At 39.2% G+C, this 70,191-nt stretch overlaps 6 protein-coding genes across 17 annotated transcripts in view; 2 read left to right on the top strand and 4 right to left on the bottom strand.

The window, feature by feature from the left end:
- Positions 1-3,880: 3,880 nt before the first annotated feature.
- On the bottom strand, positions 3,881-11,213 carry LOC127364261 (NEDD4 family-interacting protein 1-like). Of its 3 annotated transcripts, none has more exons than XM_051401651.1 (8): positions 10,993-11,182; positions 9,493-9,580; positions 8,395-8,525; positions 7,361-7,420; positions 6,682-6,769; positions 6,380-6,504; positions 6,016-6,082; positions 3,881-5,137 (listed from the first exon to the last, which is right to left on the bottom strand). In XM_051401651.1, the coding sequence occupies exons 1-8, from the start codon at positions 11,020-11,022 to the stop codon at positions 5,034-5,036; spliced, it is 693 nt and encodes a 230-aa protein (XP_051257611.1). In that variant the 5' UTR covers positions 11,023-11,182; the 3' UTR covers positions 3,881-5,033. The 3 variants fall into 3 exon arrangements, with proteins under 3 accessions (XP_051257611.1, XP_051257609.1, XP_051257612.1); XM_051401649.1 differs by having other exon boundaries at positions 7,361-7,423; XM_051401652.1 differs by lacking the exon at positions 7,361-7,420 and having other exon boundaries at positions 10,993-11,213.
- Positions 11,214-12,459: 1,246 nt separating this feature from the next.
- endou2 (endonuclease, polyU-specific 2) lies at positions 12,460-18,025 on the bottom strand. Of its 2 annotated transcripts, none has more exons than XM_051401209.1 (7): positions 17,857-18,025; positions 16,843-16,987; positions 16,386-16,494; positions 15,468-15,589; positions 14,299-14,411; positions 13,745-13,898; positions 12,460-12,837 (listed from the first exon to the last, which is right to left on the bottom strand). In XM_051401209.1, exons 2-7 carry the CDS (start codon positions 16,942-16,944, stop codon positions 12,583-12,585), a joined length of 855 nt encoding a protein of 284 aa, XP_051257169.1. In that variant the 5' UTR covers positions 16,945-16,987; positions 17,857-18,025; the 3' UTR covers positions 12,460-12,582. The 2 variants fall into 2 exon arrangements, with proteins under 2 accessions (XP_051257169.1, XP_051257168.1); XM_051401208.1 differs by having other exon boundaries at positions 16,843-17,019.
- Positions 18,026-19,500: 1,475 nt separating this feature from the next.
- Positions 19,501-25,317, bottom strand: rnf14 (ring finger protein 14). 2 transcript variants are annotated; one of them, XM_051401775.1, is made up of 9 exons: positions 25,226-25,317; positions 24,117-24,275; positions 23,837-23,967; positions 23,497-23,686; positions 22,892-23,277; positions 22,540-22,768; positions 21,456-21,628; positions 21,085-21,215; positions 19,501-20,994 (listed from the first exon to the last, which is right to left on the bottom strand). In XM_051401775.1, exons 2-9 carry the CDS (start codon positions 24,265-24,267, stop codon positions 20,934-20,936), a joined length of 1,452 nt encoding a protein of 483 aa, XP_051257735.1. In that variant the 5' UTR covers positions 24,268-24,275; positions 25,226-25,317; the 3' UTR covers positions 19,501-20,933. The 2 variants fall into 2 exon arrangements, with proteins under 2 accessions (XP_051257735.1, XP_051257736.1); XM_051401776.1 differs by lacking the exon at positions 25,226-25,317 and adding an exon at positions 24,831-24,855.
- A 2,554-nt stretch (positions 25,318-27,871) lies between these two features.
- On the bottom strand, positions 27,872-43,134 carry hspa4a (heat shock protein 4a). Of its 2 annotated transcripts, XM_051399810.1 has the most exons (19): positions 42,812-43,133; positions 40,556-40,613; positions 40,278-40,418; positions 39,041-39,163; positions 37,982-38,081; positions 37,544-37,677; positions 36,753-36,997; positions 36,355-36,431; positions 35,727-35,878; positions 35,458-35,564; positions 34,785-34,918; positions 34,224-34,408; positions 33,541-33,624; positions 31,291-31,446; positions 30,625-30,750; positions 30,374-30,481; positions 29,818-29,937; positions 29,407-29,568; positions 28,062-28,903 (listed from the first exon to the last, which is right to left on the bottom strand). In XM_051399810.1, the coding sequence occupies exons 1-19, from the start codon at positions 42,916-42,918 to the stop codon at positions 28,703-28,705; spliced, it is 2,520 nt and encodes an 839-aa protein (XP_051255770.1). In that variant the 5' UTR covers positions 42,919-43,133; the 3' UTR covers positions 28,062-28,702. The 2 variants fall into 2 exon arrangements, with proteins under 2 accessions (XP_051255771.1, XP_051255770.1); XM_051399811.1 differs by lacking the exon at positions 33,541-33,624 and having other exon boundaries at positions 27,872-28,903; positions 42,812-43,134.
- A 2,696-nt stretch (positions 43,135-45,830) lies between these two features.
- zcchc10 (zinc finger, CCHC domain containing 10) lies at positions 45,831-51,389 on the top strand. Its single transcript, XM_051399812.1, has 4 exons — positions 45,831-45,922; positions 47,272-47,433; positions 48,407-48,448; positions 50,579-51,389. Exons 1-4 carry the CDS (start codon positions 45,882-45,884, stop codon positions 50,817-50,819), a joined length of 486 nt encoding a protein of 161 aa, XP_051255772.1. The 5' UTR covers positions 45,831-45,881; the 3' UTR covers positions 50,820-51,389.
- Positions 51,390-52,440: 1,051 nt separating this feature from the next.
- Positions 52,441-70,191, top strand: part of aff4 (AF4/FMR2 family, member 4) — a 30,343-nt gene continuing 12,592 nt past the window's right edge. Inside the window, exons 1-3 of one of the 7 annotated variants that reach the window (XM_051399805.1) lie at positions 52,441-52,757; positions 65,798-65,930; positions 69,139-69,927. In XM_051399805.1, coding sequence (XP_051255765.1) covers positions 65,802-65,930; positions 69,139-69,927 — 918 coding nt within the window. In that variant the 5' untranslated portion in view covers positions 52,441-52,757; positions 65,798-65,801. Of the gene's footprint in view, positions 52,758-61,022; positions 61,309-65,795; positions 65,931-69,138; positions 69,928-70,191 lie in introns of those variants that run through there. The other 6 variants (XM_051399802.1, XM_051399803.1, XM_051399806.1 and 3 more) reach the window with 6 other exon arrangements.

The raw sequence follows: 70,191 nt of genomic DNA on the forward strand, positions 1-70,191 counted from the left end.
TGGTTGGCTGAAGACAAGAGCAGAGAAAATCTCAACGTACAGTATGATTCACCACAACAAAGTGTTAGGGAGGGGATGGTGATGTCATTGGTGGTGGTGGGGGAGTCATCTGTGAGTCAGAGAGGAAAAAGAAGAGGAGGAGATGGAGGAGGAGGAAGAAGAGGATAAGTAAGAGAAGTGGGTTAAAAAAAAGGTTCACATAGGGAGGTGGGGTACCTGCTGTGTGTGACCCATGGTAACAGGCAATGCTGGCCTGTGGATGACTCACCACTATTTTACCAACCTCACACACACACGCACATACAATACACAGGGATGCTCACGTCACGCACCGTGACACACATACATGTAAAAACACATCATGCGAAGCACGCACAGCCTGTTTCGTGACATTAGAAACATGTAGACTTACGCACATTCCGTGCACACAGATGCACACGCAATTATACGCGCACACACACGCCACATGAAGTGCTGGGAGAGGAGGGGAGGGTCAGGATGACTCACACATCAATGATAACACCCTTCCCCCTGCCCCAATCACTCACACACACACATGCGCGCATACACACACACACACACACACACACACACACACACACACACACACACACACACACACAGAAGAAGGACATATCATTTGGATGCAACCCACATCCTCCCCACATCCTGGGGAACCTCCCATCTGAAACGCATACTGACAGCAGGAGGCTCCGTCTGACTGCAGTTTGTTTAAGGTGATGGGAATTCTCTGGCAGGATGTTCTGACTTTAAATAAATAACGATAAAGTCAAAAAGTGAGAAGCTGGCAGTGGTATGTCTGCACCGGCCTCAAGGTTTCTAGTCTCATAGGTGCTCATCTGTTAATATCAATGTATTTAGGTTAAAATCAATTTTGATTGCTGTAATTAGTCGTCAGCCTCTAAATCACACGAGTTGTGTTTTATTTATTTATTTTTTAGTGTATCTCAGAAGTAAGACCACATTTCCCAGAAAACCCCTTCCTGTGAGCAGAATGGATCTTTTTAAAGCCAAAGGTTATATCTATCTCTGTCTTACCGAGGAGGATAAACATATTACAAGTGATTTTTCCACCAGCCTCTCACTCGTTTCACCAATCTGCCTTTCTGAGAAAACTCTGAAAGCTTTAGCTCCATTTGTCCTGACCAGTGCCCTCTGGAACTCTTATTAGCGCTACACACTGGTGCTGTATAGTATTGTTTACTGCTGTTTATTGCTCTGTTGTTTCTTCTGCACTTTTGCTAATGAGGGCTATGTCTTTGTTTTTTTTACTTCGTATGTCCTGTTTTTGTGCCCACGCTGCAAATCAATTTCCCTTTTGTGATAATAAAATCAATCAGTCAATCTAGCTGATCTGTGTGATAACGCAATCCCAGCAGGTGCACACATCTGATGCAGGGTCACATAAGCTGCCAATCTGCCATGCTTATAACCGTTACACAATTGTTTGTGTTATTTATTGATTTTGAAATGCAAATTGGTGTTCCATGTGTCCCATGAGGGTCGCATGTGCCTTTTTACCTTCAAGTTTCCCATCTGGCAGCTGCTCAATATGGCCAATATTATCCCATTGAGCAACTTTAGTGGTGATCGTACAACACAGTTCTGCACTGACTCACTTTAGATGCAGATTTTGTGTAAACAATGTAAACCTCGGCTGCTGTTCACCACCACTCTTATTACAGGAATAGTTTGATGTTCTGGAAAATATACTTGTTCGTTGACTTGCCGATACTCCTCTCGATACTACTCTCAAGTGTGCGTGGTAAGCTATGTAGCTGAAGCCAGCAGATGATTAGCTTTACCTTAGCATAAAGACAGGAAACAACTAGCTTTGTCCAGCAGAAACAAACCAGCACCGTGCTTATTAAAATCTGCAGTCAAGTCAGGTAAATCGCACATAATAAAACTATCAGACATGAAAAACTGCATCTTTATTTCCTGCTGCAAGGACTTTTTGTACTAAACATATTATATTCTTTTATAAATTACTGTAAATTCACATCCGTCTTTGCACAAAAAGTCTGTCCAACAGGAGCCAGAAAAGTAAAGCACATCTTTTTTGGAAAGATGGCTCACTCCCAACCTCTCCGTAAATCAAAAAGCCTCCTCTTATCTTTTGATAGCTAAAACATGCAAGCAGTGCAGGCACTTGGCTAGCACACATAATTCCCATCAATTACTCCAAGAAATACTTCCGTCTCTGTAAATCGAGGGCAGCTGACAAGACACAGACAGCTCTTGGCACAATGGAGTTATTTTATGAATGACATCTGGATAACAAAAACACCTGCACTGGGTGACCCTGCTGGAGCAGAGCGGGAATGACGTTAGAGAGGGATTCGGGACTGAGGATGAATTTGTGTAAGATGTGGATGATAAGGAATTTTGTTGTTTGTGTGCTTTGCCAGAATTTACAGCTGAAACACTGTCAGCAGTTAAACCCGTCTGCACCTGGCAAAATGAAGATTGTTTATCCAAGTGACGTGGTGGTTCAGTGGACCGGTGTTGAGGGTCTGGCATATGACCTTTGCCCTATTTGTCTTTTTCTATCCTTCCGCCATTAGAGGCCATTTGTGCTCGGAAAATCTAAGACATAATGTTGGAAAACATTTCTTAAAATACTCAAGTAATGAATTTTCTCACACTGAGACAGTTTAAAGTTAAAATGTTTAACACAGAGCTACTTAGCATCTGTAATGTCTGAACCACAGCTGTTTCTGTTTTTCCCAAGTGCACAACGCAAAAGAGATGACTTCAGGATATCTGACTTTTAAAAAGTACCAGTGGTGCAGCAACTTAGAGGTAAGCAAAGGAGAAAATCTATAGTTCATAAAGAAGAGAAACATTTGTTCAAAATATATATATGTATACTTTTCAGTAAGCTTGTGTCAAATTCAGTTTCAAATCTCACAACTCTTCTACTCCCCTAAAACGTTTGACCCACGTCGCATGAGTCTACAATGCATTTTCCTTGCATACAGCACACCATAGACTGGATTTATGCAAGCATGAAAATCTGCTTTGCTCGACTTCTATGTTCTCCTCCTGGGAGTTGTTTAATGCTGAAAAAATAATCATTTTAGTGAATTGAGAGTGACATTTCCCCAAGTGCCCTATGAAGGATGACCTAAATGGAGTAAATGCCATATCAACTGAGGACCACTAGAGGCCAATATCCAGCCATAGTGATGTGACAGTAAAAGTTTCCAGTGAAACCAAAGACCGTTTCAGTAGGTGTGACATGTCTTCCAGGTGGAGTGACCTTCACTTCCTGTTCCAACGGCAAGGAAAAACACAGCTGACATGTATAATTAGCCACCACGAGTAAATCAACTCAGTTCTCGCACGCACACGTGTCTCATGTGTGTTAAATTTAGTATGGCTAAGAGCATGTCTCATGTCAGTAACTGAACATCATGGTCAGCTAGGTTTCCTCTTCGCTGTGGCTGAAGGCTGCTGGATCTCCACCTTTCCGAAGCCACACTCTAAAATACTAAACATGGTAGATTTTATTTAGTACCAGTAAGGTCATGAGGGTGAGGTCGAGTTCAAAGTAAACTTGATCAAAGCTCATAATCAACTGACAGACTATAATTTCTTTCTATTTGTTGATACATCTCTCCAATTTAGGCATTTTGGAGAAAAGAACACATCCTAGTCTCCAAGTCCCAATGACCGGCAGTGATGACATTCGATATGATAGAGCGCTTTAACTTTTGAGTTGTTGTGGTGCGCCAGCGGAGAGCAAGTGGTATCCTGCAACCGGAATAACTAGCAAAACTAAAATGGCATTTACGTCATGTGATATTTTGACTGGAAGGCTTACCGCTATTTGATAAATAGCTCAACACCAAAATGTACTTTTTCCACTTTAATTCCAAACATTTTCCAAGCCAGATACTTAAAATAATCATTCCACTTCCACTAGACTGAGGTTAAACATAAAAAGAATGACGCTTTTAATATTTCATTGTTACGTAAAAAAAAAAGGGGGGGGATCTGCTGTATCAATATATTACTTCATTAATTCTTCACAGGGCAGGGTTTCCAAATCACATCTGGCAATACAATAATTTCTTCCTCTTTGGAAAACCAATGGGATGCCAATGACTGAGAGAGCATCAGAATCATTAATTTAACCACAACCGTCCAATTGCACATCTGAATCCAGAGACAGACTTATTCCATCTGTCATTGTGCTCTTGAGCAAAGCAGTGATTCCCGACCTGCCCAAGAAGCTCTGCTCTGGCCTCCCCTGGAAATCACATTGCAGCTTTAGCTCTCTACTGACATACATGTATCATATATTAGTAAAAGTATTACTGATTACAGTGTGTAAGCATAGACAATTCATGAATGCATGGGGGGGATGCTTTAGGGGAAGCCAGGCCCCTGATCTTCTATTCATATGGTCCTCAACCTTCTCAGAAACTCAAACCCCAAAAAAAGCTAGTAATTTTCCCTTTTCAGGCTTGTATTACCTGATTTTTATACTTATTTCACAAGGGACATAATGCTTGGTCAGAAGGGTTAAATACACATTAAATTGGTACTTGAAATCAACCCACAATCCCAAAATTACCCACTGACCCCTGGGCTGAGAAGCACCTCGCTATACAAATGATCAGATCAGAGACTGGTGAAAGGAATAACACAAACAAGACTGCCCCCTGGTGTCTACATGGGGGAACAGTGTATGCTGCTGCTGCTGCTGCTACCAACAGATAGTAAAACAGTAAATAAGGCATTAATTTATACATCACACACTTCATAATTGCAAATAGCATATGACAGTTCACCACTAACAACTGAAGGGTTTTACAGATTTCTCAGCATTCACTAGTTTAGACCAAGAGGGGACAATAATCATCATATTGTCCAAATCATGTGGAGCAGAGGAAAAAAAAAAAAGAAAAAGTTCTTCCTCCCTTTTTGATTGGATGAAGCCAGACTGCATATCTCATTAAAAAGGAGGAAAAAGTGATGATGGTAACTGATGGATTTTGAGCTTAATAGATGAAGAGGACTCGGGTGCGGGGCAGGGTGGACAAGGTGTCGGCCATCTTGCGGATTCTGGCATAGTTGATGAATCCTCGAAGGAAGAGCAAGAAGCCTGAGGAGCAAAAAAAAAAAAACGGGACAGTGAGACACAACTAGAACTGCTAGGGAACAACCTTAGGACTTGGCAGCTTAATGTAGCGAGGTGCTCTGAATGGGTCTTTAGGTCATCATGAAAAATCAGTAAAGCCTGCACACTCAAAATCTTTTATTAATGACGACATTTTGATGCTAGAAGGATATTCGTCAGGTCAACTCCACACGCATATTTATACACATGCACATTTACTGCTGGTGTGCTCTATGGGGGCAGGTGTGGCCAATCACCACAACCAGGATGATAAAGTAGGTTTACTTTAGGTTAACCAACATAAACCAAAACTGTGCTTGCTAGCAAGGTAGCAAAAAAATTAACGTCCTAACAAACACAATCTTTATAGTTGCATCTGTTTGGTATGAAATGATATGTTAACTTACTTTAACTCATTTGGCAATATGGGAATGATGATGCCAAGGGAGAAAGTAATAACTAGTAAACATGTTTTTAAAAAGATACAAGAAGATGTCTGATGTTTTTGCTGAAAACAGCTGCATGCAGCAGGAGCTTATGCAGATGCTTCCACTTTAATTCAAAACATTATAAAAATGGGAATTTACTGTAGGGAAAACTTGTATTCTTCCTACTTTGCACCTCTATGTGCTGCAGTCAATGGTTGGAGAAGCAGGATCTTCATTTCATTGAAATAATGAATTCAAACAATAACCTTATCATCCTATAACAGGATAATTAAGGTTAACTATTTTGTATATTTACAGCATATGACACCTAAACACTGTTGCAATGAGCTCCAGAGAGCAGAAATGTGTCACAAGCCAGGCAAAACCATTTGATTCCCTATTTGATTGATTTAAATTCAGAGGTTGGCTACTTACCCAGCACCAGGAACACCCACCACAGCCAGTACTGTCCATCAAAGTAACCGGGGAAGTATGTGGAGAACTAGAAACCCAACAGAACGACAGAAATGACTGGTTACAATAAATATGGCCTGTACTGGTTTCACTAAAATGAGTCCTGCGTTTTCAACGTGAATGAAGAAAGGAAGGGCAGTTTTAAAGAGATCTTAGAGGAAATAGCACAGCGCCAACAAGACAACCACTACAGAAACAACATTAAAATACCAGGGTGGTGTTTGGGGCTTTTGAGATGTTTGTGCGTACATAAAACCACATTTTATGTGTTTTTCGTGTGTACTCTGTAATGTCTGTGTTTGTGTGTGTGGGCTGCTTATCATACCCTGACTATGAGGATCCATTTGATGAGGGAGAGGCCAAAACCTGAGATTGCCCCATAGCGGCCAGCTGCTGAGGTGGTCAGACAGAAGGACAGGAAGAAACCGATCCAGTTGAACAGGAATGCCACTGGACAAAGGACGGAGGGAGAAGACCGTGTTAGACAAGTCCTAATTTCACTCATTGGTATCTTACATAATAGAGGATGTAATTTCTGTACAAATCTAGGAAGAGAAGAGCTGAAGATGAAACAACATGGATACGATGAGAAAAGAATAAAACAGACAAGTAGTTTGGATAACTAACTGAAAAAAGTGAGCATAAAGATGCCGTCATTTCCTATCCTCAGCTGATCAGCATCTTCGAAGTCGTCTCTGGTCACAAAGTCTTCATCCTGTCATAGAGTAAGTGACAAAAAGAGACAAAAGTAAGCTATTTAAGCACTCAAAAAATGTAACCACGGCAACAACAAGGCAGTAGCAGAGCTTTCCAGGGCTTTACTTTAAAACTTTAGTCTATAGATCAATCAATTTGATAAAGTTTAATTTCAACCAATTCACAGTAGTGTGTGTTCGAAATTCTACATATACAATGTAATGACTGAGATCAAAGTGAATTGTCATAAAGCGCTGGCAAGCACCTGCTAAAGGGAAACCAAGCTTTGCTGACAACAGAGAGTATATACAACACAAACAACCAACGGACCTATGGAATCATCACAACACAGCAAGCCCATTTAACTACTATTATTGTCACTTTACCTAAAGATCCGGAGACAGTCAGATTCAATGTAGGATATCGGGAGAACCAGTACATCTAGTATAATATCAACTAAGCACTAGCTAGCATTCTAAATACACAAACATACAAGAAGGGTGGGGTACTGAATACATACACCGAAGGTACATCTGTGTTTTCACACGACAAACCAGGACCAAATACACTTCCTCTCATCATACACTCTCCTCCCACTCCTCCCAGTTACCTCCAGTGAACTGCGAATTACATCGTCAAAAGTCTCCAGGCGTTCCCTGTGCTGAGGCTGCTGCTGTGCGCAAGGCAGTGCGTGGCAGGGAAACACAACACCAACAATCAAACAGGGTGGCCCCCACATGCAGTAAAGCATTACAATGACCACTAGAGGTCAGAGAGGTGCTATCATTTTTCAGTTGATAGGCATTTTTCTTTCATTTCAAGACATGTCAGGTATGAATTAATTTCTGATTAATTTCTGCCGCTGACAGAGAGACTCAGAGATGGCGCTCATGACAAGCCTGCACAAGGGAGGTTAGATTGCTGGTGTCCTTTTTTTTTTTAACAATCCCTCAGGCATTAAATACAAGTTAATGGCATGCTGTATAAGATGAGGTGTGTTTTGCTCTTTGTAAATACAATTACAGCTACATAATAACTGGAGAGGAAAGGGTTCCCACAACCAAATGTTTTGTGTAAAGAGCAGAGATGTTTTCCTAAGCAGTCGTGCCATTAAAGCTTTGGAAACTTTGAATGTGTCTACCCAACATTTTTAAAATGTACACTGACAATCCATACCTCCATCGGCAAGGACACATTACTGACGTGAGGTGGTGGGACTGTGTGAGCTAGCAGTAAAAACAGCTAGCCATAAAACATAATCAGAGGGTAGTTCAAGGGGGCCTGGGAGATTGAAGCATTCACAACAGAAAGAAGCTTCTTGTGAAACATAGACTGTGTGAATTATGTGGCACATTATTACTGAACGCCCTTTAATATGAGTGGTATATATGTTTTTCTTATTGAATCTGCTATTTTTCCAACCAACAACAAAGGCTGTTCATGTCAGAAAGACAAAGACAGATATGTGATTCTGAACACAAAACAAAAGAAAAAACGAAAGAAAAAACGTTTCGTAATGGTGCACTAAGCACTTCCTGCCTTGCAGACAACACAGGAAGTGTTTGAGCACAAGCTACAGTGTCTGCATATACTGAATGTGACCGCAGGCAAGAAAGGAGAAAAAAAAAAAAAAGAGACACTCACTCTTCCAGTTACCAGGGGAACAGTAGTCTCGGCCTTGGTTCTTTCTGCTTCATCATAGGAAGGTAACGTAGTTGCTACGTTGTATGATGGAGGCTTGGGGAAAGCCCCGTCTTCTTTGAAGTCAAAGTAGGCTGAAAAAGAAAACGGCACAACAACAAACACAAAAGGCAGAAGTTTTACTGGTAAAAAGTCTTATTTTGTATTGGCAGACAGCTGGCTCGTAGCTGTATAACATATTTCCTGTCACTGCCAAAACTAAAGCCACCATTTAACATGTGTTCTTGTGCTTAGTCACTGACGCAGCTCCAGAAGTGGAAACCGGCACACGACCTAGAGGTAATCTCTGAACTAAAGTTTCCTTGTCAGAAGCAATCTGCTCTTCTTGAAAGAGTGAATCCTGCGTTTGGTCAGTCGTGTTTATCCTCTGGTAAGGGATTAGAATAATAAAAACAATTATGAGGCCACCGATGGAAGCAGATTTGTTATCTCTGCGCACTTATTAGCAAAGAGCAGTATACAAAAACATTCAGCTAGCAGCCTCTCATTTTTAGCTGGCACAGACCGTCACTTTCGCCGGTTAAAATGACAAAAAAAAAAATTGCTGGCAGCAGGACCCATCATTTCCCATCAATTATCATTCACTAATGAATGATAATTGTGTGAGTAACTGGATGGCACACCCAAATTTGACTTGGCTGTTGTGTGTTTGTGTACTCTGCCAAAGACAGTTTAGGTGGTTAAAGAGGTACTGTACACTTCAAAGTGTTTTTGGAGCTATAAACTATATGACTATATAAATTCTATGACTGTACGAGGATGGAAAGACATCAAACCCTGGTGATGTTAACACCAGGATTGATGTCTTTTCATCCTCGTACAGTCAGTCCTTTTCTTGAAAATGTGTCATGAATGTGCTTCTAGTGTGAAGCTGCTCATAAGCGGTGGTCATTTATCTTTTTGGAAGTGTATAGTGCGGTTATACAGCTATCAATATTAATACCACATAATGTGCAGACCATGAAAAATATGATTTCCAATATTGCACCATTACAAATGACCTCAGTACCAGAGAAACATCTGATTGGGTCATGGTCTTACCAGCATTGTCCACTGAGATGCTGCTGTATGGAGGTGGAGCGTCAGCTGCTACCTGTGGACTCTCTTCTGGGTCCTCCTCATTGGGCAGCTGTGGAAGGGGAGGGAAAAACCACTTCCTGGTTTACTCAAGGCTACAATGTACAGGTGGCGCTGCACCGGCTCTCTATTTGAAACAGGTGCCTTTAGATAAAAGAGCTTCACTGCTCCTGCATCTTGTTCAACGCTTATCCCAACACCCAGTCCTCCTTAAAAGAGCTCACAAACTCAGCATCAATAACATTTTCCAGGGCACAAAATAAAAGAGTGTAAAGAGGAACGTAGCAGCCACCACAACTTATTTTCTCTTTCTCTCATTAAATGTAATAAACACGTGAGCAGGGCAATTGGTTAAAAACACCCAGACACAGTTTTGTCTGTCACTTAAGACACAGAAGCCAGACTTGTGATTCAGCTAAACAAGATTTTAAAACCAAACTCATTTTGATCAATTAATACGAGTGTCAGTTTCAAACAATGGCTTTATAGAGGTATAAATTAGAGGTTAAAATCCCCCTTTGTTTCCTCTTTGGTGTGGTTGACAAGTCATTTTACAGGTCCTATAGTTTCCTATAAAAAGGAACCACCATCAGTTTGTAGGATTGCATTGATTAGAGGTTAAATGGGGACAGTGCTAACCAGTACTTAATCAATTACTTAACTTAAGTCAGGTGACCTGAGACATTTATCCACTGGCATGATTCAACAAACATGAAGGATTCGTGACACCACCCCTTTAAATAATAAATTAATAATCAGGAATTAATGTTTACTAATTTAACAACTGCATAAAAACTAAAAACACCAAACAAATCCTGTGTCACTCGCGCAGTGTTCCTCTTTAAGAAATAACTAATAAACTAATTATCTTCAGGAAATAATCAATAATAATAATAATCATAATAAGTACTGTCTGCCCTACCAAAACCCAACAAAGCAGGTCAGCTAAACTTGATAGATAAGTTAGATTGATTGATTGATTGATGACCAGCGAACACACCCACTACTGTGTCATGTGCTGTCCAAACATTAGCATCCATAGAGGACCGTCGAGAAGCGTCAGCTAAAATTAAGTTACACGTTTAAGTTAGTATTCAACAAGGCCAACGAGCCAGCATACAGTGAGCTTATAACTCAACGCAAGACACCCACGATGAGAGACAAAACGCCCAATCGACACATAATCGATTTCACGTTCATGTTAGCTTGAACTAAAAATGCTAACGAGGAACCGTTAGCATTTTCGTTTACAGTGCGGTTTTAAAAAAAAAAAAAAAAAGGTAGCTTCAAAAGATGCAAAATAATGAGGTTAATCTCAATAATACCGACATATCTGACGATAATGACATTCAGCTTTGTTGAAGAGATGACACCGACACACCTGGGTGAGTGTGAGCGTCCTGTAAGTCAACGGTAACAACGTTAACGGGTTGTGCTTAAATCTTTAATTGTTGTCGTCGTTACCTGATGATACCGGGCGCTCGGTTCGGCCATTCCGATGTGAACGGCTGGTAACTCAACAGAAGAGGGAACACGCCGCCGAGACACCCAGCGAAAACGAAATTATATAACAGTAACAACGGTAAAAGTCAGTCCTCGCCACAATCAAATCCTGTTTGTCCCTCGACTGCTCGACGTTTCACGCACACGAAACTGCCGTCAAGCTACAGAATTGGTCACGTTGAAAGACGAGGCTTCCTGTTAGGGTTTGGAAATAAAGGCCATGGACAGCGGCGTTGCAAATTAATTTAGTTATTTTGAGTGAGATAATTGTAGCTTCCATCATTAACAATCGGTTATTCAGTCATTTCTTCCCCACGCAGAGCCATTATCACTTTTGTTCTAAAAAAATATATATACATTTCCGGTTATTTTATTGTGAAACAAGAACCGGAAGCTGTCTTCTCACTCATGATTCTCACTAACTTGACGCAGGTCTTGCTCGCCAAATGATTGACGTCATTGGCCACAACAAACTCTCTACCGCCCCCATTTGAAACAAAGGTGAAACAACCACGACTAGTAACGTTACTGACAGAGCTAGGAAAATTAAAATACTTAGTAAAAGTTATACATTACAGTACGTCAAAGTAAAAGGAAAATTACAACTTACCTGTAACTTAACACAGGAAAGGTGTTCAATTTGAACATAATCTTTTTGTGGAAAATAAAAGAGCACCTATGGAAAGATGTTGTTACACTTCTGAATAATTTGTTAAAAATACAGTTTCTGGGGCTGTTACTGGACAGTTTTATTGTGAATGAACAAAAGAGGTTACTGGTCAGTCTGGCTACAACTACAGGGTGTACAATCATTTTGAGACACTGGAAATCACCTAACCCATGCTGTTTTTATGAATGGATTTAGGTGATGTCCACATGGCTACTTTTGAATAGGTTACAGAGAAGATTATCTTTACTGGCACCTAATATAATGATTTGGTAACTGTATTTACTTGTATTTATTTTATCTATTTGGTGGTGGTTTTCTTTTGTGTATGGTTTCATGGATTGTGGATGTAAGGGGACATTTGTGACAGTCTGTGTTTGTGGACTTGGGTGTGTTACACTCCCTTTTGTTTGTTGGGTTGCTGTCTATGTTCTGAGTTTGGAAAAAAAAGGGGACAGTGAACATGATTTTTGGATTTTATAAATGTGAGATATTGATGATCTGTTGTCCTGGCAAAATTATTTGAAGCTACTGAAAAAAAATCTTTACATTTCAACTTGTTTACTCCCCTAATACATATAATATTAGAAACTGACTGAGATCAATACCCATCTTCAGATTTATGTGGTCACAATTATTTCTAAGAGTAATACAAAAAGAGTAATACAATAATCAGTAATTAGTGCATGACTTATATATCCTGTATCACTTCACATATTCTCTCAGAATAGGCATCATTTTGCAGTAACAACAAATGCAACTGGGTCTTGTAAGGTTTTATTGTATCTTTATCTAAAATAAAAAGACAACAACAATACCTGTGACACTTTGTATTCAAGCTCAGAAATGGGAGAAGTTACATCTCAAATTGATATCTTGTCAAGTTAGTGAGGGTTCTGGTACTTAAGGAGCACAGGGTACGTGGTGCCTATGTGCTTTTGGTTGTAGTGGTGGCAAACAATCTCCACGTCATAGAAACTGAACTGGACTTTGACACGCTCGTTGGGCGAGCTGAGGAAACAGAGAGTGTAGAGCGCAAACTCAAACTCGGGACTGACGCCGATGAAGATGCTGCCTTTGGGCTTTATGCCCATCTTCCAGCTGAACTGTAGCGCCAGGATGTGTTTGTTCTCATCAGGCTGCAGTAAGAGAAAAAAAAAGAAATGGCAAGTGATGAAAGAGAGGACAAGAGGATGGTGAGGGATGGGTGTCAGCATGATAAAACTTGAAGCGATACACAAGCTTTTTGGAAGATTGCCCTATTGGTAAGCCATAAGCTCATCATAATATCGAACATAATAGTGTACCTCGGGTTCAGTGTGCCATGCAAATACTTTGGCATGTAGTACGTTGCATGATACTTGGGAACTGCATAAGGGATAAGTGAAAATTATGCAAAGTAGGATATGGAAATTACCCATTGTTTCAAACTACAGGACCCTCATTTCTGCTTAGTTCTCAAGATAAACTTGGCTACATAAGCTACACTCAGTGAGAGAGAGATTTAATGCTAAGGATTTGGGCACAGATCATATAACTTTTCATTAATTTATTAGACGTTAGTCTCGGATAATGTCTATACCTCAACATAAGCATAACCAACAGGCTAAGATCCCAGAACATGTTCCCAGTGTTTTGCAAAAGGGTGGGAGCAAAGTTGGTCTTAGCAGGATGTGAGTTTCTTATCAGTGTGCAAGAATGATGACAAGAGCAAGACCAGAAAGAGTGCAAGTCAAGTTGAGGGGAAATAGAGGAGATGAGAGATGACAGGAGAAAGATGACAGATTTACCAAACATGTGGGTATGAATGTGTGATGGGGGACATTTTAGAAGTTGGCTGTGAAAAGGCACAAAGGAGGATCTATATTATGGAACTACTGCACTGAACTGTATGAAATTTGCCTTAAAAAAAAGACAAAACAGTAAAACAAAAAGTATTTCTCAGGTCAAAAAGGAAGCTGAATAGATTTTTAAATATAAAATAAAATGTATTTTTTCCCCGTTTTGGTCCATCATAGATAGAGCAAGAAACACATAGCATCGCACCTTGGGTGAATTTGGATTGTAGCTGTAGCCTTTGTAGTCAATGTGTCCCAGCTTTTCTTGTAGGTAGAGCTGGATCCAGTTGTGAAAGCCGATGACAGTCCGCCTTCCTCTCGTCTCTCCAACAAACACGTGTTCGAACCCTGAGGAGTCTGGCCTGGTGGGACACAGAGTTATGCCATGTTGTCAGTTATTTTGTCAGAAGGATCCTTCTAACTTGTTAAATGCTGAAAAAACCTTTGCAAAAGGTGGAATTTCATCAGCTCATGGTCATGCCACAAGCTCAGTTCAATTAAAGGCAACCTTATAAAACTTAACAGCTTTGCATCTATGAAAATGACCAAGTTGTATTAAGTCATGTGTCATTTGTACAAGATGTGTTTAGTGGTTGCTTCCATCCAGAACACCACAAGTAAATATTTTCCGTATCGTCCTACGCAGTGATGCTCACTGGATGTGCTACATAGAGCCATTTTCTCCAAGTACGACAGTTACCATTATAGTGTCAGATTCCACTAGTGATGTTATATTTAGGTGCTGTGCCAGATTTCACCCACTTGCTGGATCCTCTCCTTGCATAAAGCTCAAACCAGATCCTGTACAGCTGCTCCTTGAATTTTGTGTCATCCGCTGGAGAGAGGTTCTTCTCCACCAGGTATTTATGAGCTATCTGCAAATAAACAAGAGTTTCTTTCATTAAACAGTCGCCATATACACACAGCAGCCATTTTTTTGACACTCAGGGTGGGAAGCTCAAATGCTGGTATCAAAAGGATAATGCCATGTTCCAGGTTGCAATTCGTATAAGTGTAGTGAATCTTATTATTTCACCGATCAGCAACTGAAAAGACAATAGAGAAAATTTGGAGGGACATTGGACCATATTTTTTAAACAAAACCAAGTCTTCCCTATTAAAAGGGATGCATGGCTCTTACTAACTGAGATCTGGCTAAATTCCCTAATTACATACACCAGTACTTAACTTAAACCTCCAAACAACTGGGGACTAATGCCGCTCCCTTCAAACATTCACACTCCACAAAAGTAACCGGTCTTAACAAGAGAACAAAAAATCCTTGTGTGATACTCCCCAAAATCTTAACCACAATGCTGAATACCAAAGGCACTTCTACACTATAATCTACACTTCAAAAACACCTAAACCCATTTTAGCACAAACCAAATTGATCACTATTAGATACCAATCAGCGATTCCTCGTTTGTCACACTAAGGCTGGACAAGGGAGGGAAGAACACTTAAGAATTGTAACTAAAAAATATGTTTATTTTACAGAACTAAAAGGAAATTAGATAAAGACAAACGAAACGCAACAAAAACAAAAATCTTGCAGCCAGACCAGGTGAGCTGCATCTCTCTGACAAAAGTGATTGTGGATCGGATTTGTGTTCTGTAATTGTTGCCATGTTTCCTTTGTTTGGCACAGATGCCACAACCAGATATGTATGACATACCGTGTTTGTCGCTAACAGAACAGAACAACAGAGTTTTCAGGGTTACACCTATAGAACAATATGAAGAACATTCAGAACCCGACCTAGTCTATATAATATGGTTATGAGTACTAAAAGTAATAATCTAATCTAAAGAGTCATTTAAACAACCATGTAACTTCTAAATAATTCTCATTGATTCTTGACTAGAAATAGGCCTTTATGAGACACAGGAAGGGGGGAGTGTTTATTTCCAAATGTCCCCAAAGGTACCTTCATAGTGGAAGTGTGAATGATGGAGTCCAGGAACTTGTGGTTCTCTGCCACCTCTTCTGGGGTTACAATTTCTGGCTCACCGGTGTCACTCTCGTAGTTATCCAACAGGGAGATAAAGGCTGCGGAAACAAAAGCAGACACTCAATCTGGGATAATACATGATGTAATTTTTTCAAAAACACGTAATATGGTTAAGTGCTGTCCAATCCTAGAAATTTCGGATATAATGACAATTATGAAGACAACCAAGCAAAGCTAGAGTATAAATAGAGTATCTTAACTGAGATTTGTGTGTCTACTTTGATACATTTGGCATGAACAATTCAGAGTGGAAGACTATAGACAAACTAAGTACAAAAATAGAAAGAAGGGAGGAATCCTCCCTTTTTTCAATGGGACAGCGGCCTCAGGGTGAACTCTGAATACCAACTATTACATAACCTAATTCCCTTATACAGCTCTGTCCATCTCCTATATGCTACATAAATCTGTGAAAAGAGAAAAATTGCTGCAGCGAAGTACGCTTCAGTGGTTATCATGTGGAGGAAAATTAGAAGGAGAAGCCAGTAGTTGTAGGGGAGCATCTTTCCGCACCCAGTGCAGTGAAGTCATGCTCTGTGCTTATGCAACATGTCACTGTTCGTCATAAGGAGATTATGAGTGGATGAAAAAGCTTTACTCTGAAGGGGGTTGCCAGAGAGGATAGTATCAAACTGGCAAACGGCTCAGTGAAATGTGTGAAGAGATACTGTCAATTCAAACATTTTTCTGACAGTGTAGTCGTGTAAGAGGCGGTAAGTAGTGCCGCATCAAGACAGTCCAGTTGTAGGCTGCTTCATCTTGGAGAAAGATAACTCACTTTTGACTCAAATAGAACAACTCTGTGTACTACTCTCTCTACCTTTATGCACTTACCCAAAAAAGTCTCCTTTTTGAAAATGTTCTCATCGACAAACGTAAACAGAGGATATCCTGCTCCATCGTTGTCGTCATCATTGATGGCCATGCTGTCTCCAGCTTTGCCCTGCAGCAGGAAGAGAACCACCCATAATTTGACAAATAGTGTACGAAAGGCTCACTGCTTTCTGTTTTCCCATAAAAATCTTAACAAATGCTCTTCTTGTACGCTTATATACATTTTGCATTCAGTCATTTAATGTCTTTAAATGAGTGTTATAGATTTTTATTGATCAAGATGGCACACAAAACCAAGACTAGGCTCTTAAATTACAGTCGTATATGATAAGGGCTATACCTATTAGGGCATCAGTTTAGGTCAAACATGTAGGAGACAGAAGTAAACTGCACATAAGATGTTGTATCGTGATTAATAAAGACAGCAGCCTCATGTTTGACTCTGTGTGTGGTGCACCTGCAGAGAGATCCTGTAGTCTTTCCCAGGCTTGAGTCTGTTGACGTCGTTGTCCCATAGCTCCTGCACCATGGCCGACAGCTCTCTGTCACTCTCAATCATGATGCGATTGCTCGGTTATGTTCTTGGTCCCGCTGTGGATGAGCTGTGGATGGTTTTTGGTCTCAGTATATGCCTCTAACAGAAAGGAGCAGTAATTGTAGCAACAGACAATAATAAAAAGCGCATTTAATATATATATATTTAAAATATGATGCAGTGCTAAACAATCTGTGGCTGTAGTTAAAGGCAGTTTACTCATATATTTAGTCCTTTATAGATTTAAGCAATTTAACCAACTGTTTGGGAGAAAATTTGTCCAGTTTTTCATGTTCTGGTGTAAAGATGATGGCATTTTGATGTGTTTCAACTGGCTAACTTTGTTTTTAAAGCCTGGAAAGTGAGGGCAAGATAGATTATGTAATTAGTATTTATTCTGATTTTTATAGGCTAGTATTATGTAGGAATTTTTTTGAAGACAGGAAGGCCTTGAATCTTTGAAAATTAAGTGGTTTTATTTATTTTTTGATTGTTTAAAGTCATGTAAGCACATGTTCATTCATATTTAACTATCCCTTGTTAAAAATGGCTTTAATTTATACAACCACCTGTCGGCACTATATTGGGATATTCATTTCAGAACTTAATTTTTACAAAAATGTGATCAATTGAAAGCCGTTACATCAAAAATGTTGACATAGCCCATGCTTATAAAAGTTAAAAAATACACATAATCACAAAACAGTGATTCACAGGGCTTTCATGTTAAGTTAATGGTGGCCTGTGATAGTCCACAGCAGTGCAAAAACATAATAGCTTCCCCAGCAGAGCTTATCCATTCGACTCAACACTACATTCCACATAAACACGGCTGACAACAGATCACACATCCACGACACTGAGCTCTGGGTACTTCTTCATTGCCTCAGGCCGCATCCCATCAGCCACCACATCAAAATCCACAAACCTTTTTACCTGGTTGAGGTTGAAACGCTGGGTGATCTGAGGTGTTAGTGAAAGTTCCTCAGTGTTGGTCAGGTGCTGCTGGTGGTTGGTTTCCTGTGTTTGTGAGAGCAGGTGTCTTTACGGGCATAGTAACAGTCAGTCAGGCAGTGTATGGAGAAAGACAGGCAGGGGCTGGTTGGGGGGGAAACAGAGGGCAGGATAGGAGAGAGGGGCCATTTTAAAGGGTTATCCCCTGTCAGCAACTCTAGCCAAAGGGATTACACCATGTTGTCGTCTCTTTTCAATCTCAGGCTAAAACGTGGGCTCTTTGTTTCTTTAGTATTTCATTGTTTCTCTCTCTGTCACAGCCTGACCTCTGGATTACAGGGTAATTATGGGTCACGTTTCAGGTAGCAAGATGTTATAAAGGCTTAGAGTTTACTGTACTTGCACTATAGCTAAAACACTGCAGAAAAAACAAAACCAAACAGAAAAATACTTGGTTTGTTAATATTTCTGATTTTGACATTTAACTCTTCAGACTAAATGTTTGGTCGAAATTAAGAAAAACTTAACAGCACCTTAACAATATATATATATATATATATATATATATATTTTCTATATATAGCTTTATATATACTATACTAAAATCTAAATTATTTTATCAGGATTTGCTTCATTACTTTTAAAGTGTTTGAAGCATTCTTGTTAAATAATGTTAAAATAGTTTTACATATTCATACATTTTACTTTTTTAATGGTGTCTAACTGTACTTTTTCCCTGAATGTTGTCTTTTTACAACTATAAAATAGGAGAATGGAAAAAAAATAAAAATTCTTGGTTTCTCCTGCACTTGTGTAAATTATTGTATGACTTATGTGAAAATAAACATTTACATTGTACGGTGGCTTAGAGGAAATGCAGTCTTGGTGCTCTAGCTCAATTTTGCCCACCTAGTCTCATACCTGGGTGAGTCAGCAGTGTCTGTTGTGTGTGAAACACAATGCTAAGTGTAAACGTCCACGGGCAAAAAAAAGCAAAAACTTGCGAGACATTTGTTTTTCACTGTAACAAAGGAGGCATACTGTGTCATGGTAATACTTTTATCCACTCCTCACACGCCCTTGTTAGAACATTGTCTGTAGGTAGCCTACTTGTTTCATTATATATTTTATAATTTATTTGTTATTTTGTAGAATTTTGTATTTTCTATGGTCACCTCACTCTTAACTAAGCTAGCTGTTATTGCTAATGCAACATTCTGAGTAGCGAAGTGCTGAATTACTGTTGAGATGTGCGTTTTACTCTTTAAATGTGGACTTTATGTGTATGTTCACTGTGCTGTACTTCCTATGGGGACTTAATGTTGATAATTTCCGCCTGACTTTAAAGCACAATGTAACTAACGCTCACTTATTTTACAACAGCTTTGGTCTCAAGTATTGTTTAACCTTTTTCTGATTTATAATCACCCATCATTGAATTTATTGTCTAATGCAGCTTTTACACAATTGCTTCCAGTAAAAAACTCAAATTGTTATCTTCAACCTTTATTGGATGTGTGTTTAGCTTGACGGATATCTGTGCATCTACACGCATAGTGAGGGCAGAAGAATTATGCTGGCACCAAAGTGTCAGTCTCAGAGCCAATGATTAAAATAGACAAAATGTTAAGTGGTAACATTTATTTTAAGGAACAGTATGTTTCAAATGTTTCTGACATGAGACATGCCGCGGCAGCGGGTCTGCATTAACAAAAAAGTGAATCCATGACTGAACCAGAGATTGTCTTTTCATCAGTCCATATCAGCATCAATTCTGAAAGTAGTCTGAACTTCTGAAGCAGTGGGGAACAAATCATTCAATGTTGAAAAAGAACAGATTTGATGCAGGGTTCAATTTCAAACAGAACTGCTTATATGAAATGTAAAAACAAAAAAATAAAATAAATTAACATCATACAAAATCATTTTTTGTATCCCTAGACAAGACATCAAGTTTCTATGGCCTCTCTTCGACACTAATGTTTGGCAACATTAAAAAAAAAATGTTGTACAAAGGGTGTGAATAAATCATTCCCTAAATGTCTCTGCTGTTTACCACATGAGGATTTCCTTTCTCACACACACACCAAAATCACCATCCCTGTATCCCCATCAGAGGGATATTTACTGTTCACCATTATTAAATTCTATATGAACAAACATGTGACTCAAACTAATTATGAAACCACTCCCCACAACCAATATCATGAAATTCCTCTCTTCATCTCGCCTTGCTGAAAGACAAAGACATTTTCCTTGTAAATTAACTCATCTTGAGAAAAAGCCAATGTAAACATAATTTTCAGTAAAAAGGTAAAATAAAACCACACCCTGACAAAACACAGTACGAGAGTACACTTGCCTTCATTGCTTTAAACCTCTGTGTGTGTGTGTGTGTGTGTGTGTGTCTAAGAGTCTTGGTTAGATTACAAAATTAACTGTATTATCCACCTTGAAGGTTGTTAGTTTGTGTCATACTTTTGACATATGACAGAAAGCTAGCCAGAGGGTAGATACTTAATACAACAATAAGGATATTTATAATAACAAAGAAGGGCAAATGCACACTCCTCCTTTTCCCTCCAACGAAACACTTAAAAGGGATAGTCGCTAGCTAATTGAAAGCCAACACCTTGAATTTACCAAACTGAATCCATGATTCCAGTATCACCTCTCGTTCATTATAAGCCTGCGAGACAACAAAACCCGTCACAATGAAGTGTATGTTCAATTAAGGAGCGACAGTAGATCTGTAGACATTAATCTACCGTATAATCAAGAGAAATTCAACCAAAATTTGGCTTTTTTTTCAGTTAACTTGCGAGGCCACTAATCACGTATCAAAGTATGTATCCTTGATGACCATGAGTAAAAAAACTGAATACTTTCCATATATTAAATGTTTCATACCAAAGATGTCTGATCATATTCAAATCATTAACGATGGAACATGGTTGAAGTGGCACTGTTGTGCTAATGCAGGCGTAGTGTGTGATGGTTATGTGAGATAAAGTGCATTCAAAAAGGGGGGGATACAGCAGTGAGGTACCCCACTGCTGTCAGTCCTCCTCATCACTCCAGAAGGCATCTTCTTCATCGAGATCCACACCGTGGAAAAGTCTGCAACAGGCAAGAAAAGACACATTTAACCAATGTTTGTACAAGTGTTTGATATGGCGAACAAAAAAAAGAGAAAACAGTGTCACTCACTGGTTGTAACAGGGTGAATGTGGGTTATTAAAGTGACTGTACGGGTTGACTTTGCTGAGCAGACCTAGACACAGCCAACAGAAGTATTGTTTACACGAGGTACAGGTCATCTTGTTACAGCCATCCACTTTCTAGAAAGACACAGAGACAAGGCATTAGTGGGAGAGGACTCAGCAAACAGCAGTTTACAGTAGTCACTGACATAACCTGGGACTGGACATAGTCCCAAATCCTCTTTACTAGCTTCGCTCATTCTGTGTAAAACGTTAGAAATGAAAAGACAGTTTGTTTTACATTTAAAACAGTTGATTCCCCTGTTGATTCAGAAAAAACCTGTTCTATGGCACTGTGACCAGCAGGGGGAGCCATACCTGTATATTGGTTCCACAGCGTGGACAGCATTTGCAGTTCTCATTGAGCCAGTCTCTGCTAAAGGATTCTTCCACTGCTTTCTGGATCACTCTCTTCCCAAAGCGTTGCTCCATGAACTTTTTCCCCTCAGTTGTGGCTGACAGGTACTCATCTCTGAGGTTACGCAATTCATCTGTAGTACAAGAAAGATGACAGGGTCAGTGCTGGTTTTAACCTAAGGACTCAGGGTTGGAATTAGGAAAATGGAACTCTTTAATATCTTCAAAAATATATTTTATGAATACAGCAAATAAAAATATTATTATTATTATGTCTCGACTCCAGACAAAACTTTAGGATGTGTGTTTGGCTTACAAAACCGAACATCAAAACGGTATATTTAGTTTTAGTCAATAGTTTATGAAATGTAATGCATTGCACTTAAAGTGTAGTAAGAGTGATATTTATATCATTATATTTTAAATTTATATGCACGTGCCAATTGAATGCTGTATGAAATGTTGCAAATAAGTTGATTTCATGAGAGTATTAACTCCTTTTACCCTCAAAGAGGTTCTCTCAAAAATTTTACTTTAGCATTTGCACGGCTGCAGACATAGAGTGAAGAAGAAATGATGAAACAGGATATATGTCTTACATTCACATAGTATAAATGCAGCAGACCAAAGCAGGATGTTAGCACTGTGAGATAACGCAACATAGAATTGTGCATTTTCCTCCATTAAAACAAAAAAAACCTGGCAAACAATGAAGAAACAATTAGGTAAACTTGGTAGAGCCAGATCCAGGCTTCCAACCTAATTCTTTTCTGTGTCACAAACCCACACTCAATAAGTCAACCTGTTGCTACACCGCTTCAAGTCAAGTCTTTCATTGACACAGCTCATTTTGTTTCAACATCGCAAAAGATAAAAAAAAAATAAAAACAACACTTCCAGGTCTTATTAAGCTGACCCAAGGAATGCAAGATTCTTTCAGCTGACAGCAGTGTTAAATTACATCAATATATAACAACCCTGACAAAATAACTATTCCCCTCTTGTTGCCTTAGTAACAAAATTACTGTATTTTCTGTGACATTACCTGCAGGGATTTTACAGTTGGAGAGACCATGATAACCCAGCTTGCACAGTGTGCAAAAAGCATACTGGCAGGCTGAGCAAATGCCCATGGTTGTGTCTGGCTCCACCATAACAGCGGTGCCGCAGGACAGACGGGGACAGTAGACCACGTCGGCCATGAGGTCCAGACTGGATTGGAGCAGCAAACGGTCATAACGGGCAAACAGCTCCTCATCCACCAGCTGCTTCACCTGAGAGATGAAGACAGATGGATTGATATGGTGAGAATTTATATAAACTCTCTTCTGAAAAGGCACTTATTCAATTGTAAAGTGACATTAGAACTCCAGACTAACACAGGCACATACACTTACCTGCAACGGTGTGGCTAAGGAGGTACATTTGGGCTCAGGGCAATTAAGGCACTGAACGTTGCCGTCCCGTATTTGGATCTGGAAGTATTCAGTCATGCAGGCCTTGCAGTAGACATGCTGGCACTCCTTAAAGCAGAGGCAGTGGGAGCCAAGCTTCTCTACAAAGCAGATGCCACAGCAGAACACCTTGCTGTCAAACACCCTCTGCCGCTGCGCCTCGTCAAAGTCCAGGAGCTGAGGTAGGAGGTCGGCACGTGGGTCCATCGACAGAACTGCCCGCGGGTCCAGTTGAGAAGGCGAAGACAACTGCGGTTCAGACTTTTCTTTCTTCACGTCTTTTTTCTTCTCCTCAGCAGCTTCGGAATGACTTCCACACTGCGTCAGAGCTGAAAACAAATTTATAAATGATTGATTTTACTTAACATATAAATTGACTGATGACCCCCTATTCAGTTTGACTCTAAATGAAAGGAAGTTAAATTAAATATTATTTACTTTTTATTCCTATACATGCTGGTATGACTTTTAGAAAGCTATCTAAGCTAACACAGATGCATCCACAAAAGCAAAATAACAACATTCCTTTAACAAAACACCTACTGTACCTGTGGCTGCAGGGTCGGTTTTTCTGCGCTCACTACCTGCCTTACTTCCTCCCCTGATGACTTCCAGAGGAGACTGGATGCCCAGGAAGTCCAGAGCCTCCTCTTTGAGCAGCTGGATCCATGTGAAAAGAATCACAGAGCCATGGTTCTCCTCCCACAGCTCATCCAGACGTCTGCACAGAGCACTCATCTGAGGAGGCAATAAAGGAAAAGGAGAAGCAACAGGTATTGACTCTCAATTTGAATAGTTTGGCAAACCTTGCTCACATATTCGGGTCAGCTTTTGTATAGTATAGTTACAGAATTAGATAAGAATTTCATGAGCTAGCATGAGTCTTACTTGTGCTCTGGTCATCCATTTAGAGCTGAGAGTGAAGACCGGTGAGGATGTGGATGGATAGTCTTTAGGAAGCTCAAAGTTGAGCACCAAAGGAGGTAAGAAGCAGACATTATATTCAGTTTGCTTCTCTCCTGAAACACACAGAGAGGAAATGAACGCCTTAATAAGAGTAGGAGAGGATGAGAGAATAACTTTATGAAAAAGACAATACACCTCGTGTAATGAGTTGTGCTTAAATCGTGCACCTTTATTTCTTTACAAAGCTTGTTGACAGGTGTACCTTTGACAACAACTTTGAAACCAGGGGGGAGCTCCAGATAGACTTGGATCTCTCCCCCCTGTGCAGACGACGCCCGGTGGAACTCCTCCTCATCATAAATACTTGCTAAAGCAAGGAGCTCATCCTCCTGGGCTTCCTTGTCCTCAGACATTTACATTCCTGCAATAAAAAAACAAAATAGATAGACAGATACTTTATTTATCCAGAGGGAAATTCAAGCATCAAGTAGCAGCATATAAACATACATTAGACATACATTAAACATTAAAATGAACTTATAACACAGTAGCCACAGTAAACAGTGCAAATGGAGGAGGAAATTGTCCATTGTCTATTGTCCTCCCTGCCTTGACTAGGAGCTGTTGTACAGTCTGATGGACAGGGGGACGAAAGAGTTATGATACATACATTCATCACTGTGAAAACCTACAACGAAAACAGCAAAAGCAACACGTAATCTGATAAAACAAACAACTACCACACATCACACCGACAGAGAGAGCTGTGGCTAATCACGGTTTATTTACTACCTACTAAAAATCAATCTGCCACTTGGACTTTGACGTCCACCTCCTTTCATGTATTGATTTTCTGATCTCCTTTTAGTTAATTTTTTTTTTCTTAGAGGCACTCTAATGCACAGAGCAAGTGAACGCTGCAGACAGTATCTACAGACAGCAAACGCAACTTTGTTGTGACATAACATCAGCTTACCTGAGCTAGCGTTGAGGCTACACTGTGGCTGGGACTAAAGTTAGCACGCTAGCAAGCAAAAGTAAACTTTTTCCATAGAAGACATCTTTAGTAATCCTTTAATACTCGCCTATATAATAATGGGGGTGGTTGGGAACGAGGGCAAACTGTCAAACTTCACGGCAGGAGACAATTAAGATAGCTAGTAAGTAACTAGTAGCAGTAAGGGAGGGGGGAGGGGGGGGTCAAGCTAGCTAGCAGTGTTAGCTGATGTAAACAGTGGCTATGGCTACAGCGGGAGCTGCTATGGAAACCTTCCCTCTGTGGTGGCTTCAAACCAGGCCACCTGTGCCTCTGAGTAAAGCGATTACAACCACGATAACACAGTAATAACGTGAAAATAACACATTTCCTACCTTGTCCGACCCAAGTGCTAGTGACTCCTGCACTCGGACTGCTTCATGACTGGACTAGGGGGCAATGTGGGTGTGAGAGCGCCCCCGTAGGCCGGTTTAGGGTACTACAGGTTATTCTTCTCTCATGTTTAAAGACATGTAATACGTTATATATATTCCTATGTATAATGTATAACTCTTTAAAGCTCACTACTAGTACTCATTTAGTCTCTGTCAGTCACATACTGTGGCATACATTTACTTTTGTATATATTGTATTATAAGGGTATATACTTAGGGCCTTACTATATTTCTATTTTTTATTTTTACTTATATGTATATACCTATATATACATTTTCTATTTCTATATATTGTGTTAGATATGGAGTTCATTCAGGTTATTGTGTCCTATTCTTAGTCAGCTCATTACTACCTCCTCTTTTCAATCTTACTCCCCTGTTTCTATCAATTCCCACTCTATTTTGTATTGCTTATAATTGTCTTTAGTTTCATGCTGTGTTTACTTCTTTAACAGCTTCTTTGGTTAGTTTGTCCACTCTCTCATCACCCACACTGCCCATGTGTGCAGGAACATCCTTTTTGTTTACCATATCATAGAAAGTGAGATTTCCATGTCTTTTTATTATTATTATTATAAAGCATGTCTAGGAGCTATATAAATACTGTGAAATGCACACAACCCATATTCAGAAACTCTCCCCTTAAACAAGCCGCCAGGACCTCCCTGACATCTACAGTCCCTGCCACCAACAGCCATGCTCCCAGCATCTGGACGGGCCACATTCCTTTACCTGTGGTTACTCAGACAAAACAGTCGGTCAATCACAAAGCAGGCTTTTTATTATTACTGAGACAAACCACAACACACAACGCCCTAAATAAATATACTGAGAACTATACTGAGATGGGTTTTTGGTACTTAAACCCACAAATATATCTTCTTTTGGATATCAACATTTCAAATAAAACACCAGAAAAAGTATAAAATATGGGACCTTTAATTGATTGTGAGTGTATATCCACTATTTCAAATAGAAGGTCTTTTACTGGTCACTGTGATGGGAGCTCTGTTAGGTTTGGTTTGTTTAGCCTTTTCTAAAACCATCCAAAGTATTAACAACACATTCATTTATACACTTAAGTTTGATGTCTGTTTGTGTATTGCAACTCTGTGCCTAGAAACTGCAACTGCAGAATCAATGTTGTCCGTTATTGGATCTTTTGATCACCTGTACGTATTCTGTATAACTATACTAACTCATTTATTGAATCCAAACTTTCCTTTCTTACCTTAATTAGAAGTGACGCTACATCTACCACCAGTGGCTCTAGTACCCACACAGAGGTCGTAGGTCACATCACAGTAGGGCAGAACTCACTCCGGATCAGTGCAGTAACTCATTGCTAGTAATAATATTACACTTTCCCCAGTAACTAGTAGTGTAACTAATTACTAATACATTTCGGCAATAATATTACAGTTAAGTCTAAAAAAAATGTAAAATAAATTAGTTATAACATTACTTTTGTTGGGACCTCCCTACTAATTTGAAATCCAACAATCTACCACCTAATCCTGGATTTATTTTTGTAATTGTGCAGGAAACTAGCTTGCAAGATGTTGATCAGCAGCTGTAAATATTTCCCTTTACCTTGATTTTAACAAACAAAACTGGATTTTAATCGTTTAAAGTCAGAATTTTGGGGACTAATTACTGTAAGCAAGGAGATAAGTAAAGTAAAAATTATTACTTTTGAAAAGAGTAAAAAATTGCATTCTTTGGCCAACACAGCTCCAGATCTCTTGATGCTGTATCTCCTGTCCAGCCAAAACTTGATTTTACTGTTCCCTCCCTTTCCCAACAGTTGTAGCACGACCTCTTTCAAACTAAACCAATAGCAACACATCTGTTAAGATTTGTTTAATAATTTTGTGTGTTCGTATTCATAAGAGTTTACATTGTAAGAGAAGTGGAAAAATTGTTTCACAAATTTCACGAAACCGTTCACAGGTTAGCTGGTTAAGGACCTGGCTGCAGACTGGGGTTGAGTAGACCAAAATGTTTTCCTGGCTGTGTTAAAAATAATAATACTAATAATAATTATAATAATAGGAATAATCCTTCTTGAATACTTGGAATGCATCAGCTCCAAATAGGTTTTCACTCATTTTGCTTCTCGAGAAGCAACTAACAATCAGTCCAAAATTCAATAATGTTAACCATCATAAAAGACTATGAAAACTATCAAATAGTCCCATTTGAGACATTGGAACCAGTACATTTTTGTAATTGTCTGTCCGGTGATTGATTAATTGACTTAAGCGCATGTGAAAATTGCAATGAAATGTCCTCCTGGTCAACTTTACCAACTAGTGTAAAGCAAGGAGCCGACACACATAACAAGTACTATTTTATAGCTAGCGTATCTACGATGTCACTAACAGGTGTCAGGAGGAGGAGATCCTATTATGACAACTAATGAAAGGCACTTAAGCAAATGTCAACAGTTAACAGGGTTACAGGATTTCGTAGGGTTTTCACGACCAAAAATAAACTGGAGCTTCCATTCATCTTTAGATAGGGAAGACAGCCACTGTGTTCAACAACAATATTATTTGGCAAAAAGCTATTTCTCACATCACGTTTTTTTTTTGGTCAAGATTTATTTTTGCTTTTTTTTGTGACGTGGTGACAACAGCAGCACCCAGAAGGTGATTTGTTGGACCAGCAGTCACACTGTTAAGTAGAAAAAAACCCCAAAAACAATACAAGGCTACCAGAGAACAACTGATGGGCCGTTTCTTTTGAATGAGAAAAAAGCCAAACAATGAAATCCTGCATGACAGTAACTTGTAGCATCTATTTTCAACATACAGTACAAGTAAACTCAACAAAAACGCTTTCGGTCCTTTTTAAACTTAAAACATTATAATCCAGCAGTTACAATTATTTGTAGTGGAAAAAAAATGCACTATTTGTCATGTACAACTTGGAACAATCCATGTTCGTTTACATGTGCCACTGTATCTATACCTTATTTAGACGTACTGCAATATTATACATTTTCATGAATCCTGGGAGTATTACTAGTTTTCTTCTGCACAGCCACTTTACTTACAATTCTTCAAATCTGACATTCATAGCCTAAATGTGCTCAGGAGATACTGAACGGAACAATCTTTAACGTAATAGCCATCAAAGCAACAGAGAGAAAGCAGTTTCCATCCCACACCCACAACTTTAATGTCATAAAGTAGTCCATTCAATATTAATATTATGCAATATTTGTGTATTCATCAGAGAAAATGAGAAATGACATGCCTAGGAGGCTCCATGAATAGATTAGGGATGCTGCTGTCTGCGTCTTTAAGAGAGGCTACTGTGCCATCAATAACAATCTCAGAAGAACGACAGAATTGGGGGGCGAGTAGCAGGACAAACGGAGGTGAAACTCAGGGGTGGCAGCTGCAACAGCTAGTCAATGTCCATTTCAGGGAGCTTGTTCTCCGCCGTTCCCTTTTCCGTGCCCGCGGATGTGGCTTTATCTGGGTTGCATGGCTGGCTCTCTGTTCCCTCCTGCCCATTGACTGGCCCATTCTCTGTCTTCTCCTCCTTAGGAGGCTCCACCTTGGGCTTGGGTTTGGAAACCACAGGGTTGCAGGTTGAATAAAGCTCCTGATAAAAGAAAGAAAGCATTCATTATACAGGAAGCGTAGAAAAAGTATTTATTTCTCCAGAGATCATGTTTTGCTTACTTGAATTTTAAATTAAATTAGGTTGATGTCTACAACCAATTTGTACAACGAAGATTTGTTTTATTATTTCACACTTCATTGCCACTACTACAAACTTGCAACTGGCCTTAGAGATTGCAATGGTTTGTGTGGGGCTGGCAGTTGTTTAACCGCTGGCTGTGTGGTGTCAAATTACTACTTTGTAGAACCCATCAGAATAAAAAAAAAAAAAAAAAAAAAAGGTGCACACAAGACACAAAAACATGAAAACATAAAGCAATGTTTAAATCATGGACCTCCTGCAAAAGTCATGTGTCACTGTTAGATATTTGCCTGCAGGAAACCAGACTAATTACAGATCTACAGCCCCTGGTGGCAAGCTACCATAACATTTTCACATCCTCTAATTTTCGTGTGTGTGTGCCTTGAATGCACTCTCAGTACCTTAGTCTTGGCTTGAATCTCTCCAACTTTGACCACTGGTTCCAGAGTGAGGTCCTGACTGTTCTGCTGGTTCATCTTGCTGTTCATCCAGGCCATGGCATCGTTCACCTGCTTGTCCACCCGAGTCACCTCCAGCTCATCGAGGTGAGTGTACTGCTCCTCCTGTTTGGAGAACCGCAGGTGAATTATGATACCTGTTTGGTGACTGTTCATCCATAATATAACCTACAACCACGTTAGCTGTTCCTCAAACATGTTTTCTGACAATCTCAGTGCCTCTGTATGTGCTGTATGTTTACACTTGACCTATAAGATGAATAATAAATTAAAAGGGGAGTGGCTGCTTTAATATATCACCAACAAAGCAAACACTTTTGTCAGTCAACAAACTTGCTCTCTGTGCCAGGTTACCTTTGCCTTGTAAGCTTCAATGATCTTCATGTACAGTTGGATCTGTCTGCCAAGCTCCTCAAATGCTTTTGGCCTCTCCTCAGCTTCCATATATCTCTCATGAATCGGCTGGCCCATTTTCTGCAAAATAGGGACAACGTCAGGTATAGTCAGCCAATCATCCTGCCAGACAAAAACACTGAAGAAACAAGGCCAATTCATCACTTAATGACAAAAATCAAACATCTGTAACATCTGAAAAATAGGGATATTATAGAGGATAAAGTCATTCTCTTGTTTTACATATTGAACTATGAATATCAGCTTTCTATTAAAGTCACAGACTACAGCAGGTAGACAAATATTGCAACCAAACATTAACTCCATGTTAAAAACCATTATAAATTAGCGTTTATCTAACTGTTAAAAATAAGTGTCTTCAACCTACATGTATCACTATCATCTGTTACTCTTAATACAAGTCCCAAAACATTACAGGTAGGGCTCTCTTTTGAATGGGAGTTTTACTATTTCCCTTAGAAACAGCTTTCCAGTTACACACAACATGGCTGGTTACCTTCAATTCAGCCAGTTTGTCAACGTAAACTTGTTTATGTTGGTCCTCTCCGTCTTCATACAGCCAGTTCTCCGTATCCTCCAGTTTTAATGAGAACGTATCACGGTCCTGCATGTTGAACACACAGTAAGATTAAATTCACATTTTTTTTAAAACATCAAGAGAACGAAACATGAAATACATGCAGTATGTCGGAATTTAAGGTTCAAACTGTTTAATGTTTTAATGTTTAACTTTCAATCTTTACTCACAGCTTCATTCACAAACTTCTCCAGGACGCCGTGCAGTTTATCCCTCATTTCGTACACGTACTCTTCTACGTTGTTCTTCGCGTCGTTCCTCTCCTTTTCCAGCTTATCCTGCATGATCATCTTACCCTGGAAGAGTCACAAAGATGGTGTTAGCCGATTAGTTAGCAGATGTGTAGCAGCACACACTAAAAATAATAATATAATTTGGCAGATGCTCACATCCAAAGTATCATATTTAGAGTGAGAATGTCATCATATCTGATTTTACATTGTCCACTTCCGGATACCCTTTAATATAGAACACAAGAGCAACAGCAATTCAAACCTGGGTGAAATGTAACAATCATGTTGCTGTATCTAAATGTAAGTGTGGGGAAAGCCTCTCTACTAAAATCTTAAAATAACAAATGAGCATAAAAACCCAGGAGAAAAACCTTCATGAACAAGTTTGTAATTTTAAAATAGTTTTGGAGTATTATATCTTTATATGTCATAAAGCACAACTATTACATTACAACCATAAATTATAAAGTGGCAAACAGCCATTCCTTTTTGTTTTAAATAAAAAAGTAAACGAAACCAGGAGCAGTAAGTCTGACCAGGACGCTGCTTGCACAAATACTGTGAGCACATGCTAGACATTCCTGGTGATTTTTAGAGCATTACCTCATTCTCCACACACATATTTAGAACGTCAGTGGACAGCTGCCAGTGCAAGTTGTTCTCTATGGGCAGCTCCACTGTCTTCGTTTTCACTTTGGGCTTCTTCGCCTGAGGGGGCTGGTCGTTCTTCTTCTCCTGCTTGGCGTCGTCCGTCGTTGTCTTAAAAAAGGACAGATGAGAATTCTTTCAGTCTGTGTAAACACTGCTGCTTTTGTGGGAGAAAATAAATATTATACGTATTCATATATACGTATAAGTGAATCCGAGGATATATGTTCAAAAAATGAAATGGCAGCCAATTGGAATGACAACATAAAAGCCTTATTTCAGTAACTCACTGGTTAGTGGGATCTGTCAAACTCCACATTTTGGTTTGAGCAAATAATTTCTAATTTTGTTGCGTGTGTTGTCACTTTAAATTTGCACGGGGGTCACTTCAGATTTTATTATGCTTTTTATGTGTGTGAATACAATGCAGACTCCAAATAACCTACCTTTTACTGTGCCTATTAGATTCAGGTGTAATTAATAAATAAATGGCTATATTTATATACTGCCTTTACAACCTGTTCTACCTCCTGAGCCCTACCATTTTATGTCGTTATTGTTCCCTTTAAAAGATACTTGTGTTTTTTTTATTGAGTTTATTGTTATAAATTACCCTTGAATTCAACAAAACATGCCCCCTGAATAAAAATAAATGAGTTACTACACCAAGAATTTATACTGAAATGCCAAATCCCTTATATGTTTAAATACAGAGAATTCTTTCTGTTTTGTGTGTGCCTAAAAATGCACGACAATATCCTTTGCCACATGCTAATCGATTGTAAAATATGATATTAGTATACTTAATGGTGTACCTTAGTGCTGGGCGATATAGCTGTTAATTTCCATCTCACACCAGAGCAATATTTATCCTGACATATGCTATTTCTCTGAAATTTTTATCATGGCTGAAAAACTGAAAATAGAACAAGCAATTCTTGGCCTTAATTATCACGTTAAACCTGTTTGCTAAAACTACATTTGGTGATTAGAATAACTAGCTTTGTGTCAATGTTATCGTCCATGTGTAATGTTTTCAGCCCTAAGCCTGAGGCCTTGAGGACACTGCCATGTCATTTGTGTTAGATTAAACAATTGACTTTTGAGAATTGTTTGTACTGTTTAAATGCATACTATTCTATTTATACTAATTCTAATCCATTCTTAGATTTATATATTTACTTTCTTTTACGTATTAATATTGGGTTTTTTGGTACAGCACAGACACAAAAATACTTAAAAAACAGAACAATATGCAGACATATTAACAAACAGGCACTTACACAAATTCAAGATTAAGGACAGAAATATACAATAAGATCATAAATAAATTTAACTTTCTCCATTTGAAGTTATCAGAAGAGGCTTCTCCATCACTCTGCTGTCAAAGCCACCCAAATCCCCCCCCCCACGCACACCTTAGAATCTCCAATGATGGGTTTTATAAATTAGATAAGAAATTATTTTTTTTAAAAAGGCTCAAATGAAAGCAGAGATTCCATGGGTGATTCATCAGCCAAATTGGGAAAGGAAGGTGTTAGCTTTAATACAACTACACACCTGGAAGAATCAGAAAAAATGGGATTGTGGTAAATTAAATGTATTTCTCAGTTGCGCAAAAGGTAGGAAATATTTTATCTATAAAAAAGGCCTTTATGCTGCCTTTGCCATTTTCAAAAAAGGTCATCTATGATGGATGGGGAAAAAGGGAGCCATTTTGCCATCCATAGTTTTTTTCTAATTTAAGACCACATTTTCAGAGACTGTGTTATGATGGGATAGTACTTAACACAATGTAAAGACAGAGGCATTGGAGAAAACAAAAGGGGCAGTCAGGGATGTCAGATACCAAACAAATTGTGTTCCATTTCTTCCCAAATTAGATTTTCACCATGCTTTCCAGATTGAGCCCAAAAAGAGAGCACGAGAGTTGCACACCCGTAAAACTGGAACTGATTGATTGATGATTCCCCCACCTGGTCTTGACCGCTGGAAATAAGCTTTCTGAATTCTAGGTCAGAACCCCTATATTTTTCCTTTCAATGGATGAACTCTTTTTTTTTTTGGAATGATTTATTGTCTCAAATCTGGTTCTGGCACATTTAGGCAATGTGGGGATGTGTATTTGCTTTATTTTATAACGGCTGTTTTTGGATGGAACACCCAATGATATGGTAAATGCCTTATCGCCCAGCACAAGGTTACCTCCATCTCTTCAGCCTCTGATTTCTTGTCTCCGTTGTCTCCAGCCTGGAGTTTCTGATCCTCCTGGCCCATCTGCATTTTGTTCTGAGACAAAGTTACAAAAGAAAAGACATGGTACATAGGATATTAACTTATGAGATTTTGTGGCTGATTTTATACAAACTCTAGGTCCAGACAATATCAACATGAGCAAAACACAGAGAGCCAAAACAGGAATTTGGTTGAAACACTAATATTGCCTGATTTGTTTCAGAGGTTTTGTGTTTGATAGGACTGATTGCCTAGGTGTTGATGATATTGTCTGCACCATCTCCACAATTATGACACATTACTTTGGGAAAAAGGCCAAAATGAATACATATGCAGTCCAACTGTTGGCGCTGAAGTCCAGATTGTGACTAACAAACCCAAACTAATTACAAAGAGGTATTAGAGAGAAATAAATGCAACACACTGAAGCTGTATTAAGCTTGTTAAGGCATGACATCTGAATTCCAGAGTGTTGCCAAAACAAAGTACTAAAATCCAAGGTGTGGTCAAACCGACCGTGTGATTTTTCAGGTGAAACACAAAGCAAACATACAACAAACCAGGAGTACCTCTGTGTTTCTTTGTCTCTCTGTCTGTCCCAATGCCATTACTCTCTTTCTTCCCCGTGCAAATACAGTACACACAGTACACACCTCCTCCTCCTCCTTGGCTGTCTGGTCTGTCTCCATTGGCTCCTCTTCCTCAGCCGTTTTCAGGACCTCTACTAGCGACGCGTTTGATACACTGAACACGCCGTGAACATTGACCCGAACTTTCACCTTGACCTTTGCACTCTCTCCGGACGCCTGAGGAACCACATTCTTGATCAGGAACTGGCCTGTGGGGCCCGGAAGAAAGAGTAAAAGGTTAGAATAATGATCTTCTTAAATCCATAAGGAAGGGTGTGCAAATCCAACACATTAAAATTAAAGTAGTAAATAAGTTCGGGTGGCTAAGCTGAATCACAAGATATTGCATCTTAAGCATGATATCAAACATCTTGTGACTAAATCCTGGATAAAGTCAGTTGATCAATGTATACACGATTAAAGGCTGTGGCATCATGGAACGGGAGCATATGTCAAAGTTAAAAATAAAAGTATAACCTTTTTTTACCCCCCCAATCAAAACAAATTTCTTATTCCATACTTGATGCCCATACTTATTATTGTCCACTTATCTCTCACAAGTCATTAAATGTGAGTTTGCAGTACCTAAAGAGCAGTTGGGGTAGGGCAGCTCCTTGGAGTTGCTGTAGTAAGCTTCAAGGGTGAAGGGCTCTTTCCGGAAGAAGGTCAAAACTTTGGAGAAGGGAGCTGCATGGTTCTTTGGGAAAACCTCACAATCACTGTAAAAACACAACAGAAGGGTTTCATAGTGATGTGGAAATTGTCATCAATTGCACATATTTTACACATCTTAAAACTAGTCGGGATTTAGATATAATTTAGTAAAATGTAAATGCAACTAGCGGACAAAAGAGTGGTCTTTGAAATTCTGCAGACTTCTAACCTCGTCTTAACTGCAGGCTTTGGGAAGGTTTAATACTGAGCTGCTGTTGTTCTGTCTGAGTGGTGTGTGTGTGAGAGTTATGGTATAACAGACATAATATATCATAACACAGAGAGTGCAACATTAAACTAATGTGGTAATGGAAACTAGACATTTTAATACTACAAGGCCTTATATAACTCCTGACAGCCAGAACCCCATGACATCAATGAAGTCCATTGATTTCCATAATGACATCAAAGTAGGGTATTAACTTTGCAGAACCTTGTAAAGCATGATGTTCAAATTAACTGGTGTTATGAAATATCCCAGTGAGAGTCAAGCCTTGAACTCTTTTTTTAAAGTTCTCAGGCGACAAAGAGAGAGAGATTGTACCTCACTCCCTCCTCTGCAGCTGAATTCCATTTTAGGGAGATGGAGTAGGGGACAACATCGGTAATGGAAAACTCTCTGACTTTGAATGCTGGTGACAAGATGGCACACTAGGAGAAGAGGACAAAAATATAAAACACAAGTTACTAAGCTTTGTCTTGAAGTTGCAACCTAGCAACCAAACCAAATTCCTGCATTAACAACACAACATATGTGTGCATGTGTGTCATATTCCTCCCGCTGGTCCAAAGTGTCGGACAGGTGACCTGTACCTGCAGAGCACAGCCTCTGGCCACGGCCTCATCTGCATTCAGGGTGGTGCTCAGCTCTTTGCCGAAGAATTTGCTGATTCGCTCTTTGAGGGAGGGGATTCTGGAGGCACCACCCACAATCTCCACTGCATAGATATCTTCCTTCTTCAGCTCTGGATATGGGAAGCAGGAGACAAGGATGATACAACACAGGCTTGTTAAAGTTTATAGAGTCACAGCTTCACTTTCCAATACTCTAATAAAAGAAACATTGTTGATACTAAAAAAGCAGTGTGAACAGCACTGTAGTCTTAAGCTAAAGCCACATGTGCAGTTGCTTTACAATGACATCAAGGATGCTTTTTCTTAAACATTTTATCCGAACAACACATAACACTACAACTTTGGTATACCCAAATATATTTTCTGTTAATTATTCGCCATGAGATTTCTTAGTATGGACAAGTAGGAGCACGCAGAGATAAAGAAGAAACCAGGAATGATTAAAGGGAGACAGGATGGCAGGCCTGCTGCCAGTGTCCGGAGGGAAGGGTTGTCTCAGCGAAAGCACATGACTGAACCTTGACTATGTGAGCGTGCACGTGCTGGTGGGGATAGTCCGGCTGCTATTAATGTCAGATGTACTCACTGGTTTGTTCCATGACGCTGCGCAGGGGACCCTCTACTTTGGCCAGCAGCCCCGCACACATCTCCTCAAACTGACCTCTGGGGACACATGGTCATAGATTATTAATAGACTCATACACTCAGAACGGTGTGAGACATGCAGATGGATGCTGGGTACCACTAAAAGTCATTTCTAATTATATCAACACAATTTTAATTTCTGCTTAGCTAGAAGAGTCCTTTTTAACATTTTGACACTAGTCCTTAGCACAAGAAAACTGTAAAGGCTCCACATAAACAATACATAGAGCAGAAAGGTAGCTCTATATTCACTGGGTCATCTAAAGCAACAATAGCACAAACAACCCATAGATTAAGCCCACATTAATGATTTTTAACTTATTAAACCTTGCATCTCACCTGTTAAGTTTACCAGAAACGTCAATGTCATTCATGAAGCACTCAATGTTGAGAGGCAGGTCGGAGGAGTTGGCACTCATCAGCTTCTTGAGCTTCTCACACTCCTGGTAGAGTCGGACCAGGGCCCGGGGCTTGGACCTGACGTCCAGCTTGTACTTTTTCCCAAACTCCTCACAGAAGTGATTGACCAGGATGTCATCAAAGCCCTTCCCGCCAAGCTCCGAATCGAACGCTGTAGCCAGGATCTGACAAGGGAGGTAAATATTTGAAGTGACCCCAAACTCTCAGACTACTGGATAACTGTCATATCACTGCATATCTGTTTGTCTAGGTTGGGTACATGTGAGGATAACAAATTAAAAAAGTAGACTTGTACTCATGTTTTTACCTATCTATTCAATACATACATTCTCTCTCTCTCTCTCTCTCTCTCTCTCTCTCTCTCTATATATATATATATATATATATATATATATCTCTATCTATCTATCTATCTATATAGATATGTATATATAGATATATAAAAAAGGGGAAAATGCATTCCTAATAAGCAATTACGTGCACAACATCTGGTGTTCTTTTCTGCTGACTGAATGTTTTGAACACTATGTTGAACACACAGGTTTCATCCTTGACTGCACTGCTTACCATTCTGCCCATGAGAATAAAAAAATATCAACTTTTTGGTACAACTAACAAGCACATACTGCTGTGTCATCATAACCTGCACTAAAACGTCCCCCACCTTCAGTATTGCTTTTCAAAACAGGCACAAATTATTCATTGCTTACCTTGAGCTTTCCCTTGTTGAAGGCACAAACCGACACCTGGTAACCCGAGTGGCCCAGGTCCACAAACACCACTATTCTGGGCTTCTCTTCTGGAGCTGGCAGGTCCTGCTTGTAGATACCATATGCCAGAGTCACTGCAACCAACAGGCATAATCTGGCGTTAGCTTGTGCCCATCACTGCATCAGTGTACTAGTCAGTATACTACATTTTTCCATATACATAGCTACAAGTTGAGAACTGAACACTTTCTCATAGCTTTCTAGACAGAGGCGACTGCTCCAGGAGATAAAAAAAAAAACAACATATCTCACACAAATTAGTATCTAGATGTCATTTGAAGTCAATGTTGTAACTGTCTAAATGTCCTATTATGAATAACTAGTTACAATGATCCAGAAGCTGCCTATCTTAACAGAGTTTACTGTGTTTCAATGTACCTGCAGTGGTCTCATTCATTAGTCGTAGACAGTTCAGGCCTGCGATCTGAGCTGCATCCATAACAGATCTTCTCTCTCCATCAGTGAAATAGCTTGGGACCTGGGAAAGGAACAACAATGAAGTGTTAATAACGAGTCTCAGTGCGTGAAGTGTAGACAGTCTCAGATTGAGGGATTTAACTGGATCCACCAATATTTTAAAAAAAAGATACGCATGGTACTGCAAGGTAATATTGTTGTAATGATAGGATGCTAAAGATGTCCAAAATGAATCGCCTGCATCACAAGATGTCTGGATAACGTTACCATGTTAGTTACTCAGGGAGCCAAAACAAAACATCTCCTTGTGGAAAAGCTCACAGGCTAAATTTAGCTACTGGCCACAGTAATAATAACAAGATATCCATCTCTATGGCTGAGGCAAAGTGCAGATTTTGGACAAGTGAAAGTAACAGCCTCTCTGTGTGAGATCTGTAATATTACATAACAGATGCTGCTGGTGAATTCATATACTGAGCACAGCACGAAACACACACACATCCCACTCTTCAACAAAAAGGTGCAAGGGAGGAAATAAAGCTTTCAGACAAGACATCTGGTGAAGTGCTTAGAGCACAAAATGTCACATGAACAGGTGGTAATACATTTATACACCTCTGGAGGCAGCTTTCAAGAGACATTTTTATAACTCAAACTACTTGAAAATGCAAGAGGATGACTTTAATAGCTGCCACTCAAAATAGCAGGATGTAAATGCAATGTATTATTCATTTTAAGTACAGAGAATGGCATTAAGTACAGGGAGTAAACTGAGTCACACGTCTCTTGAAGCCTTGTCAGTGCAGTGCCACATCTTTAAATAAGCTGCATGCGTGGATCCAACAAGTAAATGAACACCTCTTTACACCTTTAACAGACAATTTTATAAGATCTATGTCGACACAAATACGCCTGATAAGCAGAAAACAAAATGCACTGCACTGACAAATCTATTGAAGAAGTTTTATAGATTTTCAGACACCCTGCTGAAGCCGTGAAAATCTCTGCAGAGATGCTTACCGAGATGACACAGTCTGCAACTGGTTTCTTCAGTGCACTTTCAGCAGTCTCCTTCAGTTTGGTCAGCAGCATGCCAGTGACCTGCTCAATGCTGAACACTTTCTCCTCCTCCATATACATCACCTAGAGTTGACGAGAATTGGGAAGATGTTCACTCTTCAGTTCAAGTCGTTTAAATAGCTTATGAATCGCTTTAAACAGCCATGAATAAGAGATGTTTTTCCATTAATAATAATTTTTAAAAAGGCCACCACAGTTTCATTGAAGGCTTTTTAACAGACTGGAAGCTTATAAAAAACAGGCCCACGCAAAAGCCAATAACCCTAATAATAATGTATAAGCAAATGATGTAATAAAATATGTAAATATGCAATCTGAAAACTCTTAGAAATGAATGACTTTGCAAGCTAAAACAGGTTGATGCAGTCTTCTAAAATGTGTTCTTCTTGAGTTTATTCTGCTCTCATTTGTCCTGAGGACTCACATTAATTATCTCCACGGGGACACAAAACCATGCCAGGTTGTGTGTTTGTGCAAGACAGGCACTGTCATTTGTGTACTTGCAAAAATTCTGGGTAATTTTTAACTCTTACGTTCACTAGTTTTCATAGTTATGCATTCAGCTGATTGTTTCAAAGACCCTGAGAAACAATAATTTCCTACCACAGAATTGTGTTATATAAATATAGCAGCTTAAGATAACCTAGAAGAGCTGATAGAGAAAGAGAAAAAAGCATTACATGAGGCACTTCTTGGAGCACAGTAGGTAAGAGAGTGTGCTTTCTCTGTTAAATTTCTTATGGCTCTCCCTTTTTATTCTTCAGTGCCCTAGTTCAGCGTACAATACTGCTGACGAATGCAGCTCAGTTGTTGAGTGTGCTAACTCAAGCCTTACTGGGACATTTTTTTTTTTTAAATGAGTGCGTAGGATGTAGTGGCATCTAGCGGAGAAGTTGCAGATTGCAACCATTTGAATGCAGCTCAGCTTCCAACCAGGTAGGAGTAACTACAGTGGCTGCAAAAAAATGCAAAAGGGCCTTATCTACTATAGAAACACGGTGGTTCTACATGGTGGCCTCCTTGGAAGAGGACCTGCTGCCTTTCTAAAGGTCACAAGAACTACACCATTCTTATTTTCAGGTGATTATACAGTAATAAAAACATATGAATATACAGTGGACCTTTGAGGCTACCTGCGTAATCTCTAATACAGCAGAGGCACCATCCTTGATCTTACTTTAATACCAGTGGATCCGGAGGGCATCTGTGCCAGATCATACACCAAGTTAGACTTGACTGACTGGATGTAGGGGTCTGTAAAAGCCCGGCCATGGAATCGCTTGAAGCCCTGTACTGTATTCTGACAGTTGGTCACCACCTGGACGCGAGGAAAGAGGCAAAAGAGGAGAAAACAAAAGAAAATTAGGTTACAATAATGAGCATTAACAGTGATGCATTTTCTTTGTTTTGCATCTAATTACAAGGATGTTAACATGGTGACTGAATTCATTTTACCTGGCTCTTTGCAGCTGCTCCTATAGATCGATTTCGCGGTCCAAATGATACAAATGATCTGGAAGGAAACAAAAGAAAGTATTAAAGGTACAATCTGATACGCCATTATGAGCATGAAAGACAGATTTACTTGTCAGTTAAGTTATTACATGGTCTCATGCCTACACATGACATGACATTTCAGAGCCCAACCCCACATAACACTGGACAGACTGTTTCCCATGTCTGCAGCAGCCACACAAGCAGTTTTTAATTTGTTTGCATGTGGAATATGATCGGGGTTCAAACTTTATGTAGATATTTGCTTACAAGCAGTAGCTAATGGTAAAGGTAAATCTTCCAAATGAGTAATAAAAATGCTGGTACAAAGGGCTCATAATTCTTTTTACAAGGATCGTGGCAGCATGCGGGCTTGTTAAGACCCATCTCTCACTATTCACACAGTACTATAAACACAGTCTGAAGTGGTGTGGTGAGTCCACTTGTATCCCAGAGGGTTGTGGTCTAAACATGCCCGTCATCGTCATCCCTATCAAACACAGATGTCGTAGCTACTGTCGCTGTCAACACATAAGTCCAGTTGGTGATGCCAAAGAGGGGTCAACGCAACAAGTCTCTGAGGAAACCGACTCAACAGGCATGTTGACCCACGAACAGAGTAGCAAGTTGTTAGATTGTGGTCTCCGATGTCCTGAAATTGTATTTTTTTATTTGACCAACAAACCTTAAGTACTCAGATAACAACTAGAGAGAAGCTGAGAGATTTTGATTCTGTAATCAGCAAGTGTTTGTTCTTTTTACACATAAGAAGTATTCAAAAGATTATTTAATTCTTTAGTTTAATTTTAAAAAGTTTGAGTCTTGTATCTTTCTGTCCATTGACTAATCCAATAAATCAACAAATTATACTACAACTAACAGGATGGTTCTTAAACTCTGCAAAAACCTCAGGTAATGTTTCCAGTTAATTTCACATATAAACAAGAAGATGAAGTTAAATAGTTTAATTAATTAATTAATTAACATGTTGTGTGTAATATTTTTATTACATGTGTAATATTTTCTATTATTTGTTATCAAGTCAATCATGGTCATCAGGTTAGATTACTTTATTAGTACTCGTACTTAGATTTGAGATGCAGTAAAATAAAAGGCATTTAAAAATATTTTAACAACAAACAACTCAGATGACAAACATGATACAATTTAGCATAAAGAGGTCTGTTTACATTAGTTTCCCCTCACTGTATATTACATATTTGAATTTCAATTCAGTTTTACCTATATTTAATGGATTCGATAAGTACTGGAAAATGTATTTTAATATAAAAGTATGAATCAATGTAATAGATTTTCTTATTCCTCAAAAACCTGCAAGGCGACAAACAAAACAAAAAAATCCAGGAAAAAAGTATCCAATGAGATAACGCAACATTTCTTAAAAGGAATATTTTATAAACATAATATTAATTTGTTAAGCAGTCCTCTTCATCACACGCAGACATGTCAATATAGCCATTGAAATTAATTAAGTATATTCTTCATTAAATATGATTCGAGGATGTACAACCACTGATATTGGACAATATAAAAACAGACCTTAATGACAACATGTTCTTGGAAATACACACGTTTTATTAGTTCGTTAATATAAACTTTAACAGCATATATCTTAAGGGGAAGTCATTAAATCCTTTAAGTCACTAAGGTTTGCTAGAATATTCCAGCAAGCGATTGGCTGCTGTCGTCATCGTAGCAAACATAACGTAAGGCGCGCAGTTTGCTGCACGGGGCACACCGGTTGGTCGGAGCGTTCGCCTTCAAGACATGAACAGTAGTGAACGTTAGAACGGGGGGGGTAACACCGCCCGCTCGTGTTCACCGGTTGAATAAAACCCGTTTTCAAAGCGTACAGTACCGTTAATAGAAGAAAAAAAAAACTGTCAGCTTAGCTACCTAGCCTAGCTCCATCCATGGCTGGTGAATGAGCAGCGCCAGTTAAGAATAAAATCTAGATAGCTCGGGGTTCGCCATGAAAACGTTAAGACATACTGATGTACTCAAACCGAAAGGCAGACCGATTAGCCAACGCGCGGCATATGGATACAAGTTTTAGCTCACGGTAGCTAGGCAGCAAAGCTACATTCACGTGCATCACCCCAACCACCATAACAACCATGAGAAAATGAAGTCCCTGTCTGCTGTCGCCATTCCCTCAGAAGTCCAATGAATAAAACATGTATTTCAGGTACTTACGGTGTGCACCGGTCGCTGTATTCATTAGCGACTGTCTCGATTCCTCCGGCTCGGGCTACAGCTACATAGCAGCTTTGAAAGCCCAAGTCAAATCCCACCACTGACATCTTCAGCGATACGACTGTCTTCTTTCTTTAAACGTTATCTACAGCTGGACTTCAGACAGATAAAAACAAACGTAAAGCTACGGCTTTACAAAAAAAGATGTAAACGTCTGGTGAAGCGGTAGCGTTGCGCTGTGTTAAGTAGGGCTACTTCTAGTCATAATCCACACACCGCTGTTACCGGTGTCTCTGATCTGTGCTGGCAGGCTGCAGCAGCAAGGTGGTCTTACTGACTTCTCGCCGTCCGCCGGCAGTCATCGCGAGATTTAAGTAGTTCTAGATATCTCTGGACCTTTCTATAACCATGTGCATCGCTGTTCTCCAATAACTGAGGTTTTTTGGGGGGAAAACGGCCAGACATTTCTGGCAATCGCGAGATAATTTCTGGGTTGAATAATTACTTTTAATCTGAATTACATAAAGGAACCAACGACTGATTTATTTGGGTGAACTCTAGGTGGAGAAAACAATAATGGCTGTGCTGATTGAGGATGTTATTAAGTATGAAGTCATATTTTACAAGCCGACCACACAGTTTAAACGCTTAATCGAGGAAACCACTGCTACAAATTATATTTTTCAGTATATTTATTTCTAGGGGTTTGATTAAGAATCATAATGATTATGTATTATTTGTAGCAGTTGAAGTGATTTCATTATTTTATAGCCTATAACAATATACACGAAACATAACTGCACATGGACAAAGACAAGCAAAGACAAAGTTAGCTATAAAAATCTAATAAAATACATTAATTATAAATATCCTCTGACACAAAAATGGCACTGTTTTTTTTTTTTATTGCAGTTAAACAGGGAATGCAACCAAAACATTTAAGATCACATATTGTAAAGTTTGTTAAAGGATCATAGTAACAAGATCTAGAGAAATATTCATGGTGTGGCCAGAGGGTGGCATGGAGACTTTAAGGGGTGGCAAAAAATATATGCTGATTTGATCCAAACAAAGACATATATCAATATTTGCACAATAGTAAAGCATTGAATATAAATATCTAAAGATGGCATTAGAAATCAATGAATTAACTTAATCACATCAGTCTAAAATGTTTCCATAATATATCATTAAATTATTTTATTTAAAAAAAAAATCTAAATTAAGGTGTTAAAATGGCAGCATTTGATGTCAAACTTGGGTGTGTTTTACCTTTTTGAATTAACCAAAATGTGAAGTGTTACACTTTAAAATCCTTGCTTCGTATGCGTTTTCTATAACAGTATAAAGATTTACTATGCATTGTCGGTGGAATGAAAATACTGTTTAAAAGCCCATTAAATAGAAATGAGAGACAATGACATGTACGTAGCTCTGACAAAAAGTAAATATGGGTGGGTGTGATGACAGTTGAATGGTGGGAGGGTGCACTGTGATGGTGACACAGATAACCAAATGCTCAACCCAGCAACTGTTTGCACAGTATCAGGTAGCTATGGAAATAAAGTCCAAAACAAAAAGACAATAATTATTTAAACTATGTAAATTACAGGGATTATTTGAAAACGCCATCTTTTTTTTCTTTCTTATAAACTATATCCATTTGTTTGTAATGTAATGGAAATATGTAATAGAAAGAATATGGGAATTTACAACTGTTACAAATAGCTGCTTAATTGAAAAAGGTTCTTGAATTAATTGGCGGATTTTAATTTTTTGTAAGGGCAACAACTTAATCAAATCTAACCGGGACAAAAAATACAAAGTGCGTCAACTTCCTTGACATATCCAGTTAACGTTGAGGATTGTGGGTTCATGAATAGGCTGCCCTAAAATCTCTGAAACTTGTTCTAAACTGAATGTGGTCAATATGTGGAGGAAATGGGTAAATCTCATTAGACCGGTGGGTGGTTGATGTACTGTCAGTGAAATGTAAACTCCTGTACACTGCCATGCAACCCAGTGCACTTCTGTTATTAACACTACCATTGTGACAGCATTGTAGTTTTAGTATTAGATTGCATCATATTAAAAGGTATATACTCTTATTTACACATATACTCTGTGTCTGCTCTAAATGTTAATGAGTTTGTCAAAATAAACATATTAATACATTTGGATATAATGCATTTCAGTATTTATACATATATACAGTGGGTACGGAAAGTATTCAGACCCCTTTAAATTTTTCACTCTGTTTCATTGCAGCCATTTGCTAAAATCAAAAAAGTTAATTTTATTTCTCATTAATGTACACTCAGCACCCCATCTTGACAGAAAAAAAAACAGAAATTTAGAAATTTTTGCAAATTTATTAAAAAAGAAAAATCTGAAATATCACATGGTCATAAGTATTCAGACCCTTTGCTCAGTATTGAGTAGAAGCACCCTTTTGAGCTACTACAGCCATGTGTCTTCTTGGGAATGATGCAACAAGTTTTTCACACCTGGCTTTGGGGATCCTCTGCCATTCTTCCTTGCAGATCCTCTCCAGTTCTGACATATATATACATACATATATATGTTGATTTGAAAAAGTTATATAAAATTGAATCAACACACAAGCTTGCATTTGTTTCGATAAAGATGGATTGATGGGTCTCCTGCCGTCATACAATAAGATAGATAGATAGATAGATAGATAGATAGATAGATAGATAGATAGATAGATAGATAGATAGACTTTATTAATCCCCGAAGGGAAATTGGGTGTTAATAAATAGAATAATAACTGTTAAAATACAGTAAATACAGAATAATAAATAATTCTGCTTAAACATCTTTTTCAGCCCATGAATGGTTAGAATAATACAGTTTAGTAATTGCACTAACAGTGATGAGTTACTCATAATAATAATAATAATAATAATAATAATAATAATAATAATAATAATAATAATACATAGATGATGCAGTACCGTTGCTGCCAATAAGGGGGCACTGGGTGCATTAGGTTGCCGGAAATACGTCCTGGTCTCCTACCAACGAAGAAGAAAAAGTAAATTGCAACATGGCGACTCCCATGCATAGAATAATAGCCAGGAGGCAAGCGTGAGTATAATTTAAATAACTATATAAATGTGTGCCGTTTTCATTGTTTTGCGAACACAGTTGTCTTTTAAATAGAAACAGCGTTGAATTCGTCGACCTTGGTGGTTTAAATAGGAGGTAAATTAGAAACCCTGCAGGGCTTTAATGGCAGCACCAATGCGCCGCGGTCTTTCTCTAAACACTGAATTATTATTATTATTCCGACTTGTTTCTGTTCCTTTAACGTCGAGTTAGTCTCTGAACTCGTAGCTGATACGTTTCAATACGCGAATAACCGAGTAGAGTTCAGTTTATTCCAAGTTTTAATGTGAGATATATCAACTAACTAACTCAATAACCGTGTGCTGACTGAAATATTTGATTTGTCATATAGAGAAAAATAACCCGATAATATTGCTTCCGTATCAATATATTGGCTGTTACAGTATCATTAAGATCTGCTGTATCATCTGTGTGATGTTCTTCACATTCCCTCTCTAGAAAAAGAGTCAGACAGGTACATAATGTTGGGCTGCTTTATTATTCATTTTGGCTTTTTAAAAATACATTTAGACTCCTGCATACAGCAGTGTGAAGGATTTATGTGTCTATAGAGAGCTTTGCCAGCAGAAGAGAATGAACAGTCCTTTCCTTCATATTCATATTGAAAAAGAAATGTATTTGTCACTTTAATCGACCCTTTTTACTACATACCATTATATTTTAGTTTAGTTTCTTTAACAGGGCACAGTGGCTCAATATGATCAATGTGGAAAATATTAGAACTGCAGAGCTATTCTAACTATTTAATCATCTCATTTACAAGAGAGACCTGAATACATGTAGATCAAAACACAGTCACAGAGAAGCACATATCACATTTAGTTTTTAATTCATCTCTCACAGCACATGGAAACAGACAGGACAGGTTTCAGGAGGTTGTGCTTAGATTGCATCCCATCTCCAGTCAAAGTCTGTTTCTCTTTAACATGTTGTTTCCAAAAGTATAACCACGAGTCCATTGACTTTAACAGAGTAGTTACCAATCTTAACTTAAACTTAGGGAGGGGAGATCATGAGACAGACTGCATTCATAGGGCAGTGACGTTGGAGGAACATGGACATACTGCAGGGGGTGTGAAAGGGTTGACTGTATGTTTGATTTATAATATTAGCTAACTTGTTCAAACTTAAAACAGTTTTGCCAGCTAACAAAGCTTTACTTTAGAGAAAAGTAGTTCTTGACAATTAAGATTCAACTGACAACAAGATAATTTAGCAGCAGTGACAATGATTTCTTTTTTTATTCGCTGTTGTAGTGACTGTTGTTGTTTATCCTCATTCAGATTTGTCTTGTTTATTACACACAGGGAGGCGAACAAACAACATGTGCGTTGCCAGAAGTGTTTGGAGATGGGACACTGGACGTACGAGTGCTCGGGGAAACGGAAATATGTGCACAGACCATCAAGAACAGTTGAGATGAAAAAGAAACTCAAGGAGAATGAAAACAAACCCCTCAGCATCACCGGGTAAGGTGTCTCCATCAGTTCACCACTAATGACAGAGAGACACGTCTTTGCTGATTACATTTTATGCCATTGAAATACATGTTTAAGATTATAATCGACTAATATAATACAGTATATTTACAGCTTCTGGATGCATGAAGTGTTCATCAGAGCTCTCCAAACATCTCTTGCAGCATTATTTAAGTATTTGGTAGGAAAAAGGGCACACTGTGGGGCCAATAGTCAAATATTTATATTGTTTTATATTTGTCTTTCACTGCCAATGCTGTGGTTGCATCTACACCAAAAAGTGCCGGTGAAATAGCGGGCTAACAAATGGGTGTACAGACAGTGAGTTTTGATTTATGGGTAGAGTTTCTGGCATTCAATCAGCTCAGTAATCATGGACTCTGAAACCTCTAAATAGGGAGAGAAGCTTGTGTTCTCACTTTTTGGCTTTACAGTCTGCTCTTCCTAATGGTCTGGAATGAGGTGGGAGACCAGACTGAAGTTGTCTTAGTCAGGGAAATTGGACTGAGAGGAACAGCGAGTGTGACAAACTAAGCTTATATGTGATGTTGTAAGACACTGTTTGCCATGGGGCAGCAAAAACACACTAGATAATTTAGTGTGTAGAATAAACTGAGCCACTTTTGTACTCTCATTACGAAAAGGACACACACGTAAAGAAGTCTATACTGTGTTACTGTCACTGTACATAACCTGACCCATTTATCGCCATCTAGAGGACGTCTTGATAAATACAGCATATTGTTATTTTTATTTTTTTATATGTTTTAAACAAGCAGCAAGTGCGGTATGCAGTCCATGGAAAAAATATGTTTTTGGCTGGTTTGATCTGATAGATGACCAATCTTTAGGCAACAACACATCTATCACATAATACTTCATTACTTGTGAGTAACGGCCCAACTGAGGCTCAGCTTATTGTCAAATAAGTTTCACTAAGACTGTTGCTTTTTGCTCTCTACAGACCAGGAAGAGAAGGCTCCAGTGAGAAGAAAATTAAAAAGAAGTAAGTAAAATGAATATTAAACTATATTTTGAACTGTATTATCCTCCTCAGTGTTTTGATGTGGAATAATTACTAAAGGCAGTTTATGTACAAAAATACTTAAAGGTCCAGTGTGTAAAATTTAGGAGGTTCTATTGACAGAAAATGAAATATTCATAGGTATGTTTTCATTAGTGTATAATCACCTCAATATAGGAATCTTTATGTTTTTGTTACCTAGAGAATGAACAGTTTTTATCTACAGATGCTGCGATTGCCTTCCAGTTTCTCCTGTGATCTGCAATTTCACCCCTAGATGCCACTAAATCTCCTAAATCCTACATGCTAGCCCTATAAGTAATAGACCAGCAGTTATTTTTCCCCCTTTGGCCAAATTATAGTTTTATTAAGTTCAATTCTTGGTGACATTACATTTTAGTTTGTATAAAATGTTTTAATTTTGAACCGACTTTATTTTAGTCACAGTTACACATGTTTATCAGCTAGTAAGTTGTACTAGTACTGATAGTGTTCTACATCAATACCTTGTTCAGGTAGCTATTTCAGAAATTATCATGTAGTGCACTTTACACACACACACACACACACACACACACACACACACACACACACACACCCTAATATATATATATATATATATATATATATATATATATATAGTTTGAAAGCAAATAGATCGAATGTTTTTAGTCTTGAAGATGTTACAATATTCATCAAAAAGGCTTCTTTAGTTCTGCTGACTGGTGTGGTGTCTCTTAGCATTTCAATTTGTTTGGGTCATTAACACATCGTCACCCCAGGGCAATAAGGTCACATGGGAGTCACATGAAAGTCATGTGAGAGTCGTCATCACGTGGATTTAAGTTTTAACAGATGTGAAAATTGGCCATGAAAGGGATGTCATGATGTTCATGGATAGAAGATGACTTCCTTTGTAGTATTACTGTTGCACTCTTGACTATAGAGTCTTATTTGAGCAGCATTGGCCGTAGTGTGACGTAACAGCTCCCTCTAGTGACGACTATGAGCCACTACAGTTCAAAACTGCTTAAGTGTTTTATCTTATAGACCAGCAGTAATAAATGCTGTCATATGTCAAAAGATTCTACGATTTCATCATATTGCAGTGGTGATGGTTTCTAATCCACTTCTTTCAATGTCTGCTTCTACATATGATCTTGTGGCTGTACTGATGTACTGTTTGTATTTGTTTCTAAAGGTCATATGTGCTGAAAAACCTGCTGCAATATGCTTTTCATTTTGTGTGTCGTGCCTTTTCAAATTGTACTTTATTGTTCACAGTCACATCCAAAAACGGTTTGGTAATAGGCCTTTTTCACTGCAGACAGTCTGCCTTGTCCCAGCAGGAAAAAGCATGGGTGTTACTAATAACATTAAAGTGTCCCATGACAGTGTAGCCGGTTAGTATCTGAGCGCTCTGTGAATCACATTTGTAGTTTTGTTTTTGTTTTTTTTACAGCATAAATTGTTTGACTTGCCGTTGACTTGACTAATAAGCTGAACGATGGCTTAGTTCCAGCCATTATTGCAGTGCTATGCAACAATTAATAACGTTATTAGCTACCACTGCGTTTGCCAAGTCAAAATGTCTGCTGTGACAAATGGTCTGTTCAGCTTTCGTTTCACTCCCCGCCTTCTACTCCTCTCACCTCCAGTATGGAAGCCACTTACTTGCGTTGTCATTATAACTCTTGTGTCGTGCAAAGTTGCCATAAGGCCGTGTTTGTCTGGTTGTCGGAGGGGCAGGTGCTTATCTGTCAAGAGATATCAAATGCTTTCTTATACTACATGGTGCAGGTAATGTTCCCAGTTTGCCACTGTTTTTCTCAGTTTAAGTAAAACAACCAAACAAAAACATGGCATCGTAGACTTTGTGTCATTTCACTTTCAAAAGTAGGCGAGCACAGCATGTCACTGTGAAGAAGGTTACAAAAAAACCCACTTCAAAATCACAGCACATCCCTTTCTTCTCATCTCTTCTCCTCTGCGAAGTGACAGTACAAAAACCAGATTGTAACAGGTACAGCGTGAGACCTTAATAACAATACACGCTGTTCTGTTTTTCTGCGCTCATGTTTTTTCCTTTTGTGCTCCGCCACTTGCACTCAGGGCTAAAGACTCCAGCGACAGCAGCAGTGATTCAGACGGCTCCTCCAGTGACTCATCATCAGACAGCAGCGACTCCTCCAGCTCCTCTTCAGATGACAGCGACAGCAGCAGTGACAGCGACGATGACAGCTCTTCCTCCTCCACCTCTTCCTCCTCTTCTTCGTCCTCAGACAGCTCAGACTCAGGGAGCAGCAGCGATTCAGATCAAGGACCTCCAAAGAAGAAGAAAAAGAAGAAATGAATAAATATGTTCGCATTAGTGGGTTTTGTTGTTTGTTTCCCTGAGTAATTTTAGCAGTACACACTTTTTTTTCCGTCATGGTTGGTTGGGTTTGAATGGATAGGACACCCTTAGGGTTGTAAATCCTACAGTCGCATACTGCTCGTATAGTTTTAGCAAAAATGGAGATCAAAAAGAAAATATTATTTTGGGTTGCCCATTGTGTCAGGTTCTTTTTTCAAAACATATTTCCCCTGTTGCTTCTGTTAATGTGATATTTTCCCAAGTTTGTAGGCCTACTGAGGATATACATTTTTAAATATCTGAGGAAACTAATGTGCATATTTATGTCCAGTTTGTGATTTTTGTACTAAAGTATATTTTTAGTCAAAGTTAATCTGTACAGCTCACAACCTTAATAAAGCAACACCATATATTGAAAAGACACTGATACGAGACCTTTTAAAGGATACTGAATAAAAGTTTTGTTTGTCAAATTTTAACTTAGTTTGAAATTAGACAGTCTTGTTGCTATGACATTGCAGTTGCTTGTTTCCCTGTAAAATAAACTTGGCTTGTTTTTATTTTTAAGGCTCTTGCATATTTGCTTTTTTTATTTTGTTAAAAAGAAACCTTATGACTTTACATTCATGAATTTGAGAATAAAATGGTAATAAATAGGCTTAGTTACTGAAATGTGTGCCACTTGAGTAACTTAAAAGTTGCACAAATCTTTATTTCTGAATGTGCTTGATGAAACTAATCTTTTTTTTGGGAATAGTTTATTGCTTTTTGTCAGGGCAGTTATTTTTTACTTTATATATATTTCCAAATAATAGACCAATCCAATCAGTCAGATGTCAATATCTCAAAAAGTTTGTTTTAACCTTTATAAAACCTACCAGGTGTGCATGAAAGCTATAACCAAGCAGGTCTCTAGCTTTTTACACAACCACTTTCAGAACTTCTGGATGAACTCATACATTTGAATTGCTGAACACTGAAGCACACAAAATGTCTGAAGTTGATGGCAGAAAAAAATGTATCCATTAATAGATCAGAGAAAAATACATTATAGGTGTGTAACTAAATGTACAGTAAATGTGTCTGTATCTATCAACCGAAAGACGTGTGACAACTGAATTTAGTAGTCCACTTGTGTATTTAAAATAAGATATTAATCAACATTGGGGAACAATGAAACGCTCTCCGTGATATCCGTCCTGAACGTCAAGTCTGACCAACCTGTGCGTCACAGGAATGTTGCATTCAGAGCATGTGGGAATTCTCACCATCAATAATAAATGGCCGCGCTGTGACTGTGAAACTGTCCAGTCAACATTTAAATGGTTCACTACATTCAACTCCACTTCCGTGTCGGTGATCGGTAAGCTGACACTGTGACTGTCCGCAGTCAAAATAACAATCTCCTCTCAAGTTGTACATACCACCTGAATAGTAGAGTCAGGGGTATGTTCAAATGGACTCCATGGCTCACCAAAAAAAAAAAAAAAAAAAGCATATATTTCCTTGTCACGCTCACAGAAAATGAACTTCCCCATAATTTTTACTTGGTTATGTGGTTGGTTTGAGATATTTCCGACGGGAAGTGAAGGCAGCACCGCTTGCTGCCATCCATGCATCCAGTCCTGTCTGTGGTACCTGCTGGCTACTTAACTTAGCTAGCAGCCTTACCTATCAGTCACTTCTGTTCAGGGGGAAGAAAAAACAACAAAAAAAAAACCAAAATGAACGAGGGACAAAATGATTTTGTTTTGTTTTCCGATCGATGCGCAGTTGCGGTTTAAGAAAAAGATGGAGAGCGTCCATTTGGTTTTAGTATTTTAGCTGTTAAGCGTTTTGCTGAGTCCATTTTGCGTGTAACTGGAAGTGGAAAAGACAAAGAGAAAAGAGCTTTCCAATAGCTAGAATGGTTTGGGCCTAAAAAGAAGACAAGAGGTAAGGATGCTAGATATCACAAAATATGTTGTTTGATTATTAACTGTACTTAGCGGCTATCTGATATTTGGAGTGGATGTTAATTTAAATTCCCGCAGAACATTTCAATGGTTTCATAGCTAGCTAGCCGCTAGCCTAGCCCTCTGAACGGCTAGCTAACGTTATGCTAAAGCAAATATGCAGGTAGTGCTCGTAAGGTAGCGTGTTAGCTCTCCTGCTAAATGGGTTAGACCTCGTAAGCTACTTTTGAGCCCTGGTGACGGCAAACCCGCTGATTGTTATAATTCCAATAAAGCTAAATTGTGTTGTTATGTGGCGAGGTTGGCTTCCCGTACTGCGAGAAGCGAGACGGACACCGTAGATGCGGTGTTCATGTTTTCGTTCACGTAATGTTGGCTAACAGGTCATGACGTCTGATGTTTGTGTTTCTCTGTTTAGCCCCTCGTTGACTTCACTTGTAACACACCTAAGCATTACTAATATCACGCTGTCGACAAGCGGCGTTATTGTTTTAGATGGTACGACAAGAAGCTGCGCACAGTTTTTTGTTTATCATGCAAATAACTGCTGTCCAATCAAAATTGAGTGCACTAAAGTGTTAGATGAACTCGCGAAGCTGGACGATTCAAACACGAGCAACTATTATTTGACTTGCAGGCAGTTTCTGTACCGAAAACAGCAGAAAAATGTAACTAATCCGAGGCCCATAACAGTCGTCGGTTTTCTCACAGTGACGAGCAAAAACTTTTGGGTTTGTTGTGCTTGGACGTGAGCCTCTCTTCGTCCTACGGTTATCCTCATTTTATGATACCGGATTGCTCTCAGTGCCACTTTTAAGTTGTCTTCAGTCAAAATCCCCAATGACCCAGAATGACTATTGCGTGGAAAGGCAACAGAATAGTCAGTGTGTCTACCAAAGGGACAGCTGATATGCTTTTCTAGGAAGCCATTTTACGTGCCACGGTTGGGGGAAGGGCCAGAAAATACATCATAAGTCCAGAGTAACTCTCAGCAGTTAGGAATATCAGCGGTACTTGTGTGTTTATAACTAGCAGGATACACTTGGCACATAGGAGACCAGGACAGAGCTATCAAATTGTTTTTCTTGGGTGACAGATCGTGGTGGGGGAGGCCTAAGGTCATGAACTCATTTATGGCAGGTAGCTGTGAACTGGCACATCTGTAGTCAGGCGATGGATGTTTTGGGCTTTTAGTTAGTGGGTTGAAGTGTTTTTATCTCCGTGCTGACATTAGGGAGCTGGGTTTCTGATGGTTATTCTGCGTGTAAGAGAGTCTAAACTCAGTGTAGAGTTATAGTAGTTTCAGTTTCTAAGTAAAATGAGACTTGAACTGTTCCTTCCTCTAAGCCATGACTCCTTGTTGCAAGTTTCCAGCAGTGTAGACGCACAAGTTTGACGTAGTCGTTTTCGCAATATCAGAAACTGTCGGAAAAATATGCTGGCATTGATAAAGGGAATCAATAAGTTTGAAGGGAGGTAATCCCAATGGATCGAACGATTTTGGAACCAGATTCCCGGTTCCCAACCCTGGATGATATTGCTTTCATCTTTAATTAAGACAAAGATTAACATCTCCCTGCTCCATTAGACAATGACACTAGCCACAGTACTTACCAGATTAAGGTATTACGCTGTTAAAGAATGTAAGAATCATTTTCATAATTACACTAGTGGATATAAGCTCAGTCTGAGTAAGCACAGTGGATCTGTAGAGTACTCCAACTTACATTATTAAAGCACATGTAAACAACTTAACGGCACTACAGTAAACTTCTTGGGTGGAGTTTTCTCCCCCCCCAACATTTGACACTAAAAGCAAACTGTTTGATGATAGATAGCATTTAAAACTTCTCCCATGTATAACAGTACAAAGAGCAGCTTGAAGCATAATGCAGTTGCCAAACCTGAATATAGAGTGTACCATGACAGCAATATGTCAGAAACTTTAATATACATTCTGCAGGCAGACTGATGCCGATGTGGGGAGAGCTGTTTCAATGATAACTTAGGCTAAGAGCAAAAATCCATAACCTAATAACTTCAACATGTAATAGTATTTACCCTGGTATTGAGGAATAAAAGAGAAGTTTAAGATACCACATGTTATTGTAAGCTGTTAAAGCAATAGCTCACCATGTTGCACACTCCCTGTTTGGTCTCCTCTTCTTTTAAAACAGTGGTGGGTGGAAGCATGTAACTGGTGGTTGTAGTTTTGGTATATAGGATTAGCACAGGAACAAATAAGGAAATCTTAAGCAGACAGGCATACGAGACATGAGCAAGGTATTAGGTCTCTCCTAATGTCATTATTTTTTTGATTGTGGGAAGATTAATGGAACCGTTCTTTTAAACAACCAAAGTTAACAAACTAATTGAAATAGTTTTATTGTTCATAATAAAAGTTCACATTCAATCTAATGCAGACCATGCAACCATGGTCAGTGTGTCATGGCAGATAAAGGTTTGTGCTTGTACTCCCTGTGACGCAGCTCACTGTGAAATCCTCTTCACTTCCTGTTTAGGTTTTGCTCTGTGGCTTTAGTATAACTATTTCCTCTGTAGCCAAGCAAAGGGCACATGCACATGTTCTGTTGAGATGTTATGGTCACTTGTTTTGTCCGTTCCAGACGGAGGAGTGGGTGCATGTTTTCTTTGGCTTTGACACATCTATTGTACATTGCGGTGGTAGTACACTGCGGTTTTACAGGCTGGATATTTGGAAAATGAGCACTACCTAGCTTCAGGCTCTTCAACAACAGCAAGTAATTGTGCAAGATTGTAGGGCTGCCCTCACAAAACTGAGTAGTCCTTGTCTGAATAAACCGAAATGCTTTACAGTACTCCTTTATCTTGCATTATCGCCATCATCTCCGTTTGCCGGTTGAGTTGGATTTAATAGGTGAAGTCTCGAAGGTATCATGGCCGTCAACTAGTTTGTTTATTGTACAGATTTACTGCAGATTTTTTTGAGCTGTTATTCTTTAAACCCTACCCAAAGTTAGAGCTAATTGTGTCTTCAGCTAAGGCCTTTAAGTTTATAATCAGATCTAATTTCCTTTACAAAGAGAAGCTTGTCGAAAGTAAGTTGTTTGAAGGCTCTTCCAGAGTCTGCCAGTTTAATTAGCTCGAATCTAATCAGACATCAGCAGCTCTTTTTTTATCCCTCTGTACTGTTGCTCACACAGCAGAAAAATATGCTACTCACTGTGTCCTGACCTCATGCATCTGTTCTTCAGCTTTTGTTCTCTAGGATGTGAGTTAAGCTCTCATGTTGGTATATAGTACGGTGGAGGTGAAGCTCATTAAGGTCATTTCATCTCACAGATCTGGCATACATCCGAGATCTGAGATTTTCGCTCTATAACATTGGCCTGGAAGTGATAACGTCAGTCGTAGTCTATCCCAGCAGTAATGCTTATGATGAACAGCAATGGAATTCATTGACATAACATTTTTCAGAGGAGGGTTAGTGCTTTGCAGGCAATAAAAATGGATCAGCAACATAAACAGTGAAAATCCCATATAGTGAGATGGACCCAGAAGAGTTAAATGAGAAGTATATCATGTATTATTTTTTTGTAATACACAGAAAGAAACTAATATTGAGCTAAATTAAGCTTCTTAAGTAGAGCCAGCGTTACAAAGACACCAATTTTTTGAATCAAACTATTAAATTCTTCATCAAATGGCGTCTTCATTCACATTTGGCCACAGCATGTATCAAAGTGCCTGTGGGGAGGGGTGTATTATGAGGGTTTATTTAGAGGTCCAGAGTAGTAAGCTATAGGTTAGCGCGTTTCTATTTGTAGTCGGGCAGATATTCCAGTGTCAAATTGAGCCCAGACTGCTCTCGGAGTAATACGATTGTGACTGATACGACTGATATATGGGAAACTATTAGATAAAGCAGAAATTCCTATGACTCCTCAATAAGGTTGGGTTCATTTTTGACTTCTGTTGTCACATGTAAGAAATAGGACTGACTGCATGTTGGTGCTGTAAAAGTAGCATGACGCCCTCATTTTAATTTGCTTGGGTCATGTTTCAGCAGGGTCATTGGAGTTTCTAAAGGCTAAAATTACCTTGACTAAGGGACAGTTGATTCATGTTTTGGGCGAGTAATAGCCTGTTAAGTAGATTGTTTCATTGTTTTCATTTAAAGACTTTAGTAGATGAGGTATTTGAGGTTGCACAAGTACGTTTGTAACAGTTTTATCAAATCTATCATTAATAAATCACTGGGATCCTTTTTTTAATAAGAGTGAATACTTTGTCCCAGATTTTTGCCTTTAAGGCTTGTTTTACTCTTCACTATGAGAATTAAACATTTTGTGTGTGTGAGTGTACTGAATATGCTAAGTTTAAACCATAGTTTTATCATACACTATTGTACTATATATGATGGTGATAGGTGTGAGTGTAAACTTTTCTTCTTACCATAGTTCAGATAAGGGTGAGGAGGGACATGCAAAAAAAAAACCAAAAAAAGCTTTTTGGCTTGCACATTGAAGAGTTTGAATGACGCAGGTTTTTTGGAAACATTGTCAAGATAATTGAGGGTTGTGTGTCATGTTCCACTCACAATGTGGCAGAAAAAGAAAGTACCCAGTGTGTCATTTGTGCCGAACCTGCTAGCGAAAGCGCTTTTCTTACTGAGCTCATCTGACATTATTTTTCAATTCTAAATCCACAACTTCCCAGGTGTGTACAGTTTAGCCATTTATGCTATAGACTTTACCACACATTCTTCCTTTTAATGTCTGAGAAATTAATCTAAATGCAAAACCCAATGTAACATCTCATTGTACAACACCTATTAAACACTCTTGTATCAGCCTAAAAGTTTGAGGAAGTTGCTGCTTAAAGGTTTTTTTTCTACTGTCCTAAAGTAATATAGTGCAATTTTCAAAATACACAGTTAGATATTGGCTTCAGAGTTTTGTGTTCATTGAGAACAATACCTCCCACCTTTCAGTAAAGTTGCTGGATGTCAGATATATAAAACAAACTCTGAAATGTCAATAACTAGTATTTAATTGCAACAGTCACAACACTGGGACCCGGTGCTAACAGCTCCCTCTGATTGTGATAATGCACGCCTGCTGAGTGGATGCATTCCAGGCTGTGAGTCAGTTCAAATGCTTCAAACCTGCCTGAATGAAAGGATATAAGCAGTTGTTTAGAGAACATGCCAATCAAGATTTAGAGGCTTGTTTTGATATGTTAATTTGAGCTAATCAGAAGCCACAGAGACATTTTGAAGGGTTTTTTTTTTTTTTACTGAAGCAGCAACTAAAGAAGTCTTTATGCTTAGACTTAATCCTAATTTTGACATTGTCTTGCTCAACCATTATCGTCAGTCATCAATCTTGCTTTGGCATAAAAGGCTCAAAGAAAATTAGGCTTATTCATTAACCCTATTATTGTGTGAATGAGATAATGTTTCTGCCATACAGGAATATATATTTGCACTAGCACAAGATCTAGTACATATCACCATTTGTGTTTTCTTGACGAAACCTTATTTGATTTTAAGAGAGTCTTGATTTAGTCAAGTCACTGCATTTTCAAAAACCATTACTTTTTTTTGTCAAATTCTGATATAGTTCTTGTCTTAATGGCTTTGGTTGTGACAGCAGTCGTCCCCAAACAGCTGCTTATATGAGGCAGGTTTGCAGCATTTGAATGGACACTCCCTCTGGAATGCCTGCTGTCAGCAGGTTTGCCTCAAAAGCACCAGGGGAGGTGGCACTGCCTACCCATTACTCAGATATTCTCTGTAAACTGCAGGAAACATTTATGTTGGGTAACAGTTTGGGTGTTTTTTTTTTTTTTTTTTTTTAATAAACATTATTGACCGAACATGATGCTATATGTATTCCTTAACCTCCATTATACAAATGAAAATGACATGGTGTGCCTTAGAGTTGTTAATGCAAAATTTGGACCATTTGTGATCTTCATACTTGGAGCAGAGTGTAAAAACTTTTAGATTTCATACCAATTAAACGGTATCGCACAGCTTTGTAGGTGCTCAGTTACATTTTATTTATTGATTAAACCAACCAAGGATAGTGGTCTACTTCTATTTATACAACTAAATGACATATATAATTAATGTGCTGAATATGACTACTCCCTACAAATACAAACTTAGAGGGGGAAAGAGATTAGAAAAAGGCTGCATTTTAAATTAAGTTGTAAATTATACAAAACATTACAGTATTTCCAAAAGCATCTGCCCTGATCATAACGACATGAAACCCTTCGCAATACTGTGCAGTCGTAAAGTTTCCGTTAATTATGTCTAAAGACACATTTCAAAAATGTCACAATAAAGTGATTGTGAACTGAGTCAAAGGGAGTTTCCTGGTTTTGGACTTTGTTTTCAGGATTATTTTTCTCTTGCTCACTTTGCGTTATCTCATACATGCCACAGTAATTGAATAAGAATTGTAAAATATTGCAAAATGATTCGGCAACATCATTATGTGTGTTGTGAAATGTTTGAAACAAACAAAGATGTCTTGTGAAACGATAATAAACTTTACAATTTTTCTTTATTTGGCTCTTCATTGCAGCAGAATTCCTCAGTGATCAAATAAAGAAAACCTTGATAATTCAAAGCAAGTGCAAGAGAGACAAATCTAGAATCAAGATACTGAGTTGAAAAAATCAGAAGAAAGTAAAAGTCAGTTTTTATTCTTATAGCCCAAAATCAAAACAATTACATTTGCCTTGACATCTTTAACAACAACACCCACAATCCTTAGAGCTTCAATTTGGACAAGGGAAAACTCACAAAAACAGACAGACAGAACAACCTGAAATGTGAATAAGAATTTAATAGATATCGATAAGAATAAGTAGAAATAATAAACTTACAATTTGGAAAAACTGTGACAATTTTATATGAATTAAAAAAAACTACAAACTTATAATACAATATATAAAAGTGTAAAAGATGTTTAGCTATAAATCTGGACTTTGAGAAGAGCTTAGAATGATCTGGATCTGTACACCATGTCTTTGGTGGTTATCTATATTATATCAAGGAGCCGGGGAACCTGGAAGTGTGCCTTAGAAGTGATCAGATCTTAAAATCAGCTGTAAACAGGAGACTGGTAGAGAGATAGATACCAGCAGTAAAATGGCACAATGTCGGCAATTTATGGCACTAGATTAAAAAAAACCTTTTGCGACATGTGATGATAACACATTTGTCAGCATGTGTCATCATCATCATCGTACGTAGATGATGAAAACACCTCGTTCATTACAACCTGCAACCAGCCGGAAACTGCGCACTGTCCCTTTAACAAGCTGCACGGGTGCTGTGCCCTGTACTCCGGGCATAGTGGGGGGGAGGGAGGGAGGGGGGAGGGTTGTTGATGGAAAGACGGTCCCTGATTGGCCCGGTCCTCACCGAGGGCAGTGACATCACACGGAGGAGAGGTCCTGTGGTGTAAAATAACATCTCCTTTTATGGGACGAGGTGGAGCGTTCCATTCTCAGAGAGAGGTGAGATTTTTGTTCCCCTCTCTGCTCCCTCAGTGCTCAGCTCCTCCCTGTAGATGCTCTCCCTAATTGGCCTTCAAAGCTATTTAGTAAATTAATATCGCTGTAAGGCTGCCTTAGACGGAGTTTAATTATAACCTAATACCTCCATTTTTAAATCACTTCTTATTTTTATCACTTTTTGTTTTTACTTCTCTTAATTTGAAGTTTGAGGCTTCTCTTTTCTCGCTCTCTCTCTTCTTTTGGTTTATTACTTAAAGGTGTAATTATTATGCATTACAGTGTTTTGGCACTCTTTACAAATGCTTCATCACTATGCTTCATTGTCACTTTTTTAAGTCATTCAGGATTTACTGTGATTAAAAGATTCCTCTCCTCCTTGCTGGGCAGTTATTACTCATAGCTGTAGATTTAAAATTGGCCCACGGCGCTGTTAGCATTTATGACAAGAGGCGCCATCAGGACTGTCTGACACTCTTGAGGACAGCAGCCAGATTTCTTTTTTTTTTTGTTGTCCCGTCTTTCTCTCTCACATTCACTCTTAACATTTACACATCTCTCATACTCTTCCACCCACCGCCTCTTTTCACCTCACTCGTTCTCCACACATGCTTTAACCTCCTAAAACACTACACAAACTGCAACAAAAGCTGCTCCTCTACTAGTCTTCACTCTGCATGTGACTACCCCCGCTGTTTGCCGACGTGGTATCTCCCGAGAGCGAGCAGTCACCTCCCCTCCCTAAGTCAGATTTGTCTCCACTCCAAGGAAATACACTACCTTCGAGTCGAGTAAAGAAACTATAGTCTTCCACACTATTCCAGCTGGAGGCCCACAGATACATTTTAGGGGGAAAAAAACGGCCATGTTGTCTTCAGTGGTGGAGGCTGACGTTGAAATATAGGCTGACAAGTCATGACGAGAATACTTCTGAATCCCTGGGAGATCCTCTGAACCCTCCTTCCTCCTCCTTCCAATGTTTCAGTGGTTGGGGCCATGGCCTCTCAGTCAGGGTAAGACATGCACAGCTTAGTTGGCTGCTTTACTTATTTCTCTTGGTTTCTGGGAAGAATAAAGCCCCCCTAACTTAATTTTTCACTTTGTTGTACAAGCCACGCTTAAATGTTTTTTGGATGCCCTTACATAATGGCTGTGTCACAGAAGCTCAGTCCTGTATTCATGGTGCTCAGATGACCATCAGTTCTTCCCTTTTTCTCTCCTTTTTTTTTTTTTTTTTTTTTGATTGTGTTGAAGACGTGGCCTTGCTGTTATGTTGTGAGTTAGATAGAGACAGATGAGCTGATTAATTTGGGTACAGAGTGAACTGCCTTTTCAAATCTGCAGACTTTGACCTTTTCAGTCTGGCACACTGTTGAATGATTACAATAAACATAGCTGGGCATTACACTTCGATGATAATACATGTCATTTAAACTCATGTTGTGTAATGAGTGATTTGCTTAAGCTTGTTTTTCTTTGTTTTGAAACAGCTGCCGTATGGCCTGGCCTTTTAAATGCAGGCTCGAACAAAAATTCAAACCAAGGCTGTTTTTATGATCTGTGTCTCCTAACATTTGCTTTTCAAATCAGTAAAATGCAATTGCTTGTCCTGAGTGTTTCCCAAACTGAGTTGACAGTAGGATATGGCACTAGTGTGTTTTTTTTTTTTTTTTTTTTTCCCAGAAGGCTACATGTGATTGAGTCCTGTCTTATTTGTACAGCCCGCAATCTTTGTTACTGCTCTCCAAAAGAAATAAGCAATACGCTCAATCCCCCTTAACTGTTCAGGGAAATCCCCCGATAGTTGGCTCAATTCTCAACTTGAGAGTAAGTTGGTGATGCTGTGTGGCATGTAGCAATAGTTGATTCTGGGGATTCCTGTGACTTCGACTCGGGGACATCCCTGCCACCGTGCTGTAGTAGTAGTACTAGTTACTCATGCCAGACCCCTGCTCTTGTTTGTGACGCTAAGCCATTCGTGCACACACTAGCTTCCGTCCACCGTATTGTAAACAGTACACGTGTGTTGACACATGGCCAGCAATGTAGGCGGACGTGCTGTTGGTTCAGTGGTTTTCAGGAATCAATAAGTTCAAATGGAAAGAGCTAGTGGATAGACGGATTTTAACCGTGTTCACAAGGCCGATAAACACAAAATGTCTTCAGATACATCTGCAGGCGGTCTTGTCAGTGTGTCTGCTGTGGAAACATGTTAGCGCTCCCCCTTGGGAGTTTTGGGGAAAGTGGTGAAAAGGTGGGTTTCGAGCCCTGTACTGTAACTCTCATGCATCATGCTGTAAACATATGCCTGGTTTTCCCTTAGAATAGAATTAAACATGACTTTACTTTGTTTTCATATCATGATATCATATCGGCCTTGGGCTGCCCTGCTCTCAGAATATTGGCATCAGCCTTTGAAAAACCCATATCTGTCGACTCCTATATAGAGAACTGTTGATATGAACTAATCCTAAAAGTCCTATGATTTATTTTGAGGCTTTACTCCTTATCAGAATATTTACAGGAAGGCATTAGGTCTTGGCGGAAAGTTTCATTATTTATATAAAGGCATTAATGAACTTCTCCATATAACCTATTTGGGTTTTTGAGGCTGGTCTAAGGTCAGTTCAAAAACAGGTTGAAAGAAGTTTGAGCTTTATTCACACAGTCACATCATCAGCACGAGTTCTTCACATTCTGTCTTCCATTCGGGTACTTGGTGTACTTACTTATTTATTCAGAACCAAAAGCACACTTTGACTATTATTTTTTTTTCTTTCATAAAGAGGACTGCAGTGATCTTTGAAAATCAACACATGAGATGAGGCCTATGTTTAGCCTTTCATGTTAACCAAGATTCTAGAAGAAGAGACAGAGGAACTTGTCAATAAAGTTTTTCTGATGTTGGAAAAGCAGAAAAGTAAAATGTGGTCCTTTTTTTTTTTTTAAAGTGAACTTTTACCCCAGTATCACTGAAACCAATCACAGACATTCGAGCCCCTGTCTGATGATTTTCTTTAGTGTTTTGATGCATTTTGACTGGGTGTAACCCCTTGTTCAACTAATAAAGACAGAAAGATCAGGTTAATTGGTTGGGCAGAATGAACATGAGCGGTGTTTACAAAGGACGCTGTGCCAGAGGCGTTTGATCATTTAGCACTGTGCAAGTGCAACCCATTCACACTTTCAGCCCCACTCCAAAGCTGACAATCGACAGGCTCATCTGCATGTAAAAGTAGTACCAGCGCACTGAATTCCCCCACGGCAATTTGCGCTGATCATATTTGTTCAGTTATTTGTCTAACCCGTGGAGATGTAGAGCGCAGCTTTATTTCCAGGGCATGAAATTGGGGTTGTCTTAAACCACAGACAACATTTATAGCATGAAAGACCTTCGAATGATAGTTGGTACTTGTCGGCTGGGTGGTAGATTAGCCAAAATAACTAACATCAAACTGAATCTACTAGAATACAGCTGCCGTAAATCTCCAGCTCTGTTAGCTGTAGTGGACAGTCTGTAGGTGATCAGCGGTCAGTTGAAGCAAGTTTGTTGTTGTGTATTTTTACTCTTAACACTGTCTGTTGTTTAGTTTTTGACTATGTATAGTCTAAGCTTGGTTTTTAGCTGTGCTGTAACTCAAATAAAGCCTAGAGGTGATAACAGTGGTGTGTTGATAGATGTTTGGATGATGGATAGCCTAAACAATGTTTTCTTCTTTTCCTTACGCCTCTGCTGGTAAAGCTGGTGTTAATGTTGGGTGTCAAACAGCTCACCGGGGTTATGGTCTTGGTTGCTTCCTGAGCTTTGCTTTAATGTACCTTAGCTGTACTGTGTAAATCACCTTGCCTGTTGAGCGATGACTCAAGTTGGGTGTTGCTGATGATGTAAAGCAGGCAGAGGTTTCGTAAAAAAAAATTTGGTTGGAAAATGACTATTTAGGCTTATCGGTGAGCTTACAGATAATGAGTCAGAAGTTGTAAAAAAAAAAGAAGCTTGGAACTGTTTTGCGCAAGTGCTGACAAGAGTTAGTCTACAACATAATTAGATGATTGATAGTCCTGATCAGTTTTCATGCAAGAGCAGTTTAAATAATTTCCCGAAAACTCTTAGTCTCAAATATGAAGCCTACTTTGTCTACCTTTCACGTCTCATTTTACTTCCCTTGTGTTTTTTGGCACTTGTGTATTTTCCTGTTCTGAAATCAGTTTCCCATATGCTTTTTTTTTTTCATCTTTTCAGTCGCACATAGTAAAGTTTATAATCTAGGAGGAGGCCGTGTGATTGCTGCCTAATCGCACTCTGTCAACAGCCTTAAAATCATTGTCATTGACGGAGCCTGAAGCTGTCGTCTTAACCTGGGAGGCGACATGCCTGGCTGATGATTTGCTTGTTTCTAGTTTAAAAGCTCTAGTACTTTCTGTCAACCAAGGTGCGCAACAGACAGAAGTCTCACTTTGTCAGATTGGCTGTTCTTAATGAACACACCCTTGTCCTGTCCAAATGCCCAAAGTTTCCAGCGTAAAGTCTTTTTGTTAACAGATGTGTTTACTCCTCTGGTAGTGTACACAGTTTTATTACATATTCATGCATTTGGTGCTATTTGTTTTCCCCTGGTGTGAATTCATACATCCACTTACGAGGTCTCTGTCCTCAAATAGCTCTCTGCTTTTATGTTTGCACTGCACACATTATGCTCGGAAGGACAGTGAGGGCAGAGGCCTGTGTTTGGCTAACAGTTACGGCTTCAAGCTGCAGTTTAATAGGAGTAGGTTATTATTTAATCCTAGTTTGTTTTATCTCTGTGCTTTTCCTGGTAAGACTTGCATATTCTTTTCATGTGGCGTTGGTGAGTTCCAGTATGCTCTTACTGTTTACTGTTAAAAACCATCAACCTTTCTATTTAAATCATATATTTGGTGAGCAAACAATCATACACTTTGTAATAAATAAACATCCCAATGTATGATAAGATTGAAAATTGCCATTAGTAGTTTCAGCTGGGATACTTGGCCATCTGTACAAGGAGATTATATTGCAGCAGAAGTAGGCTACTGCACATTGTCTAGACTAGCCTAAGCCTATTAGGGACTACTTTCTCCACAGGTTATCTCTATGCTCCACTCTGTTCATGATGTGTGAGGTTTCACTAATGATGGTCCGATTTGTGGTGTACCAAAAAATTGACTCAAAGTAAGAGAATAGATGATTGGCTCTATGATCTGTTGTGAATAGTTGGAAACTTGAACTAGCTGGTATTTATCTAGGAACCGGCAGAGCCAATGTTGTTTAGTTATGTTTCGTCACTGTTGACCAAGAGTATGTTTTTGTTTTTGGTTTTTTTTTTACAGACTCGAAAGGTGTTTCTTTCATGAACATCTCATCTCTTTTATAATACTCATTCTTTTATAGGCATCCCTGCAAAGCCATGAGATAAGAAGTCTGTTTACTGTCTCTCCTCAGCGTGTTCTTATGTTGACTTGTTGTTCTGTTTGTGTTATTAGCAACATGAACCGTGAGGACCGGAATGTGCTCCGAATGAAAGAAAGAGAAAGGAGAAATCAAGAAATCCAGCAGGGAGGAGGAGGAGAGGCCTTTCCAGCGAATTCCCCTCTCTTTCCTGAACCCTACAAAGTGGTAAATTTGTTTACCTCACATTCAGTTTTGACATGTAATTGATTAGTCAGTTTAGAGGAGTTTGTAACAGTGACAGGAAATGAAAACTGCACACACCACCACGAGCATTCATGTCATAATAGTTCTATCACCATACATTTTTTTGAAACATCACAGGTATGCCTTTGCTTTTTTTGTTGCTGCTTTGTTAAATTGCTAAGAGGAATGTTTAGCTTCAGGCTCCTATAGCAGAAGGTGGAATTTGTTTGACATTATTCATACATTGCCTCAGTCAGAAAGAACCTTGTTAGCCTTAAGTCGATTCATTTTTCTGAAGTTGTTCTCAAGAAAATCCTACATTTGATTTAGGCTTGAGAGTACATTTTGTTGATGCCTTATTAATGAGAAAAAGAAGAAATCGTGTGTTTGTCTTTTTCGTTTTTACAATGACCTTCAGGATCCTGCAGTCTTGGTTTTGTTTACAGTTTGTGAGATGAAAGCTAAATAGGGCATACTCAAGATATTCTTTAATACCCATGCGGGAACTGGATTTATGCGACATGTCTGAACAGGCTCCACTGACAATGGCGGTCCTTTTATGATCTCAGGGACATTTGAAGATGTAATTGGCTGATCTGTTTCCATAACAGTATGTGGTTATGTAAATGATAGGTTTTTTAAAAAACAATATTAGATCATTTTCCAAACATTTCTGACCTAAATTCAATAGCTAGTTGTCAGATCTCTGCTAAAAAAGAGTCAGCTGAATTGACAACACCTGTCTTCAGTTAGCTGTTTTTATAGAGCAACTGAAGAAGGTAAACATAAGAACACACCAGCCCCCCCCCTTCCATGTCTTCCTCCTCCTGCACACAGACACACACAGATATAGGCCAGCCAGCTCCCGCCCGGTCAGTGTAATTGTAAAGAGGATTTGAGTTCTCTGTATTGGTCTAATCTTTGCCACTAACCAGATTTGAGCAGAGGTAAGTGGCTCCTCTCCTTAGCTAGAGCTAGCCATCAAAGAGGCAGCTAGGAATGTGTCCTGACAGGTTGGGAATAAAAAAAGGGTACCAGAGGTGAGCGATGAGTGCAGGCCTGTGTGTGTGTTTTGGACCACAACAAAGTGAAAGCTGACTTTGAAGAAGGAAAAGTCCTTGATCTTTGCCCAGGAAAGCGGCATTTGCAGAAAACAATTTGATTGTGCACATTTGTTCTTCTGTCTTCAGAACAATTTTTAAGTAACATGGGGTGACATGCTGTGCAATAGTACAAAGAAATGTGGAAAAAGCCAACTGTTTAAGTCACAGGCTTTTCTTTGCTTTGTATCTCTCGTCTCCTGCTTGTCTAAGTCTTACGTAAGCTTCAGTTGGACTTTTCTCCCCCCCCACCCCCCTCTGTCATGCTCCAGTAAGTGGAAGTTTACTGTGCTCTGCATTAAAGGCCATGTGTGCACGCAGCTGCAGCTGTGGCCTCCCAGATGTAGACCAGCAAAGCAGTAACATTTTTATGGTGCAGGGTTCACGCACTTGTAATTCAGCTGCACACAATGAATAGCACAAAATGATCTCTTGAAAATTATAGCCCCGAAATATTGGTTTTCTGGGGGTAATGCAAGAGTACCCCCTGATATTGATATATTTGGTGATACAGTACATACACACAGTATATAAAAACATATTATTCTATACCATGGGTTCCTTGAATGTGATTATTAAGCAAGCATTTGTAATCAAACTGTGCCAAGATCTAACTAGCCCCAGAAACTAAGCAAAGGGCATAACTCAAGAAATTCCATCAAGCACATTCATGTTTGCATTTTAAGAACCACAAAGCTGAGGTAAATTAGACCGGTTTCAGATTAAATGATATCTCAGCTTGTATTTTTTTGCATGCGAAAAAGGTTAGCGGATGTAATTTGGAAGAGATGGCAATCAGTGTTTTGTTCCTTGTAATTTACTGTTGTGAAAATGCGATGTTTGAAGTGATGTTGGAAAGGACAGGGGACTTTTTGTGGGACAGGAAACAAAACTTAAACAAGGTCCCTCCGGTCAGCGTGGAGGTAAAGTTCCTGAGTTCTTAAGCAGGTTCTTGGGTTTTATTGAAGGCCTGTTCAAAAAGTTTTGAGAAAGATATAATCTGAGAGATAATCCTTTTTACAGATGTGCCATACACTACATACAGCACAATATATGTATTATATTACTATAATTATTACTATAATATGATGTTTACAGTACAACTGCAAATAAAAAAAGCCAGCAATCAATGAGTTTGAGAACAATGAGACAAACTGTCATGATTCAGCTGTTTGTAATTTACCTCAAGCTCCTTTTTTTTTTATCCATCATTGTTTTTTAAGCATTATCAGCCAACATCTGTGCCAGTATCAATAAGTGTGATAAGACATTATATCAGCCTTTTTTGAAGTACTAACAAAAAAGTAGAGGGTATTTCTGTTCCACTGAAGATCCAATGCAATCATAATAAAGCACGTCATTTATGCTTGTATTACAAAGTGAAACCAACCCCCCATAAGAAACACAGGCGACGCTACACTTCACCAGCTACACACGTGTGCGCTTGGCCGTGCTAGCAGGAGGTAGGGGAGTGCATGTTATGACCAAGCTAGTTACATTTCCTGCTACAGATAACGGCTTGTGTTTCCTCACCCTCCGTGTGAATCTGTCAAGAAAAATTAGAGGTCTGAGGCTGCATGTGAAACTGGATATTCCGTATAGTCTTCTGTCACGGGCTGATTGCAAGCATGTCTGCTGGGATCCGTGGCCTCAAAGTGATTGATTAACCTCTGTGTTGTAACTACTGGTAGGCTCTTATCTGTGTTCATAGATTGGTGTGGACTGATCTGGGCTCCGAGTTCGAACAATCCAACTGTGTGATTGGCTGATTACGCCCCTCTATATGTTCAATCGAATATTTTCTCAATGTTCAGTAAATTATTAGAAATGTAAGTGAAGGAGTGATACATTTTCTCTCCATTTTCAGTGTTTTTGATGGGAAGCAATTAACCCAAGTGTTGAACTTGTGCCCATAATGACTGTTTTCTCTGCCCCCTCTTCCCTCCTCTCTACTTTCCCTCTTCATTTATCTCTCTTGTATTTTCTTCCGTCTCTTCTTTCTCTATGGCTGTCTTTTTTTTTTCTCCCTTCATCGTCACACTGTCTTCCCCCCCACCTCTTTCTCCCCCATTCGCTGCTTCTCTCTTCAGTCCAGCAAGGAAGATAAACTGTCCAGCCGTATTCAGAGCATGCTGGGCAATTACGACGAGATGAAAGAGCCGATCGGTGACACACTTCCAAAGCTTGGCGGAAAACCTTCTAACAGCTCATCTTCCTCTGAGGATAAATCGGGCCCACCTTTGTTTGGCGGGGACCAGCGTGGCGTCGGTAGCGGTGGCAGCAGCCAGAGCAGTAAGTGGACTCCTGTCGGCCCCGCAGCAGGTGGATCTTCATCCCAGTCCCAGAAACGCTCAGGACTAGGCAGCCAGAGGGGCAACGGAGGCAGTAGCGGCAGCAGCAGCAGTAGCCAAAGACACGGAGGGGAGGTGCGGGAAAAGAAGTCAAGTAAACACAGTGGAGAGCACTCAAAGTCACACACATCGAGTCCGGCCAAGGGCTCTCTGAGTTCCTCCAGCAGCAACAGCCACTTGCGGAGCTCCTTGTCTGCTGAACAGCATCACAGCAAGGAGCGTTACCGCTCCAAGTCCCCAAGAGACAGAGAGGCAAACTGGGACTCACCCTCGCGGGTTCACACCTCCTTCCCCACCGGACAGCACTCGAGTCAGGCCTTTCCCCCATCTCTCATGTCCAAACCCGGCTCCATGCAGCAGAAGCCCACAGCGTATGTGCGGCCTATGGACGGCCAGGAAACGGCAGAACCCAAGAGCTCACAAGCAGAAAGCTACAGTGGACAGTCGCACAGCAGCACCATGGGAGAGATGAAGTCCAATAGCAAGGCCTCACTTTCTAAACTCAAGATCCCCTCACAGCCTGTAGAGGTGAGGCTTGTCTACATCTTTCTAGTTTTAATTTATTCTGAACTGCAGCTTAAGTACACTACTCATATAAAGGGCATCCTGCGTATTTATATGTCACTTAAGATATTCTATGGTAGTGGGTACTGCATGTAGAATATATAGAATGGCAGAGCTGTGTTTTATGTCTGGACCATATATTTATAATGATATAATAACTGGAATAAATTACCTCACAGCATGTTACACTTGGTCTCCTAGGTCTCATAAAATGCATTTACAGTGACT

The sequence above is a fragment of the Dicentrarchus labrax genome, unplaced genomic scaffold (assembly GCF_905237075.1).
Source record: "Dicentrarchus labrax unplaced genomic scaffold, dlabrax2021, whole genome shotgun sequence".
NCBI lineage: Eukaryota > Metazoa > Chordata > Actinopteri > Moronidae > Dicentrarchus > Dicentrarchus labrax.

Bases quoted from the DNA above. Each gene is read 5' to 3' on its own strand.
- hspa4a (XM_051399810.1), bottom strand. From the start codon at position 42,918: ATGTCAGTGGTGGGATTTGACTTGGGCTTTCAAAGCTGCTATGTAGCT. The intron at 36,432-36,752 runs GTGAGATGCAAG...ATGTGTCCCCAG, and splicing joins GTTTCTGGTAAACTTAACAG to AGGTCAGTTTGAGGAGATGT. The intron at 35,565-35,726 runs GTACAGGTCACC...CTCTTCTCCTAG, and splicing joins CCAGAGGCTGTGCTCTGCAG to TGTGCCATCTTGTCACCAGC.
- rnf14 (XM_051401775.1), bottom strand. From the start codon at position 24,267: ATGTCTGAGGACAAGGAAGCCCAGGAGGATGAGCTCCTTGCTTTAGCA. The intron at 23,278-23,496 runs GTACAGTAGGTG...ATTTGTTTTCAG, and splicing joins AACCGACCCTGCAGCCACAG to CTCTGACGCAGTGTGGAAGT. The intron at 21,629-22,539 runs GTAATGTCACAG...CTTGTACTACAG, and splicing joins CAACTGTAAAATCCCTGCAG to ATGAATTGCGTAACCTCAGA.
- LOC127364261 (XM_051401649.1), bottom strand. From the start codon at position 11,022: ATGGCCGAACCGAGCGCCCGGTATCATCAG. The intron at 6,770-7,360 runs GTAACTGGGAGG...ACTCTATGACAG, and splicing joins TAATTCGCAGTTCACTGGAG to GATGAAGACTTTGTGACCAG. The intron at 6,083-6,379 runs GTATGATAAGCA...TTGGGTTTCTAG, and splicing joins AATGGATCCTCATAGTCAGG to TTCTCCACATACTTCCCCGG.
- zcchc10 (XM_051399812.1), top strand. From the start codon at position 45,882: ATGGCGACTCCCATGCATAGAATAATAGCCAGGAGGCAAGC. The intron at 45,923-47,271 runs GTGAGTATAATT...TATTACACACAG, and splicing joins ATAATAGCCAGGAGGCAAGC to GGAGGCGAACAAACAACATG. The intron at 47,434-48,406 runs GTAAGGTGTCTC...TGCTCTCTACAG, and splicing joins AAACCCCTCAGCATCACCGG to ACCAGGAAGAGAAGGCTCCA.
- endou2 (XM_051401209.1), bottom strand. From the start codon at position 16,944: ATGATTGAGAGTGACAGAGAGCTGTCGGCCATGGTGCAGGAGCTATGG. The intron at 16,495-16,842 runs GTGCACCACACA...TTCCTGCTGCAG, and splicing joins ACTACAGGATCTCTCTGCAG to GGCAAAGCTGGAGACAGCAT. The intron at 13,899-14,298 runs GTGGGTGAAATC...GTGTCCCACCAG, and splicing joins GCAAGGAGAGGATCCAGCAA to GCCAGACTCCTCAGGGTTCG.